At 46.5% G+C, this 71,875-nt stretch overlaps 1 protein-coding gene and 1 long non-coding RNA gene across 2 annotated transcripts; one reads left to right on the forward strand and one right to left on the reverse strand.

The window, feature by feature from the left end:
* Nucleotides 1-25,817: 25,817 nt before the first annotated feature.
* LOC124226198 (uncharacterized) lies at nucleotides 25,818-39,515 on the reverse strand. The gene is made up of 3 exons (XR_006885237.1): nucleotides 39,111-39,515; nucleotides 32,180-32,373; nucleotides 25,818-26,557 (listed from the first exon to the last, which is right to left on the reverse strand). It is a non-coding gene; the product is annotated as an uncharacterized LOC124226198 (long non-coding RNA).
* Nucleotides 39,516-52,033: 12,518 nt separating this feature from the next.
* On the forward strand, nucleotides 52,034-52,483 carry LOC124226897 (40S ribosomal protein S15a-like). The gene has a single exon (XM_046640695.1). It carries the CDS (start codon nucleotides 52,062-52,064, stop codon nucleotides 52,452-52,454), a length of 393 nt encoding a protein of 130 aa, XP_046496651.1. The 5' UTR covers nucleotides 52,034-52,061; the 3' UTR covers nucleotides 52,455-52,483.
* Nucleotides 52,484-71,875: the final 19,392 nt, after the last annotated feature.

Consider the following 71,875-nt stretch of genomic DNA (forward strand, 5'->3'; position numbering starts at 1 on the left):
CTTGAAAAAAGATGAGATCACCACAGATAGAAAGATTATCCCCAAACTGTGAGCCCTCCTGCTGCTAGAAGGCCCCAGACCTAGCCCTATCCCCCGGACCCGGTACTGTGGAAGCATGCGTGTGGGGTCAGAGCTGCAGAGCTCCTGCATCCGAGGGTGACCTTGCCGTGGGAATCTCACTCTTTCAAGGAGACTTGGCTCCTCATGCTTCAAAAGCTGCTTGGAAAAATTCAGGCAAAGATGAAAGCAAGCACCACCTTCAAACTTCAGCGTGCCCCTAGCTTTTTCACATTTGTCACGTCAGCTAAAAGGTTCCGGGTTAATTTTTTAAAAGGAGAGAATGGAGGGAAACTAATAACTTTGTTTTGGCCCTGTGATCTATAAATGCAGGTAACGAATTGAGATCAATTTCCGGTGCAGGAAGAGTTGAATGACACAAGCACTAAATGGAAAATCGGCTTTCTACTCACTTTCTGGACAAATGCATACTTTAGTCTCAGAGAGCTGGACTAGCAAACTCGCCATGGTGGGTGTCAGGCCAGAAAGCTGTTTGTGCAAGGAATCTGAATTTCAAAGGACAGCGTTGCCTGGAGAGATGCCACCTAGAACAATGTGGGTTTAATTAAGGTTTAGAACCCCGATTTGCTCACTAGGGGTTGAGGGGAAGGCTCCAGGTAAGGTTTTGTTGGTAATAGACTATTGACCAATGGCAGAGGAAGGGTGGCCTATTTCCATATATTACTATTCGTGACCTCAGGACTAAAGGCATCACGAAGACAGCGGGCGCTATCTCTGTCAGCCTGCTGTTTCTGGAGGGCAGGGCAGTTTGGTAGGTGGATAAATAGATACTTTTTGTGTTGCCTTTTTCTCCTGGGCCTGATGTTCTGTCAAACCAAGTGTGGGAAATACTTCTCCAGGAAAAGGGAACACTTTGGTGAGATTAATTAACTCAACTGCCAAAGACCCATTTGTGGCACCAAGATATGGAGCCAGCGGGCAGACCCTGCTGGAAGAGGTGCAGGGTGAAGTTGCAGAGGGGCAGGTGGCTCCCAGAAGGCTGTGCGGGCTCCTCAGCCTGAGCCAGGTGCCCCGGCTTACACTCTGTCAGGAAGGAGGCTGAGGGGTTCCCAGCATATCCCAGCCGGCCTCGGTCAGACTAGGATGATGTGACGCCAGGATTCCAGGGTTATGGGTGCTGAGCTGTCCCTTACCTGCTCCCCAGGGTGAGGCTTTCTAGAAATAATGGAGTTATGAAAGGTGGCATCAGAAGACCGGGCCGGCAGAGGCGCAGTTTCGTAGGGTGGGGTGAGAGCGTCTCTTCAGGGGCCTCAGACTCCGATTTCTCCATTTCCCTCTCTTTCCAGTGACATTCTCTTCCACCTCTGCCCATGCACAACAAAACAACTTCTGGTGCCCAGTGCTTTCTCCCCACTTCCTCTTTCTAAAATTGCTCTCGGAAAGCCTCTACTACCAGTAATTCAAAGTTTGGGAGGATTTTAATTTAGAAATTATCTTCCATTTTTTAACATATGGATGTCCAGTTTTCCCAGCATTATTTAAAAAGACTGTCCTTTCTCCATTAACTCGACTTTCTTTCTTTGTCAAAGATTAGTTGACTGTCTTTGTGACGGTCTATTTCTGGGCTCTCAACTCTGTTCCACCGCTCAGTTTCTCTGTTCTTTCACCGGTACCATGCTGTCTTGATTGCCACAGCTTTACATGAAGTTTAAAGTCAGTAGCGTGCATTCTCTGACCTTCTTCTTTTTCAATATTGTGTAGTCTTTTACCTCCCCATATAAACTCTGGAATCACTTTTTCAACATCCACAAAGTAACTTGCTGGGATTCTGGTCATGATTGTGTTGAATTTGTAGATCAAGTTGGGAAGATCTGACGTCTTCACAATATTCAGTCGTCCTATTCAAGAACATGGAATCGCTCTCCATTCATTTAGACATTCTTTGATTTCTTTCATCTGGGATTTACAGTTTTTCTCATATAGATCCTATAAATATTTTATTAGATTTATGCCTCTTTCATTTGTATTTGGTGCTCATATAAATGGCCATGTGTTCTATTTTTTAGGGCAGTTTTAGGTTTATAGCAAAAGAGAGAGAAAGGTACAGAGATTTCTCGTATGTCCCCTGCTTCCACACGTGCACAGCCTTCCCCATTATCAACATCCCCCACCAGAGTGGTGCATTTGTTACAACTGATGAACCCACAGTGACACAGCATCATCACCCAATATCCCTAGTTTACACTACACTTCATTCTTGCCATTGTCACCTACGGATTTGCACAAATGTATAATGGCATATGTCCGTCACTATGGTATCACACAGTATTTTCACTGCCCTAAAAATCCTCAGTGCTCCATCTATTCATCCCTTCTCCCCACCAACCTCCAACCTCTGGCAGTCACTGATCTTTTCACTGCCTCCACGGCTTTGCCTTTTCCAGAATGTCGTATAACTGGAATCAGTATGTAGCCTTTTCAGATTGGCTTCTTTCACTGAATAATATGCATTTAAGTGTCTTCCATGTCTTTCATGACTTGATAGCTCATTTCTTTTTAGTGCTGAATAACATACCATTGACTGGATGTACCACTATTAATTTATCCATTCACCTATTGAAGGACATTTTGGTTGTCTCCAAGTTCTGGCAATTGTGAATAAAGCTGCTATAAACATTCTTATAGGGGGTTGGGCCAGTGGCCAAGTGGTTAAGTTTGCGCACTCTGCCTTGGCGGCCCAGGGCTTCACCAGTTTGGATCCTGGGCATGGACCTAGCACCGCTCATCAGGCCACGCTGAGGTAGCATCCCACATATCAGAAGCAGAAGGACCTACAACTAGAATATACAACCATGTGCTGGGGCTTTGAGGAGAAGAAGGAAAAAAAAAAGGAAGATTGGCAACAGATGTTAGCTCAGGTGCCAATCTTTAAAAAAAAATTCTCATGCAGTTTTCTGTGTGGACATACATTTTCAGCTCCTTTTAGTAAAGATCAAGGAGTGTGATTGCTGGATCATATGGTAAGATTATGTTTAGTCTTGTAAAAAACAGCCAAACTGTCTTCTGAAGTGATTGTACCATTTTGCATTCTCACCAGCAATGAATCAATGCCTGTGGCTCCACATCCTCACCAGAATTTGGTGTCATCAGTGTTCCAGATTTTGGCCATTCGAATAGGTGTTTAGTGATATCTTGTTGCTGTTTTAATTTGCATTTCCTTGATGACCTATAACGTAGAGAATGTTTTCATATGCTTATTTGCCATCTGTATATCTTCTTTAGTGAGGTGTCTGTTAAGTTCCTTGCCTAATTTTTGTTTGTTCACTTAGTGTTGAGGTTTTTAGAGTTCTTTGTATATTTTTTTGGATAACAGTACTTTATCAAATTTGTCTTTGCAAATATTTTCTCTGTCTGTGGTTTGCCTGCTCATTCTCTTGATGTTGTCTTTCACAGAGCAGAAGTTTTGAATTTTAATGAAAACTAGGTTATCAATTCTTTCTTTCATGATTCATGCCTTTAGTGTTGTATCTAAAAAGTCATTGCCATACCCAAGGTCATTTGGGTTTTCACCTATGTTATCTTCTATAAGTTTCATGGTTTTGCATTTTACATTTAGTTGCGGAATCCATTTTGAGGTAATTTTTGTGAAGGCTGTAAGATCTGCGTCCACATTCATTTTTTGCCTGTGGATGTCCATTTGTGGAAAAGATTATTTTTGTTCTATTGTATTGCCTTTGCTCCTTTGTCAAAGATCAGTTGACTGTATTTCTGTGGGTCTATTTCTGGGCTCTCTATTCAATTCCATTGGTCTATTTGTCTATTCCTTCACCAACACCACACTGTCTTGTCTACTCTAGCTTTATAATAAGTCTTGAGTTTGGGTACTGTCACTCTTCCAACTTAGTTCTTCCCCTTCAATTTGTGTTGGCTATTCTGGGTCTTTAGCTCTCCACATAAGCTTTAGGATCAGTTTGTCAATATCCACAAAATAACTTGCTGGGATTTTGATTGGGATTGCATTGAATCTATATAGATCAATTTGGGACAAACTGATATCTCGACAATATTGAGTCTTTCTATCCATGAACATGGAATGTCTCTCCATTTATTTATTTCTACTTTGAAACTGTTCATCAGAGTTTTGTAGTTTCCCTCACATAGATCTTGTACATATTTTGTTAGATTTATACTTGTGTTTCTTTTTTCTTTTTGGTGCTAATGTAAATGGTATGGTGCTTTAAATTTCAAACTCCACTTGTTTGTTGCTGATATATAGAAAAGCAATTGACTTTTGTATACTAACCTTGTATTCTGCAACCTTGCTATAATCATTTATTCCTGCCAAGAGTTTTTTTGCTGATTCTTTTGGATCTTCCACATAGATTATCCTGCCATCTGTGAAAAACAGACTGAAGAGAAGTCTGATGTAATTCTTATCTCTACCCCTCTATAGGTAAGGCCTCCCCCTCCCCCCACCCCTCTGGCTTCTTTCAATATTTTCTCTTTATCTTTGGTTTTCTGCTGTTTGAATATGCTATGCTTAGGTGTAGATTTTTTAGTATTTGTCCTGATTGGTGTTCTCTACTCTTTGAATATATAGTTTGGTTTCTGTCATTAATTTTTGAAAAATCTCCACCATTATTATTTCAAATATTTCTTCTGTTCATTCCTCTCTTTCTTCTCCTTTTGATATTCTTGTTATGTGTATGTTAACACCCTTTGTAATTGTCCCACAGTTCTTGGATATTATATTCCTTTTTTAAATTATTTTTTTTCCTCTTTGCATTTCAGTTTGGAAGATTTCTATTGGCACAGCTTAGAGCTCATTAGTTCTTTCCTTGGCTGTGTCCAGTCTATGAACGAGCCCATCAAAGGCATTCTTCATTCCTGTTACAGTGTTTTTGATTTCTAGCATTTCCTTTCGATTCTTTCTTAGAGCTTATTTTTCTCTGTTTACGTTAACCGTCTGTTCTTGCATGTTGCCCACTTTTTTCCATTCGAGCTTTTAGCATGTTAATCATAGTTATTTTAAATTTCTGGTTTGATAACTCCAAAATCATTGTCATAGCTGCATCTGATTCTGATGCTTGCTTTGTTTCTTAGGAATTTTAAAATCTTTTAGCATGCCTTACAATTTTACTTTGAAAGCCAGACATAATCTATTGGCAATAGGAACTGAGGCACAAAGACCTTTAATGTGAAGTTTTGTGTTTATTTGGCTAGGAGTTATTTTGTATTTAATGTAGCTGTAGCTATCAGAGTCTTCAATTTTCTCCAGTGTCCTTGTGTCCTCTGTTGTCTTGGGGTTTCCCTAGAAACCCCTTCCTAAATAGAGTCTTAGCCTTCCAGTTCTCTCAGCTGTAATCCCCTGTTGATATACAGAAGTCTGTTGATTTGGCGCAAGGTGTGGTGGGTCCTGTGATTAACACTCAGTCTTTTAGCGAGTCTGTGCCCCTGGGCTGAGGCCTCACAAGTGCATCTCAGTTTTTTATTCCCTCTGAGGTGAGACAGGAAGGCTGGAGGGGGTTGGAGGTGGGTTTTTCCCCTCCCTCACATTCGTTAAGTCTCTGGTAAAGTAGTTTCCTTTGAGGGAAGGCCTTTCTTCCTGAGAACAGATCTCTCTGGGCATATTTCAAATGGTTACTTTTCCCCTTCCCCTGTTGGAAGCAAGAGCGGTTTTTGTTCTGATCTTTACCCAGAGAACCTGGTGAGGCTCCTGGAGGTAAAACTCATGAAAGGGTGGACACCCCTCCCCCAAGACTGGGCCCCCAGGAGTTTTCGGATCTCAAGCTAGTCCACACTCAGCCTCAGTCAGTCAATTACGGTTTAAGTTTTCCTGTCCATTAGTTTCTTGCTCCAGTGGCTTCTGCTTCCAGTAAGTTATGATTCTCTGTATTCAAGCTGTGATTTTCTGTATTTACCTGTTTTAGGGGCAGCATTTTGCTCTGTGACCTCAATTCTCTGATAGATCTAAGAAGAATTGTGGATTTTCAGTTTGCTCAGCTTTTTTCTTGTTGTGAGGTTGGGAGTGATGGCTTCCAAGCTTTTTACACGTTGGAGCAGAAACCAGAAGGCTAGTTAACTTTTGTGTAAGACGTGAGATTAGATGTTTATTTTTAGCTCATGGATGTCCAATTGTCCAACACTGTGTGTTGAAACCTACCCCTTCTTCATTGAATTGCTTTTGCATCTTTAAAAAAAATCAGATGGCCATCTGACAGTACCTACATGACCACCCTCCAATAAAATCCTTGGGCACTAAATCTCTAATGAACTTCCCTGGTAGATAACATTTCACACAGCAACTTGTTACTGGGGGAATTAAGTGCATCCTGTGTAACTCAACTGGGAGAGGACTCTTGGAAGTTTGCACTTGGTTTCCTTCAGAATTTACCCCATGTACCTTTTTCTTTTACTGATTTTGATTGTATCCTTTCACTGTAATCCATCATATCTGTAAGCATACCTATGTACTAGGCACAAAAGACTAGATTTTATTTGAGATATATATATCTCTCAAGGCATACAAAATGTATATATATAAAATATTTATATATATTTATATTTCTCTATATAAACATGTATGTAAATTTGTATATATAATATTTTCCCTCTCTGTGGCTGCCTTAGTGGTGTCTTTTGAGAGAGAAATTTTTAATTTTAATATAGTGCATTTTTTCCTTTATGATTGGTGCATTTCCTGTTCCAATAGGGAATCTTTGCGTGAGATCATGAAGGCCTTCTCATATATTATGCTCTAGAAGCTTTAGTATTTTAACTTTCATGTTTAAATATAAAATTCTCTTGGAACTGATTTTGTGTATGGTGCAAGATAGAAGTTGATATTTACTTTTTTCCATATACATATTTGATAGACCTAGTAACATGTCAAAGACCATCATTTCCACACAGCCATGCAGTTGCAGCTTTGTCATATACCAAGTATCCTGTAAATGAGTATTTGTTTTTTGACTCTCCATCCTATTTGATTGGTCTATTTGTCTATTCTTGCACCAGCAGTAGTACCACAATATCTTACCTACTTGTGACTTTATAAGTCTTAATAGCTGATAGTGTGGGTTTTCCAGCTTTGTTTCTTGATAAGATTGTCTTAGTTATTGTTAGTTGTTTGCACATGTATGTATAATTTTAAATCAACTTGCCAATTTCCCGAATAAATGAAAGGATAAACCATGTTCATGAATTAGAAGACAATATTGAAAAGATGCCGCTTCTCTTCAAACTGGTTCATAGATTCAATATATGCACTTAAAACTTTAAATATCCCTCTTATTGTGGCTTTAGCTGTATCTCACATGGTTTGACATGTCCTACTTTAATTGTCAATCAATTAATAATATTTTCTAAATTATTCTGTGATTTCTTCTTTGACCAATGGATATTTTTAGAAGCGTATTGTTTACTGTATATTGAGTATCAGGGATTTTCTAGTTACCTCTGTCTTTCTTGTTTAATTCTAATCTGGTCAGAGAACGTATTCTGTGTGATTTCAATCCTCTGAAATTTTCAGAGACTGTATGGCTGAGATCAACTTTGGGAAATGTTCAAAGTGCACTTGAAAATAACATATTCTATGGTTATTGAGTGAAGTATTTCACATGCATCACTTACGTCAGCTTTATTAATTACATTGTTCAAATCCTTTACATAATTATTGATATTCTTGTTTTCTTGTTCTATTAATTAAAGAGAGATGTGTTAAATTCTCTCACTGTGATTATGAATTTATGTATTTCTTCTTATAATTCTCTTGATTTTTGATTTATGCATTTTAAACCTATATTTTTAAGCACATTCAAATTTAGAATTGTTGTGTCTTCCTGAGGGATAGATCCTTTTATCATTATTACATATTACTCTTTATCTTTAGCAATGCTTTCTCAGATAAAATCTACTTGTCAGACAATAGCATAGTTGCACTTGCTTTCATTTGATTAATGTTTGAAAGATGTATCATTTTACTCTCAAACATCCTGGTTCTCACACCTAACCATGTATTAAGCTGTCTCTCATAAGCAGCATGATGTTGCTGTTGTTGAAAAATCCAGTCTGACAATCATTGTGTTGTAACTGGAGTATTTATTCTATTTATATTTAAGATGATTTCAAATATATTTGAATTTAAATATACCATATACTGTTCATTTCTATTTGCTATGCTTTTAAATTTTTCTTTTTCTTTTCTTGACTTCTTTTGGATTAATTCATTTTTATTATTATTTATATTTCTTTCTTCATCATTCTCTCTGTAATGGGCCTAGAGATTACAGCATACAGCCTCACCTTATTATAGGTCTAATATAACTTATAATTTTACTAGGTCCTGAACAACTCTAGAACTTTACAGCATTTTAACTCCATTTACTCCTTTCCCACCTTTTGTACTATTTTATTCATATATTTTAATTTTGTATGTGTTTTAACCCCCTAAAGACATTGTTGTGGGCTGAACTGTGTCTCCCCCCTCAAATTCCCATGCTGAATTTCTAGCACCCAGTGCCTCAGAATGTGACTGTGTTTGCAGGTAGAGTCTCTAAAGAGCTGATTAAGGTTAAAGGAAGTCATGAGGATGGGTCCTAATCCAGTATGACTAGTGTCCTTCTAAGAAGAGGAGATTAGAACCAGACACAGAGGGAAGACCAGGTGAGGACCGGGGGAAGGCAGCCGTCTACAAGCCCAGGAGAGAGGCCTCAGAGGAAACCACCCTGCTGACGCTTTCAGCTCAGACTTCCAGCCTCCAGAGCCGTGAGAAATAAATTTCCATTGTTTAAGCTGCCCAGTCTGTGGTATTTATTATGGCAGCCCTGGCAAAGTAATACAGACATCGGAATCATTACTGTTTTATTCTTGTATTTTCTCTATTCTTCTTTATTCCTTCCTACATCGTTCTGCTCCAATCAGGATGATTTTCCTCATTCACGGTAAACTTCTTTAGTATTTCTTTTAGAATCGGTATACTTGTGACAAATTCTCTTAGTTCTCGTTTGTCTAAAAACATCTTTACTTTGCTTTTAAGTTATCAATTGGGAAAATGTTAGTTAACATTAACAATATCATTTTTGAATAATCGCTTGTGCCAAGCACTGTGTTTAGTATCCTATATTACTTTTCACTAAATATTTACAACAGTCCAATGAAGTGGATATTACTTTACACTTTACAAATAAGAAAACTCCACTTTACAAATAAGAAAACTGAGATTGCTAGAGATTTTCAATGTTACCCAGCTAGTAAATAGCAAAAGTTTGCCTTTATTTTGAAAGATATTTCCACTGAATAATGGACTCTAGATTGGTAGTTATTTTCTTTTAGAGTTTGAAGATATCCTTCCATTATCTTCTGACTTCTCTTGATCTATTGAAAAGTCAGCTTTATACATTCACACATTTCATATACACATATATGTACATGTATATAGCAGGATATACAGGAATGTGTAATAGTTATTGCTTCAGAAGAGGCTAGGGGAGAATATGTTTCCCTGCCTTTTCCAGCTTCTAGAGGCCACCCACACTCCTTGGTTTATGGCCCCTTCCATCTTCAAAGCCAGCAATGTCTGGTTGAGTCTTTCTCATGGTGCTGTCTTTCTGTTCTGAATTTTCTGCCTCCCCCTTCCCTATTGAAGCACCCTTGTGGTTCCACTGGGCCCACCTGGATATCCAGGCTAGCCATTCTGTTTGCTGATTACCAGCCCTAATTCCACCTGCACCTTTAATCCCTCTTTCATGCAATGCACCACACACAGGTTCTAGGGGTTACCACGTGGGAGTCTTTGGGAGTGGGGGTGTGTATCAAGACATTATTTACCTTTCACAGTTGCTATAAACCATGTATATATTTTTCTTTTCATGTCCTATGCCCATTTTTCTTTTGTATTGATAGTCTTTTCTTGTTGATTTGAAAGAGCTCTTTATATATTCAGAGGAATATCTCTTTGATTGTGAAATACTTTCTTTTCTCTCTCTTTTAATCAGCTTGTTATTAGTTTTTTGCCTTAAGGTTATGGTATTTTTTCTCCCATGGAGAAGTTTCAATTTTTATGACAGCAGATTTATTTATCTTTCTTCTTCATTTTTCTGGGTTTTATGCATACCTTATAAAGAGCATCTCTCCTCCCCAAATAAGAATTCTCCCAAGTTTAATCCTAGTGCTTTCATAATTTCATTTTTGTTACATTCAAATACTTGATCCATGTGGAATTTTTTCCTGATACAAGAGAGGCATCTTTCCAGATGATTAGACAGTTGTAACCAAACCATTTCTTGACTTTCTGTCCTTTTCCAACTGATTTGGAATGTTGACTTTATTGCATCAAATTCCCATGCGTATTTACATCTATTTCTAGATCCTCTATTCAGTTCCATTAAGATGTCTATTTCAGTGGTTCTTATTCAGGGACAATTTTTCCCCATCCCCCCGGGGACATTTGGCAAAGTCTGGGAACATTTTATATTTTTGTAACTGAGGGGAGAGGAGTGCTACTGGGATCTAGTGAATAGTGGCCATGGATGCTGCTCCACATTCTACGATGTGCAGGACAGCCCCCCACAGCAAAGAATTACTGGCCTAAACTGTCAATAGTGCCAAGGATGAGAACTCTACTGTTTCAACCACTGCAGGTTCTTGAGAATGCTTATGCATATGTAAATAGGCTAGTTCCTTAACATGACACATGTTTTCCCCCCAAGAATTTTCCTCATTAGTCTTGCATGACCCTCTCCTTCTCTCTACCTGCAACCAGGAACATGAAGATCAGGTTTTCTAGCTCAGGACTTCTCTCCCTCGGCGCTATTGACGTTTTGCTGTGGGGCTGTCCCGGGATTGTAAGGTGTTTATAGCAGCATCTCTGGCCTCCACCCGCTGGATGCCAGCAGCAGTCTCCTCCCCAGTCATGAGATTGCCGGGGGTGGGGGAGGGGTGAGTACCCATGATTGAGAGCCACTGGCCTAGAGAAAAAAAGAGTCTTGTTGGTATTTTTGTAGGGTTCACATTAGTTTTATAGCTTAAGGAGAATGGAGATCTTTGCAATATCAAAGCTTTCCATCTAAGAACACTATATGTTTTTCCTGTTATTTAATGTTTCTATATACAACAGTAGAGGACTCTATAAAACCATGCACATTTAAAAAAGCTAATTCCTAGATGTATCATTTTGGTTGCAATTATAAATAGATAATTTTCTTCCATTATATTTTCTAACTGGTTGTTATTTGTATCTGAAAACTAATGATTTTGCTTCTTAAATTAGTAACTGGCCATCATACTGATATCTCTTGCTGATTTTTCCGTAATTACTTTTAAATAAACTCTTTTGGGTTTTCTAACATGCAATAAAAAAATCTGAATCTAATAGTTTTACTTCCTCTTTTCCTATTTTTGTACCATTTCTTTCTTTCTTTTGTGCAATTTTATTGTCTGGTACTCCCAAAACACTGTCAAATAAGAGTATGATGCTGACCTCCCTCTGCTGTTCCTACTTCAAAAGATAATGGATAATTATCAAATTTATTTTTCTATGTGGCAATTGTTTCATTCAATTCAGTTCTCTTCAAAGTAAACGTATGGAACAACTTCTCTTGCAAGGTTTAAGAACCTTGTGGAGTTTACAGCCTAAGGGGAAGTATTTCCTTTAAGAACACAGAAAATTTTCTGAGTCTATTTGAGCGAGGGGGCAGATAAGTGATTGAGGCTTTCTGCGTCCAATGATTTCTCCGAGATATTGGATCAAGGGCTAGTGATGCAAAGAAGCAGGAACCCTGAAGAGACAGCCGTTTCCGAGTCAGGAGGGGTGGTGGCTGGCCGTAGCCTCCGGCACCGGGTCTGGGGGTCCACTGTTGCGCTCCCTGGGGCAGCAGTGTCCTCACCAGCCTGTCTTGTGATATGACCGTGGAGCCTCTGAGCCAGCTTCTCCAGGCCTTCCAGCAAACCAGTGACTACCCAGTGGCCTTTCAGCACATTTTTTTTCCTGTTTAAATCAGCCAGAATCGGTCACTGTTACATGCTAATAAAAGCCCTGACCAATACACCTTCCATGCCCTCCATCCAAATTATGTTCCCTGTTCTAGGTTTATAACTTCTGCCCTTTTCTTTCATCTCCTCTGTAATTAAGTCAATGTGATTGTGCTATCTGTCTCCCCACTGACAAGTCTCCACGGGACAAGGATCCTGTTTGGTTTGCCATTGAACTTCCCACACGAGTTCAATCAAGTAAACACCTCATTAGAATTAAAGTCTTAATAACACAGGTGAGAAATACAAGGGAGAAACTTCACGCTAAGCACGGGTGGATTTGGCAGACCATGTTCCTTAAGATGAGCTTAAGAAAGCCTGCTTCTTCAGGGGCTGCGAACCATCTGTCTACTGGAAGAATCGCGATTTCATATATCTCTTGTCCATTGTTCCCCCAAATACACTTAGATCGTATGTCCTGGTTTTGATGCCCTAAATCCTAACTGCCTAAAAGAAGGATGGTAATTATAGGTCGGTCCCCCCAAAATACCTTGCTGGTTCCCCTTTTTGTCAAATTAAAAGTCACCTGCCCAGGTAGACAATATCTTTGTTTTGCTGGGATCCACTAGGGGCCACGATGGAGTCTGAGTGACTATAGACTGTGTCCTGGCAGCACTGTGTCACTTCTTTGCTCTCCTCAGGAGATGGACGATGGTTTTCTGCCTGCTCAGAGAAGGCCTTTGTTGTCAAGCCACGGCTCTCAGCAGTAAATGACGACAGCTACGACGGACCGTGTGTCTGGGCCGGTGACAGATGGCTTCCATGTAAGCTCCCCTCCTGACTGTAGGTCTTCAGACTCAGACCTCCGTTCTTCCTTTGCCAGCGCTGTGTCTGGGCCTCCCGCAGCGCTTGGCTCACAGGAGGTGTTCAATAAGTGTTAGTAGAAGGGATGATTCCATTGGCTCCTTCCAACATCCTTTAGACGCTTTGCTGCCCTTGTTTTGCTGCTTGGGAACAGACTCAGAGAGGCTAAATCATCTGCTTCAAATCCCACAGTGGGTAATTGGCAGAACTGGGATTCAAAGCCACATCTGACTCTGGAGACCAGGTTCTTAATGTCTACACTCTTCTGCCCCCGTTCAGTGTAGTCTGTGTGGCAGACACAAGTCCCAGAGGAGGCATAACCAGGAAAATCTGGGATTCAGATCAGAAAGCTGAAGTTAACAAGAAGCGGCACAAGACGAATGAGATTAACCACACGGGGCGGTGGCGTGTTGCTGGGAACAGTAGTGAGTTGTCCAAGTTTCCATAAGGGAGGGCAGAGTGCATCCTAAATTAGGGTGCAGGAAACAGTTTAATCAAAGGGGCTGTGACGGCTAATTTTATGTGTCAACTTGGCTAGGCTATGCACCTAGGTTCTGATCAAAGGTCAGTCTATATATCACCATGAAAGTATTATTTTTTAGATGACATTAACATTTAAATCAGTAGACTTTGAGTAAAGCGGATTACCCTCCAAATTGTGGGTGGACCCCATCTAATCAGTTGAAGGCATTAAGAGAGAAAGACCGAGATGTCCCCGGGAAGAGAGAATCCTGCTTCCAGGTGCCTTCAGACTCGAGATACCTATCAACTCTGCCCTGGGCCTCCAGTCTGCCACCTGCCCCGCAAATTTCAGACTTGCCAGCCCCCACAATTCCATAAGCCAATTCCTTAAAATAATTCTGCCTCTATATACACCCTATTGGTTATGTTTCTCTGGAGAATCCTGACTAGCACAGTGACCAGAGAGTAGCCTCAAGAAAACATGCCTGGAAGGCAGAGACTGAAAGAAGACTGTCTCTGTCCCGGCTCAAGTGTCTGGTCACGGCCTGAGATCCTGTTGTGTGATCCAAATCAAAGGGTGGGGACTTCTGGGCACATACCCTGTAGGGAGCCAAAGAACGTGTCTGTGCGTCTCTGCCGAGGGGGCGGGAGGCTGCTTCTAGCACCGTCCCTCCAGGGTAACACTCCTCTCCTAGACTGGTGAGGCCGCAGGCTACCTGGAGTCGGTGGAAACATCACGGAAAATCCCCCGCTCTGCTCTGGGTTTGGTTCATCCAGGGACGTTTGGACTTCAATTTGGTTCCCTGAGAGCGCTACACCTGGACAGATGCCGCTCGTCAGCTCAGGTAGCAAATTGGCCATCCCCTGAATTATTCAGCCTCTTCTGAGTTTGGTCAGCAGAGTCCTCCTAGGTCAGGTTCCTGGAACAAATGTTCAGAGGAGGATTTGCACTCAAGCCATTACCTAGAAAGTGCTGCCAGGGAGAGCAGTGAGGGAGTGGGGTCCGCAGGGCCAGGAAGGGGAGGAAGCCAGGCAGGATGTGCTCTCAGGCCAAGTCCACCCAGAGCAGCTTCAGCCTGCTCCTGTGGGAACCCTGGAGGGTAGGTCACAGCTCTGTGTCTCCCAGCCTGAGCAAGGGAGCTGAGCCTGCTGGTGCAATGGTTAGGGGACACCTGTCCAGGGCTTCTGGGGCACTTCCAGCTCTCTGCATGCTGCAGGGCGGAGAAGCTGAGTCATCTGAGGGCAGTCCTGCTAGCAGGAGCTGCAGGTGCTGGATGTTGAAGCAAAGGCACACTAAAGTGGGGCGGGGGTGCCCCCCACAATGGATCCAGTGGGATCGGACAGAGCACTGACATGTGCTCTACAGTCGTTTCCCAGAGTCGATTTGCCAGGTTCGACCTGTGACCTTGCGACGAGCCCTGTGAGTTCTCACCCACAGACCTGAGGAGACGGGACCCACAGGAGCAGACCCCACATTTGCCCTTCTCCCCTGGTCCAGTCTTGCCGCGTGTCCTGAGTTCTCTCTGCTCTGGGTGGTACGGACAGAACCAGATCATCAACTTCTCACATAGATGGAAATGATGCCGCCAGGCTGTTGGTCATTTGGCCACTCATTTACTTATCACATTTATTGGGCAATGACCAGCAGCCTGAGCGCCCTGGTCGCAGTGGGGAAGAAGACGGACGCAGTCCCTGACTTGTTGGAGCAGTCTAGAGCTGTGCACTAGCCACATGGGACTATTTAACCTAAAACAATTAAAAATAAATAAAATGTAAAAATCAGTGCCTCAGTCACACCAACCATGTTGCAAGTGCTCAATAGCCACATGAAGCGAATGGCTGCTGTGCCGGCCAGCGAGGACAGGCCAGCACTGACGGCCACAGGCGGCAGGGGGCCCCTTACTGTCATGTGTCTTCTGACGTCTCCCAGAAGATGTTTACAACCCTGGTTACATCCGGCCTGATGACGTTGCTGGGGGTGGCAGGAAGGGCTTACTCCTCCCAGCTCAGAGACTTACCCGATAGAGGACAGAATTGAGGTCCAGCGTGCTCCACTCACAGTGAGTCAGTGGCGGTGGCAGAGGTGGGCCCTGCCTGCAGATGCTCTGACTCCGGGCAGAGCGCTACCTGGCTGCACGTCAGGAGATGACGAGCTCTCCGCAGGCAGTGGGCTTCCTTTCAGCACGCCAACCTGGGGGCGGCAACACGTCGTCAGGTCCTCCTGTAAGGCATTACGTCTAGGGGACATTTGGCACCTAAAAATATTATATTTTCTCCAACACAATGTAGTATATCTTTTTTTTCTGTCCTCATATTTTCTGCATCTTCCTTTTACTGTTAAGACCAGAAGGCAACATGTTAATATAAAATAACCGCAATAGTAATAACAGCAGACACGTGCAGTGTTTACTAGGCCCAGACACTCTTCCAAGCGTTTACACACGTGAGTGCAGTTCATCTTTGCAACAGCCATGGGAGGCAGGTACGATAATGATCACCAAGAAGGAGAAAATACAGCCCAGGGAGGGCAAGTCTCCTAGTCGGCGAGCGGCAGGCCCGCTATCTGAACCCAGCCCGGCTCCGTCACACCGAAGCCCCCAGCACGCTGCCTCTGCCGTGGGGGCACACTTACATCTGTAGTGACTCCATATTGTTAAATACAAATACATTGTGGATTTTGAGCCCTGACATGCACTTGTTTTCAGAGGTGAAGGGTCGTAATGAGTACTAGACATACGTATCATCTAAAGCCTTTTGAAAAATGCCCTTTACATAATAGGTTTATACAATTGATAGATTCTTTTTATTTCTCATTATAAGCATCCATAAATAGTCTATAGTGCCTAAATGGAAATCAGTTCTTATGTTTCTGGAGCTTCCATTGTTAACATTGACCCCTCCCAGAGCATCAGCCGGGGCTCGTGTCAGAGAACAGAAACCTCTCTAGCTTAAGCAGGAAGGGATTGGTACGAGGTCTGAGATGTTTACACAGTTGTTAGGGCTTTCTGTGGAAGTCTCAGAGACTCTCGGCCCCCAGACTCATGTTTATAGCTCTGCTGTGAGTGGGAGCTTTTCCACCAGGGCCACAGAAGGCAAAGGAACAGAGTGCTGGCCTCTGCAGCAACCGGGAAAGCTGAAGGGAGCTGCTAAAACAGGTTGCTGCTAGCAGCCTCTGCCAAGATCCCGTCCCAGATGGATGCTTCACACCTGCCTCTCTTTCTACTTCTCCTGGCTTCCAATTCAAATTTGGCCTGAGTGCATCAAATTGGCAGGTCTTAGTGGCAATACAATCATGGAAATGCAACTTTTAAATCTCTGGCCTTTGTAGGATTGGTTGGCACACCCCAGGGAGCCGGGATGGATGCAGAGAGAGCTGGTCCATGGTACCCACAGCAGTCCATCCCTTGGGCTTCTCAACATGCATGTGCACCCTCCCTTCCGTGGTTGAACTTCTCATCAGTAATGATAGCACATTTTCCTGACATAATGTGACCCTTCAGGTACAAACATTTCATCTTTTCCTCAAAAGAGGAGACCCCGGCTCCTTTCCTGACAGTCTTCGGCTTCTGGCAATGTTCTCTCCTCTTCCAGTTCAGTCCCAATCTCATTTTGATTTCCTGAAACTTGAACATCAAAATATACAGTTAACAATCGACAATATACTCTATGTAAAATAACAGAGAAAAGAGTGAGGGGAAAAAGGAATGTTGGTTAGTATGCATATGTCTGTACCTAACAGAAGTGAATAAAATGCATGAGTAGTTATTACAATATTAGCCTTCACAATGGGCCAGAAGGCCACAGTTGGTATGAGTAAATCCCTCTCCTCTACTATCCATTCTATGTTTCTTTTGCCCTCAATCAGAGTCTCCCTTTGTTGGGATTCTTTACCTGTAGAGGTGACGAGAACCTTCATGCACGAAGGGTCTGAGGTCTGGTGGATCTAGATGACTCCGTTGCAGATGGCCCTTAAGAGTAATAGTGAGATTGGCTATCCTACTTCCTGTATTCTGGCTTTCTTTAGTCACTGGTTCAAGGGACGTCCTGCCTCCCCGGGGAGCAGTGCAGCCTCACAGAGTATTGTCTCTCACCGGGTGCTGTGAGCCTTCCATAGGCCATTCTTCTAGACTGTTCTTCAAGACTGGTTGCTTCTGGGTGAAGAGAAACACAGAAAGACCAGTGAGCCCCATGGACAAAGCCGTTGACTGTCTCCTTTTGGTGTGAAATGAAATTCCTTGGTCAGAAGTAATGTTGAGTGGAACATGCAATGAAACGTAATTCAAAAAGCCTGTTGATAGTGTCTTTGGAAGAAGTAGAGAAAGGCTGAAAAAGCAAATCCATGTTTTAAAAGTATCTACTCTTGTGAGGAAGGAACACTGCCTCCTTCATGATGAGAGGGGTCCAATGTTAGCCATCTGCTGCCAGGTGACTCTTTGCTCCCCGCAGGAATGGGTACCTGGAGAGATAGCTGAATGGCATCCACAGACTGGGCCATGCTAGCTACCTCTGCTGAGGGGCCTTTTGGTGAATATCACATGAGACAAAAGTCTCCATGCTCTGGAACCCTCTGAGAGGTCCATGCACAAGTATTTTTCATAAACATCCTTGTCGGTAATTCTCTTGTTTGGAGCTTTCCATGCCCTTGAGCACCTGGCTCAGCAGTCAGGCACTGCTTACAAATCAGCATAGAGCCACACATCTAGCCACTTCTCCTTCCAGATAAAGTGGACAATCAGATGTATCCCAAAATTCTGCCCTCAAGACAGCTTCTCCTCCCCACTGGGCTTCAGGGCCATCTCTAACTGAGGGTGTAATGCTGTGGTGGTTCTCCTCTGACTAAAGTCCACATATGTAGAACTACCTGCAGACTGAGGTTGAATTACTTTCTTGCTCAGTCATCTGGTCCTATGGAGTGTCACATGAGGCCATAGCTGTAGGTTGAAAGAAAGGTGGTGACACTGCAGGACTAGATGGCATGGGAGCAGAAGCCACTCATGAATGCAAATTACTTATACTTTCAGGACTTTCTCAGGTCCAATTTGGATAGTTCACTGCTACCGATGATGGAGCACTTCTGGACGTGAATGACAGGTGGATTGGTAGGCCAAAATAACAAGTTCATGACACTTTAAGTTTTACATGCATTCAGACTCTAAAAGGTACTGGAGCAATCCAAAAGCTCTTCCTCAACGGGACAGACATAGATGTATTCCAAAACGCGGGACCTGTGTTGTTTTCCTCTATCAGGTCTTGCTACAGGCTCTATACTGCACTGTGTTCTATCATAGGCATTCTGAGGTACTAGGTCTTAAGTCCCAAGTGACAAAGCTGGGAGAGATTGCTCTTGCTTTGGGCCCTCAGAACTGGCTACTGTGTGGTTACCGAATAAATGACTTGCATCAGTACAACCAAATTTGGAATAAGCTATCTCTCTCATACAAAGATACTCACCAAGCTTTGCACCTCTTTTTAATGATGGGGGTGCAAGGTACAGAACTTGTATTTAGTAGCAAAGGGGATAGCCTATTGTGCCCCAGATTGCTATCCCATACACTGGAACTTGACTCAGCCACCAGACTCTAACGTTTTTATGGAGCTCGTCTCCCACTTTCCAATATGCATATATCATATCAAGGTATCTAGGTACCTGCTACTTCCTTCTCATTTGTCCTATCAGAATGACATAATCGATGCAGTGGATCAGTGGCAAAATGTTCTGCAGACTAAACATGATGCAAAGGCATTGAACTGATGGAGCCTTGAGTAAGGCAGTGAAAGTGCATTGCCATCCCTGCCAGGTGAAAGAAAAATGTTTCTGATATTCTCTGCTTACGGTAAGAGAGGAAGAAGTATTTTCTGGATCAATAGCTGTACACCAGGTTCGAGCAGTTATATTAATTTGCTCCTGTACATAGTCCGTATCTGGAAAGGCATCTGCAGTTAGAGTCCCCTTTAGATTGACTTTACAATGGTCCACTGCTGTTCTCCAAGACATTCATCTGTCTTCCACACAGACCAAGGGGCATCGGAAGATGATAGGAATCCTCTCCTGCATCTTCCAAGTGGTAATCTCTGAGATCTCCCCTCAGGTGATGCATTGCCTTGGATTGGTTATTTTAGTTGGGAAGGGTAGCTCCATAGGTTTCCACTTGGCTGTTCCTCCCTGTCTTCAGGGAGACATTGTGGGGATTCTCAAGCACGTCTGTTCCAAATATGAACTCAGGAACGATGGCAATAACCACAGGTGACTTCAAGAATGCACTGAGTCCACAGTGGGACAAACTTGATCTGAAACTTCTTTATCAGGTAAACTTTTTAAGGCCCCACCTCTATCTGGTAAACCATAGTGGCATTTCCAGGCCCCAGATGTTCACACTAGCTTACAGCCAGGATCCAGTGACAGGATAGTTAACTTCATAATGGCCAGGGGCCCCTTTTCAAGATGGCCAAAGGGAAGACTAATATTGTGCACTTGTGTGTTGTTGCAAAGTCTTTCTTCAAAGGTACCGCATGCCCTCATTTTGTGTCTCTGAAGTGACCCTGGGTTGGGTGAGAGGCCACGACTCTGCAACAGTAACTCAAACCCTCAGTGTCAGTCTCACGGCCCCCACTTATCAGGCCAAGAGGTTTCGTTGGCTCTTTGTTGTTGGGGTTTTTCTGGTTTGTTTTTGGTTCTATGAATCCGGCAGAACCTTGGCGGGTTGCCTAGAACTATCTCATTTCTAGGGACCTCCGGACCACAGTCCCTTTGCCATGATTTTGGGGTAAAATTTATCAATATGGGTACACTTATTTGAGATTTTTGATTTTTGAATAGCTGGGGATGATTCTATTTTCTTGTTTGGTTGACTGAAATGTAGGTAGCTTGCATGAAATTAAGTGAAGATGCCAGAAATGCTTAGATATGTTTAAAAGAAGCACACAGACAGGGAGATACGGATTTATTAAGCTGCTCACCTACCTTCTGACCATGCCCCCAAGGTGGCCCAGAGGAATATGTTGGTGACAGAGATGCCAACATCTTTATAGGCACTGTATTGGTTGCCCACTGTAGGCAGGGGGAAAGTGGTAGATTGCTACTTCTGAAATGGGCTCAGTGATTTCAGTGGGGTGGATGGGACCCCCAAGACAGAAGCAGCAGAGCTTAAGTGCCAGAGGCGAAGTGCTGTGGCTCCTGGAAAGGTGAGCAGGCCTGAGCAGTATTCTGAGTGACTTGACCTGCCCTCATCTTTGGCAGAGGATGATCGATCGTGGGGTCTCTCCCTGTTCATAAACTGCCAGAGAAAATAATGTTGCCTGTAATTTATTTCCACCTCAAAATGAAAATAACCTCAACCTCTGGTTCATCTTTTTCAATGATAAACCCTGCACAACACAAGGCTGCAGGTTCCTTAGAGCAGAGCTTCCCAAACTTTTCTGTGCATTTGAATCACCTGGGCAGGCTCTGACTCAGCAGCTCTGGGGCGAGGTCTGAGATGCTGAAGTTCGCACGAGCTCCTAGGCGATGCTGATGCTGCTGGTCCAAGGCCCACATGTTGGAGGAGGATTGAGTGGTGAGTCCTGCTTCTCCTCCCACCCAGCCCTGCCACTCTGCCTTAACAGAGCAGCTCCCCCATTTTATGGGAGTCTGATCTTAGATTCTATTTAAAACAAAAACAAAAAGATCTGTTTTCTAATTTAAAACAGATCTAATTTTTTAAACAGTTGGTATAAATATTCATAATAAAATTTTGATAAAAAAGAGACAGATGAGCAAGTAAGTCCAGGTCTCGTTGTTAAGGGGTGGGTAAGGAGTTTTAACTTTTGCAATTCTTCACAAGTGTGATTTTAATTTATTCAAGAAATAATTTTCACAAGCTATTCTGTGCAAAGCACCGTAAAGGCTGAATTTGTCTAGTATCAACTTCTGCAAAGTGAAATCCTCCAGCTTCGGCCCTCCTGACCTGGGCACCGTGTCCTCTAAAGCTGTGGTCACTTCTCTCCCCGGCGGGGCAGCATTTGACACGTGCACAGGTGCACTTACGTCGACCCGGCACTTCATTTCAACCTCCTCCTCTAGGGAGAGGCCATCGGTACCCACGGCCTGGGGAGCCACGAAAACATTTCAGGTGGAGTTTGCAAGGACCCCTTTGGTGGAGGGAACACATTTCTTTAGATGAAATTATGAGGAAAGGCAGGAGAAAATGGCTTTCAAGTAGACCTATCACCTGGGCATTGGATGTGCATCTAAATTTTGATAAGTGCCAATGCCTTTCAATCCCAGAGAGGCAGAATGTTTCCTGCTGGTTCACCTGCCAATGGTTGTGGCTCCTAACACATTAATGTTATGTCTTTCCGCCTCCTGAAATTCTTTTCAAATCACACTCAGGATTCCATTCTAATGTCCTCTGTGATGTCGTTTTCGACAACCCTGTGCTTGTCAGAAATAATTGATCTTCACTCTGCCCTCTTGAGTAGCTATGCAGAGGTTCCCAACCGACTTCAGATATTAATAACAGATATGTATATATATATATATATATATAGAGAGAGAGAGAGAGAGAGAGAGAGAGAGAGAAGTAGTTTTTACAAGGATATTAGAGTGTAGTCTTTAAGCCAAACAGATTTGGTTAATACCTGTTCACGCTACCTGATAAAATACATGTAATTAACTTATGTATACATTTTATTGGTGCACTGTATGCTTTTTATTACAACCTTTAACACAGTCAGTCTTCTATAGGATACTATTCTTTCTTATAGGTTGTAAGCTAATAGAAGAAAGGGATTACTTTTGTTTGTTCTTCACATTAGGCCTAATATATTGAATTGTATCTACAAGCTGCTGAGCAGTCCTGTGAAACCTCCAACATTGTCAGTGAAATTTTATTTATATATGTGTGAACACCATTTTCTGGGAAGAGGGTCCACAGCTTTCTTTAATTTCTCAAAAGAGTCTGAGAGCCTGTAGAAATTAATAACCATTGGCCTAAAGAATCTCATAATGAGCCTGTATATGAAGCAGAATCTGTTTGTAATACATGTGGGTTTGCAGTGCTCATTGTGCACTGATTTGTAGGTTTTTGGATTTGGTTTTTCTGGTATTTGTTGTACTTGAAGTGGGGCACATGAAGACAGCAACTCAGCTATTCTGCGCTGGGGGACATTGCCACTCCTTCCTTGGCTGGCCGTCTGCCAGGGGACTTTTCAGTCCTCAGCGCGGCCGCTGGGAGGTGGACTGAAGCAGGAGCCCACGAGCCGACGGACCCACAGTATTAGCAGCTCCAAGACAGCTTGTTTGGAGGGGACTTGAAATTACTGATCCAAATGAGGTTTGGGGGTTATCGGCGGGTATCAATTATCCGTGACCTTACAGTCCCCCACGGCTACCAATAACTTCACATTGCCTGTAAGCATAAACGATTTCTCTCTCTCTCTCTTTTTTTAAGATTTTATTTTTCCTTTTTCTCCCTAAAGCTCCCCCGGCACATAGCTGTGTATTTTTAGCTGTGGGTCCCTCTAGTTGTGGCACGTGAGATGCCACCCCAGCTTGGCCCGACGATTGGTGCCATGTCCGCGCCCAGGACCTGAACCGGCGAAACCCTGGGCCTCCGAAGCAGAGCATGTGAACCCAACCACGCGGCCACGGGCTGGCCCTGATGATTTCTTTTAATTAAATGCAAAGGGTCAAATTCATAAAGACCGACCAGCCCCAGAAGTCAGTGCTGACCCCATCACCTGGGCTGGGGTTCTGCCCTGGGGAGGAGTTTTAGTTGGTGGGAAGCAGCAGAATTTCATTTTGCTATCCCCTGATCCACTAATGGCGTGGAAGTACCTCGGGCTGTCTTTGGGAGAATGTCCCCGAAAAGCACAATGTTGCTCAACAGGAGGGCACCGACATCTCTGTGAAGGACAGGGAGGAGAAGAGCGAGGTGTGTGAGGTTTGAAAAACTCCTAGGGGGCGGTCATGTGTTCCCCTGCTCGTCCCCACCCTACACCAAGAAGAACTGATCCGGGAAGAGTGAAATACTATCTGTGAGGCACATTGTGCTTCTTGGCCGGATGCGTCCTTCTTGTGCCGCGGTCGCCCGGCTGGCACCCAGCAGTAAACTCTACTTGGTGCAGGGTCCGCGACTTGCACAGTCTAACGTTCCCGCTTCCTGGGTTGGTCTTCCCCTTACGTACACCTGCCTGACTCTTCCACTTGCGTGGGGTATGAATTCAGACAGTCAAATGGCAAACAGTGTAACATCTCAAATGATGTTTCTCCCTGGAAAGTAGGAGTATTTTTTTGGAAGGCTCTCTCATTTGCCTCATTTTTGTTGATTGCTGAGTAACAAAACCCAGCTACCTCATCTCCCCTCATGCTGGAGTCTGCTCTCTCTGCTGGAGTTTTCTGTCTCTGCTGAGAGCAAAACAGCTCCGGGAGCTTTTCCAAAGGTTCTGGTATCTCAACAGGCAAAGCCAGGGACTTGACGCCGTTCGGCTGGGCGTGCACCGGGAGAATTCGCCCCACTAGAAAAGGAGAAGGTTTGCTTAACAATAGAACTCTGTGTTTCCCGTTAACTTTCCGGAAAAACAGAAAATAACAGCAAGCTTGGCTCCTTGAATGCAATACCACACTACCACCCACAGCATGGTATACAACATTATTTAGTGCCTTTAGGGCTTTTTATACTGTTTTTGTAAGAAGGCTCAGAAAACCATATAAATGAAGGCACACACGCATCCACAAAGAGCTATTCCTTACAGCAGCAATGTTGGATCTTATAAGCAGCACAAGGCCCAGAGAAGTTAAATAACTTGCTCAAAATCACACAGCCATCAGAGAGACAGCGAACATATTTCTAACTGTGTTTGTTTTCCTCAGGCCTACAGTTTAGCCCTGGGTGTTGCTACTTTTGGCTCTTTTTCCTTTTAATTTTGTTTTGCTCCCAAAAAAAAACCCAAGAAAAAGAATGTTTACACTGAGAGAAAATAATGATGTTTTGTCACTTTGCTCACAGATCTCCAAATCCGAGGGGAATTCTGAGTGAGTGAGTGGCAGGGCCGGGAGCCATGCCCGAGGGCCACGAGCCTGCAACTCCTTCTTCATGCCAGAAGTCGCAGCGACCTGTCATGCCTCCGGCCCTCGTGAGGCCACAGGGCCAGGCACACATTCTCAGCCCCACCAGGGTAGTGCCAGCAGAGGACAAAGGCTCCCATTCAGAGTGAACTGCTCCAGCCGCAGGCCCCGAGTGGCCCCTCTGAAGCTAAGCCACCTTCCTCCGTGCACCCCGCTGCCTCCCGCCCAATTCCACCAGCTTCTCTGAAATCAATCAGGTCAAGGTCAAACGGCCAAGGTGAAGCCAAACCCAGGGAAGCAGATTTAGAGAACTGAACAGACACCTCACTGCCAGCTCACAGTTGTGACTCAGCAGAAATTCTGGAATGAAGAGCCAGATGTAAATGTTTGTGGAAGAGAAGAGAATAGATGCTTGTGGAATTGGCAGTGCATGAACAAACGCCACACTGATGAAGGAGTGAGCGAGTGGGTGAAAGGCTGGGCCCTTCGCTCTGCTGAGCGGCTCTGAGGAAACTTCCTTTAGGTAAGGACTCGGGGGGGATTGGTTGGAGGATGCTTAAAAGTAGGCGCTGACATCCTCGGGGGCCTGGCGGTGGCATTGCCTCCCTCTGCACCACACCCCATGGGGTTGAGCAAACCCTGTGCAGCTGGTTTCTGACTTTGGCGGAGGAGGCAATCCTAAGTAGACTGCCTTGGAGAGGGCTCGTGGCTTCCAGCCATCAGATGACAGATAGAAGCAGAGTGGAGAAGGCGGGAAGAGACGGCTGGCAGGCGTCCAGCCCTGAAGTCGCAGCAGCTAATGATGGGCGGGGACCTTGGGTAACCACCTTGCTCCCCGGAAGGAGATGCACTCCTGAAGAGGTTGCGGGGCGTGTCGGTGCTGAGGCCAGGACTGAAGGAGCCCAGGCAGCAACCTGGCTCCTGTGGCCCCACGGGGAGGAAGAGATGTGGGCGGCAGAGATGCTCATCTTGCATTCTGCCCAAATGAGAGCATCAAACATACTCTGCTGAGAACACAGAAGAAGCGAGGGGTCGTAGGGAACCCCATACGGGGTCCCACATGGGTGAGGCAGAGCATTTGGCTTCTGCAGGGCAAAGGAAAACTACTCATTCCGTCCCATTCTGACCAGCCGGCTCAGGGAAGGAGGTGGGGAGAAGCATCACAGAACATTGCTACCTTCTACCACGTAGAGATTCCTTCGGTTGTTTCTTTTAACCCTCCCCCTTTGAAAGTGCAAATAGCCTCTTTAGAAAGTTACGTCAAAGCCTAACTCAGTCCAGATGCCCACTTTGCTTTCCTTCAGCACTCCGGGATCACACGCTCCACTCACCAACATTTACTGGGAATTGTTTGTGGGCAAGGCCTGTGCCAGGTGACAAGGCCAAACAAAGATTAATAGACAATTACTAACACGGTTGTTGCAAGAGTCAGACTTGAGTTTAAACTGTAATTCTGGCTCTCTGCCTTTATTTGGCAAATCTCATCTGTAAAATGGGTATGACAATGACTGCCTTGCAGTGGACACGGGGATTAAATGGTATTCTCATATAGCAACCAGCACGGTGCCCGGCAAGTGACAGGCAGTCTGTAGATGAAGTTCCCCTACCCGTCTCTGCCCTTGAGGGAAGTGGCAGAGTAGCTTGGTGGGAAGGGTGGCGGTGGAGACCACTACTGAATCCCAGATCAGGATGGGCATCTGTTCAGCAACATGCAAGCAATGTGCTCTAGGATCGCAACAGGAGGAGACGGGGGCTGCAGAAAAGGAGCGTTTGAACGGCACCTTGAGGGGAGAGATGGGTTGTGATCATTGAGGGGTGGAGAAGGCAGCATCCCAGGCTAACGGGATAGCACAGACCCAGCTCCAGGAGCCTCACAGCCTGCAGCCTGCTCTGAGGATGGGACTGCCCTGGTACCTGATGTGGCTGGGGAAGGGTGAACGGAGGAGGCAACGGGGCCCACCTAGGGTGGAGCCTTGGGAGACCCCAGTATCATCCCAAGGGCACATCGCACAGGCCTTCAGGGCTTTTCCAGGAGCAGAGGCTGTGCGGGGCCTCACTGTCTGCCTGAAGGCTGTTCCCAAAGCCCGCACTGAGGAGACGTTCTTCAGTGCTCCAGGCCTGTGCTGAGGCCCTTCCTGAGCGCGTTTGCTGCAGCTTGGTGGTTTAATTGGGCTCTTTTGTCCACTGACCAGCTGAATCCTGAAAAGTATTAAAAGAAATATATTAAGCAACGGCTTGAAGCAATTCCGTTCCTTTGGGCATTAGTCAGACTCTCGATGTACAATGTCAAGTTGTGAACACGACCCAAACTGCAAAGATATCAAAGAGGACAAGTGGGACACAAAAGAGATCAAGGACAGGGGATGGTCCTGGTCAGGAAAGGCCAAGAATGGAGGTGACCTGGGAGGAGAAGGCTGAAGATCAGCATCATCATTCTTTTCTACATAGACAATTCTCACTGGATTAGAAGGGATTTTCTTCCCTCTCTTGAAGACTAGAGAAAAGTGAAAGTCAAGCAGCATTGATTGGGGCTGCCCACGGGGTCCTCCTTTGCCCCATCTGCCCTGACCACCACGACAGATGAGTAGACAGCGGTGTGTGCAAACTCTCGGCACTGTCTCTAAGTCCTCTCGTGAGACCAGGATGGAGCACAGACAATTGACAGGGGTGTGAAGTTAGGGATGACCTTGAATTGGCTCTAACGAATCCTTTAAAGACTAAGGCATTTGCGAGCTTCACATGAGTTCCGTCTTCACTGCTCTTCGCAGCACATCACTTGAGGCACACCAGGGGGCTGTGGCAGAGAAGTGTTGGTTTATACCACTAACTCTGAGCATTCCTGAGCAGCCAGGTCCCCCAGGGAAGAGCACAAGGCAAGACCCCAAACCAGGAGACATCATGAGGGCACTGCCTGGTGCCTGAAGGCTGGAGAAGAGAGACTCTCAGAAAGGGAGGTAAAAAGCGGAAATCGAGGCCAACTGAAACTTCCAAGTGTTACCTCGTTCTCCTCCAGACTCTGGTTCTCAGTGCATTTTTACAAGCAGAAGGGTGGAAGAGGGTGACCGGGGCCAGAGGCAAATGTGGACTCATTGCCCAGTGTCTGATGCATAGTAAGTGTTCAGTAAGTGTGTGCTGGAGGCATAATTGCCTGGGAGTCAGCTGGAGGCTGATTTTTGCCAATTCCCTTCCTCTCCTCCTTCATTCCCCTCCCCATCTTTCCTATGAAGGAGGGAAGAGGCTGGTGCACTAGTCCCTAAGTAGGAGAGTCCCTTTTCCTCACTTTAATTGTTGTGAACTGCTTCTGGGGAGCAATATTCAGAAACCTAGGGCGGCTTTAGCAAGAGGCTGGCCCCAGGGGAACAGGTGTGCCCTAAACAGAAGGTGTGCAGGAAGCTGCTTCTGCTCTGGCACGTGATGGAAAGCTCAACTGGCTGGATTTATGACAGCCTGGGCCCACCGGGGAGACCAGACGCTGGCACATCCTGTGGGCATCGGACCGGCCCTGTTCCTGAAGAGCCTGTGGAAGCAATACATCGATTAGCGAACCGAGCAGGAATGTGCAGTTTTCATTCAGTATTTCATCCTCACCCCCGGGGAGCTGGTACTGTTAGTCCTGTTTTACATACGAAGAAACTGCGATGCCGTGAGGCTGGGTCAGGCGGCTAAGAATGACAGAGCCTTGGTTTCAATGCCCCAGCTTTCCCTCACCCCAGGCTACTTCTGGAGAAACAGCCAGCCTCGGTCTGGGGTGTGTTAGATCAACGTTCCCCAAGAAAGCCCCTGGAGCATCTACTTCAGGACCACCTGCGGAGCTCATTAAAAACGCAGATTTCAGGACCCTGTCCCAGCCATGCTGGTTGAGACTGATAGAGGAGAGGGCTGAGGGGAACCTCTGGCTGCAGTTGGGAACGTGGCTAACAGCTTCCCCAGGATGCCCCAGCCGTGAGATTCATTTCACTGTGCTTTCAAAGAGGCCTTAAAGGAGGGATAGCAAATTGACAAAGTTGCTTCTCCAGCAGAAGAAGATTCACGAACAGGAAGTAATTCAGTCAAATCCAGGTCCATTAGCACATGTGTTGTGTGGCCCCTTCTAAACAGATGTGTTGATTCCAATGTGCCTGCCATTCTCCTCTTGACCCTGAATGCAAACAGAAAACCAGAGGGTCAGGGGCCTGAAGCAGGTTTTGCGGAACCTCAATTGCCCTTGTGTCTCGGCTCCACTTCACTCAGCTACTACAAGGGGATTTCTAACCTTGCTCATGGAGTTTCCGCATCAGTCAGGATTCTGTAACTACTGGAAAAACCCTGCCTCAAATAGGCTTAAGTAATAAGGAGAAGTATTCTCTCCAGCACAAGGAGCTCAGACTGGGTCTCCAGAGTTGGTTCATTCAGTCGTTTCACAATTTCAGAACAGGCCAGCTTCTTTCTGCTCGGCCGTCCCCAGGGTTGGCTTTATCCCCAGACTGGTGGAAAGACGGGCTGCAGCAGCCCAGGCATCGTAGATCCACAATCTCCATATAAGACAGCAAACTCTCCCAGAAGCCCCCGGCAGAGGTCCCCTTGGGTCTCAGACTAACAAGCCTAACAAACCCATCTTAAACCAGCTGCTGGCAAAGGAAGAGGGGAACACCGCCACTGGCTTTGACCTCTCAGGATCTGCCTGTGGGCCAGGGCCCGAGTCGAGGCTGGGGCCTCCCCTGAAACATGCATAGATGAGGAAAGAGATCTTAGCAAAAGCAGGATTCTGCTCCAAAGGAGGACAGGTGTGTACAGGAAACAGATGTTGGACAAGCAACCAAACTGTGAAGCCATAGCTTCTTTTCTAGAAGGGACCTGGTCTGGAGAAGTGACTACATGTAGGAAATCCCCAGGGCGTCTACTACCCTAAAGAAGAGGACAGGATTTCTGTGCCCACCGCTGATACAAGTGAAATTAAGCCTCCTCTGCTCTCTGCTCCTCTTGCCTACTTCCCATCCCAGGATGGGCGTTCTGGAAGCAGACACAGGCAGCGATTAGGGAGGGCAGAGAACGTCAGAGGGAAAGCAGCAGAAATTTACCTTTTGTTTGTGTCCCACCAATTCCTTCCAGGGGATAGCCATATCCTATGTTGTCCATACGAGGTAAACTTTTGACATCTCTAAAAAATAAGGTGATCTCCATGGAGCCTGGAGCTTCTTTCTATTGTAGAAAACCAAGCAGAGTGCCTTGAACATGCAGATACTCGACAAAGATTTGTTGGATGAATGAACAAGTGGCTGGATGAATGGATGGGATGTTCGACCAGCACAGCCCCACGTGCTTTCCCCTCAGACTCCTTGCAAATGATGATGAGTGCTCTAAAGAATGCTGCTGGTGAGGTCAGTGGCAGAGCTGGGACTGCGGCCTTGCGGAGCTGTGATCTGGTCCAAACCCTCAGTGCATTCTGGACACGGTCTGCGGGGACTGCAGCTGAGGTCAGCTCCTGGCATCAGTTCAACCGTACGCCATGGCGATGAGGAAAACAATGACCGGTCAGAGCTCTGTCTCGACAGGCGCCCTCTGTGCACGGGCCCTCTGCACTTGTCCAGGCTAAGCTGCCCCTCCAGGGGCCTCCAGGCACCCACGTTGGGAGTTGGTTTTCAAGTCTATCTGCTTGACCCAGTCTCAGGGCTTGGTGAGTCCCAGTGGAGGGCTGTATTTTTTTCTACGAGCTCTAATATACGGAGTGAAACTCCCTTATTTAAATTTAGATAAATTTTTATTAGAAAATATTTTTGTTGAAAATATTTCAGAAGTCCAAAAACAAGGCGTCAGCAGGGTTGGTTCCTTCGTTTTTTTAAAAAAAAATTTAATTATAGTGAAATACACCTAACAGAAAATTAACAATTTTGACCATTTTTAAGTGTACGGTTCAGTAGTGTGCATATATATACAGTAATGTATATTATATACATATAGCATATATATAATATATATACATGTTGTTGTTGTGCAACCAATTTTAGATAAATTTTTGATTGAGGTATAATTACTACAGAAAAGTGCACAAATCCTAAATGAACAGCTCGATGAATTTTCACAAAGTGAACGTTCCTGTGTAAGCCAATCCAGATCAGAAAACAGGATATTATCAACACTCAAGAAGCCCTCCACATGCCCCTCCCAGTCACTACCTACCCACCTCCAAAAAGTAACCATGATCTTACTTCTACGGCCATAGAAGTGAGTTTGCCTGTTATTGGACTCTATATTAAATGAATTACACAGCATGTGCTCTTTTATGTCTGGTTTCTTTTGTTCAAAGTTGTGTTTGAGAGAGTCCTCCATGTTGTGGTAACAGTTGTTTGTTCCTTTTCATTGCTGTATAGTATTCCATTGAATGAATATAGAACACTTTATGCATTCTGTTGTTGATGAACACTTGGTTTGTCTTCAGTTAGGAGCTATAATGAATAAGATTCATTATGAACATTTCTGTGCATGTCTTTTGGTGCACATTTGTAACACAAACCTAAGAGTAGAATTGCTGGATCACAGGCTTTGCATGTGTTCAAATTTAGTAGATACCATCAGAGAAATTTCCAACGTGGTTGTACGAGTTTACATTCTCACCAGCAGTGTATTGGAGTTCTCATTACTTTGCATCTTTACCAACTGTTGATATAGTTTGTCTTTTTAATATTATCCATTTTGGCAGGTATGTGGTGAAATCTCACTGGAGCTTTAATTTACTTTTCCCTGATGAACAGTAATGTTGAATACTTTTTCACATGCCTCTTGGCAATTTGGATACCTTCTTGGATGAGGCAACTGTTCCAGACTTACCTTTTTTAAAAGTTGACTTATCTGTCATTTTCTTATTGATTTGTAGGATTTCTTTATATATTCTGGGCACAAGTCTTTTGTTGAATATACATATCGCAAATCTCTCCTCCCACTCTGTGGTTTGTCTTTTCAATCTCTCCCCTAATAGTGTGTCTTTTGTTGATCAGAAGTTCTTAATTGTAATGCAGTCCAGATTATCAGTCTTTCCTTTAAGATCAGTGCTTTTGGGGCTGGCCCAGTGGCATAGTGGTTAAGTTTGTGTGCTCCACTTTGGCAGCCCAGGGTCTGTAGGTTTGGATCCCAGGTGTGGACTTAGCACCACTCCTCAAGCCATGCTGTGGCAGCATCCCACATAAAATAGAGGAAGAGTGGCAATAGATGTTAGCTCAGTCCAATCTTCCTCACAAAAAGAAAAAAAAAAATCAGTGCTTTTTGTTTGTCCTGTCTGAGAAATATTTGTCTATGGCAAGAGTCATGAAGATATTTTCCTATATCATTTTATAGTGCTTTATTGTTTTACCCTTCACATTTAAATCTACAATCCACCCTGGAATTGATTTTCATATGGCATGAGGTAGAATCATTCTTCTTTTTTTAAACTCGGCATTGCTTCTTTCAAAAACCATTCATTATAATGTTTCAAGCTAAATAATTTGGACATGCCAGAGAAGCCTGTCTTTCAGGGAACAACCTTCATATTTATTTTCTCCCTCGTTTGAGCAAAGACTTTTTACCCAACTTGTAAAAAGAAGAAATCGAGATAAGCTAAGCTCATTTGATCAACAATTATGCAAGTGTTAGGAAGCAGTTGGTGTGCCCCAGAACTTCATCCTCATGAACAGGGTGCACTACTCTAGTTCACGCTCTTCCTGGTGTTTATTTTTCTAAAAGTGAAAATAACTATTTCCCTTTCACTTGAAGTAAAATGCCTGGATCTGTGAGTTCCCGACTTGCTCTACAAAATTTAAAGAGCTGTGGGTCACCTGCCTGTCATTCATCTTTGTAACTCACTCTTACCTGGCTCAGGATGATGCGTGGTCTCTGGTCAGATGACTGTCTGCTGCGTTGCCTTTGATCAGGGGTTCTTCTCCTCAGGTTAGTTCACTCACTCGCTAGGTCATCAAGCTGTCTTCTGCATAGCGGAGGAAGCCCCTCGTCACACCGTGCTTTAGCCAGGATCTATCTCAGCGGTTGAAGTGGCTGGTGACATCCTGTGAGACAGAGAGCTGCTCTGAGTGTGTGTCATTCTCTCCTCTCTCCTTCAGTACGGCTTGAACACCTTTGTCCCCCCGCCCCGTTAGCCTGATGGACTTGGCGTCGTATTGTTTGTGGGGCGTCACTTCTCCCTTGGTGCACAGTGCCACACTTTCTCTTTCTCCCTCTGTTCACTTTTTATGCCCACTATACATAATCTTCAATAGCTTTATTGGGCTGCCATTTTGTTTTGAAAGTGATCTTGCTCTTTTTAAAGAGTCGTTTTATCTTTTAGCAAAAACTCATCTTTTTAGAGTTTTAGGGCTTTTGTTATTAGTTTGTTTGGTTCCATGACACTCTCCCTCCCAAAACAAGGGCAAAAATTTTACAAGGCGTGCTTCTGAAAAAGTAACATTAAATTAACTTGGTTTTGAGAAAAGGTCAAGAAATTTGCAATATCACAGCATAATGTAATGAAAATATCACTCGGTAGGAGTCAGCAGAGTTGATGCTAGTCCCAGTTCTGCCATCAACTAATTGCATGCCCTGACCTTACTGTTTTGGGTCCCAGTTTCCTTGTCAGTTAAATGAAGGAATTGGCTCTCTGAGGGCACTTTCAGCTCTCATATTGTGGATTTCTCTGCAAATGGATACAGTCGAGGTTAAAAAGTCAGGAGTATGAATCAGCCATACAGGTTTAGTTTAACTTTCTTAAGGCTTTATATTTTTTAAATTTATATATGGAGACATTCTTTTTTTTTTTTTTTAACAGGAGAAAATCAAACACATTTAATAACAGGCAATATCTATGGCAATAGCTTTCCTGGAACAGGAAAATGGCTGAAGCCACCACCTTACATATCGTCTTCAGCTAAAGACAAAGGAAGATGTTGTGGGTAGTGGTTTGGGACTTCAAAGGGGAGGAAAGCAATTCACATCGAGATGGAAAAGCAAATGTCTGGTAAACAAATGTTTGCTAGGCCATCTGTGGACAATGAGAGAGAACTTTGATAAAAAAAAAAAAAATGGGCCTTGCTAGGTGTCTTCCTGTCTACCACACCTAGAGTTATCTATGGCAATAGCTTTCCTGGAACAGGCCTTCTATTTAAATTTCTTTTGGCAGTTGAGGGGAAGGTCAAAGTTCCTTTTTGAGCCTTTTGTTCTTAAAGATAATCAAGCCAAAGAGACACATTTTGGAGTGGCAAATTCTGATGCCCCACTTCAGCAATATCCATGTACAATTCCTGTGGTCACAATGACTATTTTCCAAAGTTGTTGTATTCATTTCCTAGGGCTACCATGACAATATACCACAGATTCTGTGTTCTGGGGACCAGATGTCTGAGATCAAGTTGTTGGCAGGGTCATGCTCCCTGTGAAGGCCATAAGAAAGGATGTATTGCATTCCTCTCCTAGCTTCTGGTAGTTTCTTGGCTTGTGGCAGCATAACTCCAATCTTTACATGGTGTTCTGCTGTATGTGTGTATGTCTCTCTGTCCAAATATCCCATTTTTTTTTAATTAATGTTATGATAGATTACAACCTTGTGAGATTTCAGTTGTACATTTTTGTTAGTCATGTTGTGGGTACACCACTTCCCCCTTTGTGCCCTCCCCCCACCCCCCCTTTTCCCTGGCAACCACCGATCAGATCTCCTTATCAATATACTAACTTCCACCTATGAGTGGAGTCATATAGAGTTCGTCTTTCTCTGACTGGCTTATTTCACTTAACATAATACCCTCGAGGTCCATCCACGTTGTTGTGAATGGGCCAATTTTGTCTTTTTTTATGGCTGAGTAGTATTCCATTGTGTATATATACCACATCTTCTTTATCCAATCATCAGTTTCTGGGCATGTAGGCTGGTTCCACGTCTTGGCTATTGTAAATAATGCTGCGATGAACATAGGGGTGCAACGGACTCTTGAGATTTCTGATATCAGGTTCTTAGGATAGATACCCAGTAATGGGATGGCTGGGTCATAGGGTATTTCTATTTTTAACTTTTTGAGAAATCTCCATACTGTTTTCCATAGTGGCTGTACCAGTTTGCATTCCCACCAACAGTGTATGAGGGTTCCTTTTTCTCCACAACCTCTCCAACATTTGTCACTCTTGGTTTTGGATGTTTTTGCCAATCTAACGGGTGTAAGGTGATATCTTAGTGTAGTTTTGATTTGCATTTCCCTGATGATTAGCGATGATGAACATCTTTTCATGGGTCTATTGGCCATATTCATATCTTCTTTTGAGAAATGTCTGTTCATGTCCTCTGCCCATTTTTTGATCGGGTTGTTTGTTTTTTTGTTGTTAAGCAGTGTGAGTTTTTTGTATATTATGGAGATTAACCCTTTGTCAGATAAGTGGCTTGTAAATATTTTTTCCCAATTTGTGAGCTGTTTTTTTGTTTCAATCCTCTTTTCCCTTGCCTTGAAGAAGCTCTTTAGTCTGATGAAGTCCCATTTGTTTATTCTTTCTATTGTTTCCCTCAACTGAGGAGTTATAGTGTCCGAAAAGATTCTTTTGAGACTGATGTCAAAGAGTGTTCTGCCTATATTCTCTTCCAAAAGACTTATTGTCTCAGGCCTAATCTTTAGGTCTTTGATCCATTTTGAGTTTATTTTGGTGTGTGGTGAAAAAGAATGGTCAATTTTCAATCTTTTGCATGTGGCTGTCCAGTTTTCCCAGCACTATTATATGGAGACATTCTTATAAGAGAAGTCACTCTTACTAAATTTCATCACAGACACACACACACACACAAAATGCAAAGTAATGCAAAGTCCAAGTAATGGCTTACTCAGACTTAGTAGTATTCAACATAATGATAAAAAGCCAAGTACAAAAGGTCTTTAGATAAATTTTTGGCATTAATTTCAAATTTGATCTATTAATTTATAGTGCATAGAATCCTTTAAATGTTGAGGAACATTTCAATTTTTAAAAATATTTCACTTGGGTTTGTTGAAAATACATTTTGAAATTAGATGTATAGATTCCACTATTATTTCCCTCTTTTGGTAGGTAGTTTAAAAATATATACATTTTCAAGCTCTGGTGATATACGTTTCCGGGGAGTGTTTCCTATGTCAACACACAAATACGGGTCATTTTCTATGCGCCAGGCATTGCAGAGAGTCAAAGACACAATATAAGACATGACTGTTGTCCTTAGGAAGTGCACAAGCCCCCTGGACAAATAAGACTTAAAGAAGTGAAAAGGTAAACCACAAGAAAAATGTAAATAATGATTAAAGACCAGGATTCCCAGGCATTTATTTTTTTTTTTTTTAGAATCTGATAAAGTGATTCTCAAGTTTATCGGGAAGAAAAAATGGCCAAGAACTGCCGAGAAAAACTTGAAAAGAATAATAAGCAGCGATTGGGACAAGGGAGTGCTTATGCCACCAGGTATCCAAAAGAAATATAAAACTATTGCAATTACAAAAAGTGCAATGGGGGCTGGCCCAGTGAGGCAGTGGTTGTGTTCATGCACTCCACTTCAGTGACCTGGGCTTTGCAGGTTCAGATCCCAGGTGCAGACCTAGCACGACTTGTCAGGCCACGCTGTGGTGGCATCCTACTTAAAACAGAGGAAGACTGGCACAGATGGTAGCTCAGCGACAATCTTCCTCACAAAAAAAAGAGAAAAAAGAAACATTCAGTGGTAAACTGGACCAACAATATGAACAGGGAAAAAAATATAAACAGTAACCCTGGGAAAAAAAATTCAACTCCACCAGTAATCAAAGTGTGCAAAATCAAAATAGGCAGATATCATGTGCACTCATCATACTCGCAAAGAGGAAAAAGAATGTGATGTGTTGTTGGTGAATTTGTGCTAAAATATGCACTCACTGGTATGTGACATTTTGGTGCACCATAATAAACCAATGAAAGTCCAGATTTTGAAAATTACCAAGTAAATGCACACAGATATCCTTATTCTTCAGCCTCCCATCTCCATCATAAATGCTCATCCCATTTTTGCCTCTATCCCTCCCCAGCCCACCTTCTCCTTACCTCATCTCTAAACCTAATCCCATTCCTAAGCCTCACTCCATCTCGCACTCTTCACTGTAACTTCTACTCTTAAACTTGTATATGCAAGAGCCTTCCTTGCAACATATATTAGTTAGCCTTTGCTGTGTAACAAACTACCCCAAATCTTACAGCAGACATTTAATTAGCTGAAGATTCTGTGGGTTAGCTGGGTGGTTCTTCTCATCTGGCTTGGCTTGTCCAATTCCTGCTGGGCTCTGTCACGTGTCTGTGGTCAGCTGGTGAGTTGGCTGGCCACTGGATGATCCAGGGTAATCTCACTCACAGGTCTGGCAGTTGGCAAGCTGTCAGCAGGGGTGATATCTCATCATCCACCAGGCTAGCCTGGGCTTCTTTACATGGTGGCAATTGTAGGGTTCCTAAGAACAACTAGAGAGCCATCCCCAGTGTGCAAGCACACTCAAGTCTCTGCTTGTGTACACTCGCTAACATTGCATTGGCCACAGCAAGTCACACGGCCCTGAGGGTTGGAGAAATAGACTCCCTATCTTCTTTTTTTTTAAAGATTGGCACCTGAGCTAACAACTGTTGTCAATCTTTTTTTTTTCTTTTCTTTCTGCTTTTTCTCCCCAAATCCCCGTAGTACATAGTTGTATATTTTAGTTGTGGGTCGTTCTAGTTGTGGCATGTGGGACAGCGCCTCAGAGTGGTCTGCTGAGTGGTGCCATGTCCACACCCAGGATCTGAACCAGCAAAGCCCTGGGCTGCCACAGCGGAGTGCACGAACTTAACCACTCAGCCACGGGGCCGGCCCCCTAGACTCCATATCTGGACAAGAGGCAAATACTATGTGGGCAGATTTTGCAATCTGCCACACAACATTATTTAATAATGAACTTTAGAAAATATCTAAATGTCCAAAAATAGAGAAATGGTCAACTAAAACATAGTTCAATCTTACAATGGACAATGCATGATATTATAGGAAAAAATTTGATATATGAAGATGACTTATGAAAATACAAAACAAAAGGTGTTACATAAAACCACTTCAGTGAAAAAAAAATGGGAAAAATGACCAGAAGGACAAAAGCTAAAATGTTATCACCCCTATGGCTGGATAGAAGGGTTCTGAGAGCTCTGTTTCCTTGTACTTCCCAGTTTTCTGACTTCTCCAACAGAGCTAGTGAGGTAGTGCTGGGCGGTGGTTACAGTAAAGGTTGGTGTGGCCTCAAGCTCCAGCTCTGCCCCTCATTACCTGGGGGACCACAGGGAAGTTACTGAAGCTCGTCAAGCCTCAGTTTATTTATCCATAAAATGGGGTGACAATAATACCCACCTTGCAATGCTGTCATGAGTATTAAATGAGATAGTTGTGAAAATAGTTGTGAGATAGATGTGAAGAGCTTTGCACATAACAATTGGTCAAGAAACAGTACATCAAAATCCATTATTTTTCTAATTTAAAGTAACAATAAATATTGTTTTTAAACCATAGTTTGAAAAACATAAATTTATAATAGTATTTGTATTTACTTAGCACCCATTGATTGGGGAAATACATGATAAAAAGGGTCAACAACTTTTAGGAATGCTTTCTATTAGATTTGTATTTTGTTAATCCCATTAATACCAATATGAAAAATCGTGGTACATATGACACATGAGAAATTTTTACTAAGCCCACATATGATGTGCACCGTGCAGAGGGCTCAGAAGCCTGCCAGTGATTTTTGTCTCACAGGCTGGGAGCCAATTATTTGAGACAACAAAAAAAAATGACGAAACAGAGCAGAGCCTGATCAATTGCCAATTAAATCATCTAGGCAGTAAATGGATAATGCTGGTAGTCTAATACTTTTTCAACTACACTGAAGGCTTTTTCTCCATTACTAATGGCACCAGGAATTTTTACGAGCCCCTAAATGTAACCAGCCTGGTTGATCTTCCTGGCTTTCCTTTCTTGTTTGAGACTCTGTCCCCAGGGGGCTCCTAGGAAGCACTGACCTCCTGCGGTCGATGTTTTTAGATTTTCCGAGTTTGATTAGTATGGAGTCCACAGCAAACAGCCCAGCTTATTTTGTCCCCAGCATTCCTCCCAATGTCCTTTGCTCCCTGAATCATGCTAAAACAAAACAAAGTGCTACGTGGGTGAGATGCTTGCTTCTTTCAGCAAACCATCCAAAGAATGCCTGTTGACAACAGTGTCACCGTGGAAGTTCCTGAGAAGGCATGCCTGTCCTTAGTGACGGGAACGTTGGCCTGTGGGACAGAAGCCCAGCCCTTCTTGCCTTTCAGGGCACCTCCTCTTATGACCATTCCACAGGTTTTCTACTTGCTGCACTAAAACAGTACTGCCCTCTCTTTTCTTTGGATGAATCTGATAAAACTTTATGATTTTCCCTCTCAGCCTTATCATTCTGGACAGGAGAGGCCACATTTGTGTTTCCTTTTATAGAAGGCTGTCCCTCATTTGGATTCTCGTAGATCCCTCTACTCCGACCTTCTGGAGAGCCCTGGAAAGTGTCACCCCACCTAGTGTGATAACTATCGCGCCGGCAAAGCTGGCTTTTCTGCACGCACCATATCCTGACAGAGGGTTTTGTTCTCTTCCTGATTTGGGTCACAACTAGACATTGAGGAAGCAGCTTCAGGAAAGACTCTGCAAGGCGCCAAGGTCCTCTTCTTAGACAGCTGTGAACCCAACCCCGCGTCATGACACCCTGGGTGGTAAGACCTGGAGTAGTACCTCCCACTTGTCCCGGACGCTCGCCGCTCGTTGCTTCTCTCCTGCTGGCTGGTGACCCCACTTGCTTGTCCTCGTGGGCCTTCCTTAACCCCGGAAAGCCCGCCGCTCTCTCTGTCGGAGCCTTTCCTCTGCGCCCTCCCTCCGCAGGGCGGGGGATGCAGGGGGAAGCGCTTCTGGTCCTAGACCTGCTTCCGGGGAAGGAACAGCTCTGCGTAGCCGGCCTGCCCTGGCCTCGGCAGCCCCGGGTGTGAGCGAGCGTGTCCTGGCTCCCTGTGACGAGCCTGCAGAGCCCTATCTGCCTCCAGAGACCCTCCCCCGCGTGCGAGCCTCCCGGAGCCGCCTGCGCAGACTCTGGGTCGGTTCCCCGGGGCTCACAGACGGCCGGGGACTCACGGGGCGCTGCTCTGCCCCAGCACAGCCAGGGCTCCAGCTCTGCCCCGCCTCGCAGCTGGCGCAGCCCACAGAACTGGGGCCACGGCCGCGGCCACCACCGCCCCCGCCAGGGAGACGCCAATCACACTGGTGCTGCGCTCAGCTGTACCAGGGCTTGAGGGCCAAGTTCCCACAGGGCAGTGCTCCCTGTTTAGCCATCTGCTCCTGCTGGCCTCAGGAGCAAACTTTGTTAATTCACCCCAGCTCTGGAGAATTGAGGGAGAGAATGGTGCGTTCCTTCCACAAATTGCCTGTATCCTAGATTGTTCTAGTGCTTGGTGCTGCAGCTCTGTAAATTCAAATAAACCCGAAGCCACGTTCCTCCAGATATACGAAGACATCAGGGTGGCTGGTCAGGGTAAATTCCAGTATTAGCAATATGCTATGCCTAGAATTAATTTTCTTCTCTGATCTTTGTGATCTGGAGTTGTATAAGATTCTAGACTCCCAGGGCCATCACACACAATTTGCGCGTTATACACTGCACAAATCCCAAAAGAGACTAAGTGGTGCCTGCTGGAGGTGTTCAGTGCAAAACTTGCACAACTGTTCACAGTGGTCCTGAGTGCTTTCCTAATGATGACTGCCCTCTCTTGGACTCTGCTGTCCTCACTACAATATGGTCCAGTGCATCAGACCTGCTTACCAATCCTTGACCCTCAGGAGGGTCAGAGATCCACCTCCACCGGTGTACTAATTTGCCTTTATAAAAATTTGCAACAGCAAAGAAATACAACTCTACTCACAGCAGCATTTGAGCCCCAACCATTGTCCTTGCAAAGTATCCTCTTCTACTTGCAAGAACCTCCCATCTCTTCAGATGCTCAAACAGTTGGGAAGAGTGGAGACCAGTAAATCTCAACAATGAATAAGTGCTCCTCCCACCAGAATCCTGCCACACAGCTCAGAACAGGAAATAGAGTCATCGCTAGGGTCACAGCCCCCGGTTTTTCTTGACGTCAGCATCTCTTCCTCTGCTCCCTGGATAGAGACCATCTGTCGAAACTCCCTCCTCCGTCTGTGTCTCCTTTTGTCACTGCTCTAGGGACAGCCAGTGGGGCTCTAGGAATAGCCTCTGCGTCTCCATCATTCCTGCAGCTCTCGTGGGCTTTGCGTCTCAGCGGCGTAGGCCATCTCTGGTCACTGCTTGGGCTGTATGCCCACACTTTAGGTGGCTGCCACTAGGGGTCTGCACTTTTTTATTTGTTTGAATAGAGTCACAGTCGGGCTATCTTCAGACAATGAGTTACTCAATAGGGTTAATGATCTAGCATCCACAGATATTCCTGGCACAGTGCGTGGTGCCCACAGAGAAACAGGACTTCAAAGAGTTTATGAGGCTGCTCAGACACACTGGTTGAAAGTGCTGGTGCACAATTAAATCTATATATAGAACTGACCCGGATCCACCCCTGACTGCAGGCTTTGATATCACTCTTTTGGGCATTTTGAAGTCCCAGGCCTCATTCATCACTTAGTTCTGCTAAATGTTAGAGCTGCTTATAAAGAACTAACGCGGTACTTCATTACAGTCTCGTCTGATTTCAAGGCAGCAACAATTACATAATGACCCGGCCCCAGAGCCTTACGGTGCAGCGGGTCAGATTCCAGCCTCAGCTCCTCCTCTAACTGGCTGTGGGGTGCTTCACCCCTGAGTCTTTGTTTCCTCATCTCTAATACAAAAGGACTAGGTTAGCAGAGAGGAGAGAAAACTGGCTCTCGAGGAGGGCAGAACTAGGTTTGAATCCCAGCTCCTACCGCTTTATAGCTGGTCAAATTGTTTAACACTGAGCTCGCTTCCTCTTCACTACAATGGGCAAGTCCAGCCCCGGCAGGACGGAGAGGACTTCACGGAAAGAGCGATGCGCGAGACACCAGGCAGGGGCCCAGTCAATGCCACTTTGCCTCTGCTCTCTGAAGATCGCGTCCAACTTTGTGAACAACTGGATTTAAATCTCAACAGTCTCAGTGAGTGCAAGTCACGTGGTGTCTCTGAGCCTCAGTTTCCACATCTACGTAATGGTATTATTGCTACTAGGACCAAGTGGAACAACTCACAAAAGACTGTAGAAATCAGAACGTGGGGGTAAATTCTCCAGGTTACACCTGGCTGTAACTACCTTTTGCCACCGCACCCCCTCACTGGACCCTCCACCACACCCCCTCCCTGGACCCTCCACCATACCCCTTCCCTGGACCCTCCACCGCACCCCCTCACTGGACCCTCCACTACACCCCCTCACTGGACCCTCCACCACACCCTCTCATTGGACCCTCCAGTGGATGCGGATGGACTGCACCTTCTCAAACGGCTCACATTTATGTTTCCACTTCTCAGCCTGCCTTCTCAGCAAGGCATTCTAGAAACAGTGGGCCAGTCACCACCCATCCCAGGAGACTCCCAGAAACCAGCTGTCAGGTGAGTAAGGTTTTACAGATAACCCCTCACCTCAGGTGCCTCAGCAATGAGGGCGGTGGAAGCCATCACAAGTCCAAATGAACAGATGATCCTCCTGTTGGAGTCCCAGTGGCTGGATACTCCCGCTTCTGTGCAAGGCAACTCCCATGAATTCAGAGTCACCTGCTCACTGGCTTTCAGAGGGCTGGGGAAGGGCATCATTTCCCAGATTTCCTTCCTGGGTCTCTCAGAGACTCTGTTCCCTGCCACATGTGGCCATCTTCCGTGATGGGACACGCACACCTTGCATTCATACTCACTTCTCCCTGCTTCTCTCTTCCCGGCCATGTAAATCTCTCCATTTCCTCGAGTCTTTCCCATCCCATCAACTACCCCTTTAGGTCTTTCGGCTCAGCAGCCAGGAGCTTGACACTAGCACTTTGGGTACCTGTATACACATTCTCATAAATGGCTAATTTTAGGATAACAGAATCAAGTGTATCCTTCCCCTTGCTACACACCAGACAGATGACCAGGAAGGCATTTAATTAGATTGAGTAGACTTTAAAAATGGTTTTTCACTGCTGGGATCTATATGGAGTATTAGATGTTCCCTAAAGAATAACATTTTATAATTGTAAAAACTCTTGGTGAAAGTACCCTATGAATTTTCTTAGAAGCCCCCCCCAAAAAAGGATGTGCAAGATGAAAATGTTTTCTAGATATTTATGAAAGCCTGTATTAATTATTCCATCTAGTCTTCATGGAAATTGGTTCTTGTCTCTAATAAAGAATTGCTCACACTCTTGGCCCAGGGCTGACGACTTTGGCTCTACTGATGGATGATCAGAGAGAAGGTCTGTGTACGGATGCAGTGATACTGTGACAGGGTGGACGCCCCCCACTGGAGGCTTCGCTTCTCGGCGGGAGGAGGGGCGAAGGAGCTGCCTGGCACAGGCTGGGCTGAGCAGGCTCAGGGCGCCCCCGGGAGAGGCAGCCCTGGAGTAGACAGCAGCTTCAGGAGCCCGTGGGCACTACAGTTCAGAGGCTTTCACAAACTGGAGCAGGTCCTGGGATGGGGAAAAGGATGGTAAAGGCTCTGGATCCTGCTCCAGAGGTGGGAAGTGGACCTGTCTATGCAAAGAAAAGGAGTGTTGGGCACACAGCAGTCACCCAGAAATGGGGCCTTGTTTGGGGTTACTCTTTAAGCTTGAATGGTGACCAGTGGGTGGTCATCCATACTGAAGCAAGTTTGGGGTAAAGAGTCTCCTAAAGAAGAAGCAAGTTTGGTAGACTGGCTCGTGTTTCAGGATTGGTCCTGCCTCAGGGGGCGCGCTCCGGGGTCGATTCAGCTCTCCGCATGCCTGCGCCGGGGTGAGGACCTTTACACCTCCGCCTGCCAGGCCGCCTTCTCGTGGGCTTGTGGGATTCCCGAGACAGTGTAAGGGGCTGTCAACATGCGGTAAGTGGGACAGGCTTCGTGTCAGGCCCCGGGAGGCACCCTCTCATTGGGCACTCCGCGGGCGCAACTGGTCTGGCTGCCCTCGCAGGACATCCTGCGCGACCCTTGCAGGCAGGTCGGCTGGCTTGGCCCCTGGGAGTGGCAGGCAGTGAAGGCTGTGATTGGGTGAAAGGCGGGCAATGACTCAGCCCCTGGCCCGGCCCCTTGACCCTTTGCTCACCTCAGGGGCTTCCTGGCTGCTGGGGATGAGCGGGACTCAGGCAGTGGAGGGAGCGGCTCTGCCCCCCCTTGGGGCGTCTCCGTGGAAACACCTCGCCCCTCACGGACTTTAGTCCACTCTCTCCCCTAGACTTCGCCAGCCTCTGTGTTCCTCACTGTTCCCTCTGTGTCCCCGGTTTCTGGGAGAAACTCCACTCTCCCAAACCCCACCCCTCACCTTTGTGTCCTTGCCCAGGGCAAGGATTGGAAACCAAAGCCAGAAAAAGATTCACAGGCTGGTTTTCTCTTATGCTGCATCTCATTCCACCCCTGGGGCAATGAGCCCAGGAAGCTAGCTGACGGAGACGCTGGGGAAGATAGTTGGTTGCTATTTCAAAAATATTATCCCTGCACACTTAAATTAAGTACTGCTGTGTGGAAGCGCCAGGCACTTCACAAACACTGCCTCCTTCTATTCATTCATTCAGTCAATTACTCTTTAAGGAGTATTTATTTTTTCTGTCAGACATTGTTCTAAATGCAACAAATGAAACAGAAAAACAATGCAGCGTTTATTGTGAATGCTAAACTGTAGGAGTGAATGTTAGTGTCTATATTTTTACAGATGAGTAATTTGGGACCCAGAGAGATGAGGCCACGCAGGATTCACCCCAGGGTCCATTCCAGAGACTGAGCTCTTTGCCCCACAGCGTGCTGCTTCCCAGGCATTCGGGGAAGACCACAGCGGAGCCAGTGGCTGGGGAACTGGCGACAGGGCAGCGTCCGAGTGGGTGCAGAGGAATGTCAGGGTCGCCTCTGATGAGCTCCCAGACTTGCAGTGGGTGGGAAGTGAATTAGACAACATCTCAGGCCGTCTGCACTCTGAGAGCCTATGGCTTCTACTGACTGACCTCAGGGAGCAGGAGTGGGAGAGTCAGCTTGATTGGAAGGAGGAGGGGAGAAAAACTGGGACTGTCTACAGGGCACCCTCCAAGAGAGGGTGGAGGAGCATGGCGCCGGCGTTACCCGCTCCCGAGGCTCCCAGGTCACTCACTCCATCATGACATGCCTGTATGGGTGAGGCCCCACCCAGGAGGTGGAGCTGGAGGGAAAACAGTGCCTGCATTGGAGTTTCTCCCCCTCCTGCTCAGAGGTCGCACCTTGGCTGCGCACTGGGGCATCTGGGAGCCTTGGAGAATAGGATGCCTGGACCTAATCGCTCCTATCATCAGAATGATTCCCATATGATTGCCCTGGGGACCAGGGACAGAGGTCAGTATGTAAGGAAATGCTGGGTGCCACTGCAAAGGAGGCGCGTGGTGAGAAGCACAGAGGGGCACAATGAACTCAGCCTGGCAGAGTCGGGAAACGCCTGGCTGAGGAGGTGGCACCGGAGCTGTTGCCTGAGGCGTGGGTAGGCACCAGCCAGGCGGGGCAGCAAGGAGGGCCTGCAGACAGGAGGGACGTGTGCAATTCTTTGAGAAGGAGAGCCCAGTCTGCGGATCGGCCTGCCTGACTGCAGCAGGCACCCCTCACTTTGCATCCTGAGCTCTCTGCCCCTCCCACGCCACCCTGGGACCCCACCGCTCCTGCACCTTTCTCCTCTGGCTCTCATCTTCCTCACCCGTCCATCTCCTCAGTGGCCCCCTGGCACCCTTTTCACCCTTCACCCTGGCTCTGAGGACATTTGCTCGCCTCCACAGCTCCCTGATCCTTAGCGGCCACCATCCCGGGCGCTCGGGCCTGGGATCTGCTCTTGAACTACCACATCAGCTGAGCCAGTCAGCCCACAGGCCGCTGTTTTCCAGTCGGCCCCACCCGGTCCTGGGGTCCCAAGAAGGAGCCTCGGGGCCCATGAAAGCGGGAGACACTAAGAGGGCTGTCTTTGGGTCCCATGTCCCCTCCCCGTTTAATCACTTATCAGTTTCATATGTGGTTGTAGGATCCCACGTGAGGCTTGATTTGAGAATAAAAAGGACCCCTCTGCTAAAGGAAATAATAACAGCTTGAGAGGTGATGCAGCACAGAGATTGAGAACATGGACAGCGATTTGAATTCTGGGTCCACCACTTGTTGTCTGAACGACCTCTCTGTGCCTCAGTTTATTCGTCTCTAAAATGAGGATAATGGCAGTACTCTCCTCCCAGGTTGTTGGGAGGGCTGGGTGAGTTACTGCATGCCAACTGCTTCGAAGGGGGCCTGGCACCCAGCAAGCTGCTTATGACTCTCACCCTTGCCACAGGCAAGAGGCCCCTGTGGGGTTCTGAGCAGGGTGATACCATGATTACATCGTGTTTAAAAAGTCTCTCTCTGGCAGTGTAAAATGGATTGGGGTAAGGGTCTTTAGAAAACTCAGAGAGATTATATATAGAATTATATATATTATGGCAATGTAAATGGGAAAGCAGAAAGGCCTTCGGGCCATGGTGCTGAGACGAAGCAGGACCAAGAGACCAGCTGGCTGTCGGGGAGGCTCAGAGAAGAGTTGGGGGGATACTCGTCCCCTCTCGGGTGAGCAAGCTGTGGATGTTTGGGAAGAGAAGAGGGCTTGTGGGAGGGTAGTGACCATGAGGCGCTGCAACTGCTTGGTGCAGGTGGCCACTTGGGGCGCTGGGCGCCCAGATCAGCGGCAGGAGAGGGGTCTGCACACATAGCTTTAGGAATTGTCAGGGTGTAGTAATTGAAGATTTGAGAGTGAATGCGGTCAGCAGGGGCAGGCTGGGGAATGAGAAGAGATGAGCAAGGACTGCACCCAGCGGGTTGTCGGGAAGGGGTGGGGAAGAGCTGCCGGTGAGTCCGCGCCGCGAGAGCACTGCTGGAGCCCTGGCTTGTCCCTGCACCTGTCTGAGCGCCTGAGGCTGCCGGGCAGGGCCAGCCTAACTGAGCCACGCAGGTATGGGGACAAACACCGGTGCCGCTGGTAGGCTCTCCCTAGGGCATCTCCTCAGGTGGTCTGAGAAGCCACGAGCCTGGCCAGAGCTCACAGAAGTGGGGCCTGGCCTCCCGGAGCGCAGCAGCTGGTGTGAAGAGAGTCCCTCACCGTGAGACATCTGCAGCATGCTCCCCGAACACAGCCAGAAGGAAATCTGCAGGGAACTTGGGAGGATGTTAAATTAAGTAGGTGGCAGACACTATTTGATGACACTCCATCTCAGTGACAGCTTAGCACACAGCAGAGGTGGGATGAGCAGATGGCCAGGAGAAGTCAGGGCAGGGGGCAGGGTCTGTATGTCAGAGTGAGCAGGGGGCTGAGGAGTGCACCCGGATCAACCCCTGTGGCTCTAGACTGCCTCTCCTGTGGCCCCCACGGCTCCGGGCCTGGCGCTGGGGACTCAGTGGGTGTGCAGCAAATGCTCACGGAACTGGACTGAATGGACGCTGCAGGCAAAATTCAAATGCCTCTGGCTTCAGTTACGCGAGACCTGTCACGTGGAAGGGGCTTGTTTGCTTGAGGTTTTTGAACGAACATTGGTGAATGTTCTGAATTATTCCCCTAGTTAGTGCCACACTTTGGACTTGCTTTTTGGCTTAACAAGAGTTCACTGAAGGAAATTCTCTGGAAGTGCAGCGACAGGGCCCCTTAACAGCACTGTCAAGGCCCATTTTCCTGAGGAGAGTGAGGAAGAAATGCCAGCCCAGTGTCACATTTCTCAAGCTCTAGTGTTTGGGGAGGAGTGACTGGTGGCAGCTTCTGGGTTCCCGGCAGCAGGATTTGGGCCCAACTGCACGCAAGAGCCCTATTCTGTCAATAGTGTCCCTCAGCAGCGCCTGCCCAGACTTTACAGAGAAACAGCCCACAGTTGACTGTCCACGCAGGTGCTCGGCGTAAAACAAAACGCTGCTCCATCCTCCTCCTGCTTCCAGAAGGGAAAGCAACTGGGAGTGGGTTTCTCAATGCTTCAACACCACGGTTAATGGTTCATCCATAGAGGAAAATTTCGTTTCAGAAAATTTAACATTGCATGTTGCAGGCAGGGAATAATGTGAATACACAGGTTCATTCACTTATTCCTCTATTGATTTGTTTATTCATCAGTCCATTCAATGAACACCTGTATGCTAAGAGAGATGAACAAGGTGAAATGTCTAGAAGAACTGGGAAGCGGCAGGGTGAAATATATGTGTACACACCTCTGTAGTGTAACATGGGAGGTGCAGGGTGGAGGTACATACCCATGTAGACAGAACGCAAGTCGTGAGGACAGGATCTTCATGTCTGTCTTGTTCACTAAAGCCCAGAGCTACTGGGGCTCGATGCATTTTGCAGAATTTCTTCTGTTAGATCTTTCTATTGCGAAGATGCTCATCTGTTTGATTTGAAGCTTCTATTATTCTGGAATAATATAAATATATACTTACCCAGTAACCCAGATGAAATAACTTTTGGGCTTTTGATGGCTAAGGGAGTGAGAGGTCAGGAGGAGCAGTAAGGGAAAGATATTGCTGTACTGAAAATTTCAGAATGGGTAGAAACTTTTTACTACTGAGACCTAGAAAGAAAAACAAGAGTTATATTTAAGAATATTCAGTAGTAGTTAAAACATAATCAAGAAAGTACCAGACTCCAGGTATTTGTATTCTTTTTAATGACTCCCTGGTGTAGCTATACCTACATAATATAATTAAGTAATGTTTAGCTAATAACTTGATGATGTTACTTTTTAAAAGAAATGCCCTTCACTGTGTTAGCAAAAGCCCCATTCTGCCAAACTAGAATCATCTTGACAATACCTATGATTTTTGAGTACCAGTTGGGCATCAAAAACTACTCTAACACATTCATTTCATTTTTCCAACAACTCTACGAAGTCTATGCCTTTATTATCCCCATTTTATAGTTGAGGAAACTGACCTCAGAAGCTAAAGGACGTGCCCTGAGTCACACAGATCATAAACGGGGGATCCAAGCATTTGAACTCGATTTAATGCCTCAGCCAAACTCATCGCTAACTCTCTCTACTGTTGTCTGCAGAGGACGTGTGGAATCCTTAGCCTGTGGAGGAATACCTGACATGGGTCAGGGTGGCATCTTCAAGATTGGAAGGGTGGGCCTTGGAAGACATTGCCCACCTTACTTTTTGGTTAGACTTTTTTGTTTGTTTGTTTGGGTTTGATTTTTGAGAGCTACTTTGTACTCACTGAGTACAATCCTGGTGGGACTATTAATCAAGGTGCCCTCTGCTCCCCCAACCAAAGGATGACATTTGAGCTGAGCTGGTCATTTACTTCCTTTCTGTGCAACTCCCAATGGTGAGCAGAATGAGTAACACAAAGATGGAATATGGTTGTACCTGGCCCGCAGGGCCTGAGGAACTGTCCAGTGGTTTCAAGCATTCAAGCATTCAAGGTCCTCAGAGCGCCAGCGTTCCTGTGGGTCAGCTCTCAGTCACTCAACTCTGTGAGCTAACACAGCTTACATTTAGAGTTGGTTAACAGAGTTGGTCACTGTTGCTGGTGATCCAAGAATGCCAACTTATTTCTTCTTAGGCAGAAGAGGGATCAAACTCTTCCATATGGTTCTAGCGGGACCAGCTAGGACCAATGGACTGTGCATTGCTGGGAGGCTGATCTTTATTCAGAATTTGGCGCAGGGCTAACAATGGAAGAAGTAGCCTTGGGAAGAAAACTCCTGCTCCTGGAGATGTTCCAGCAGAAACTGGTGTAGCAGAGGGATTTCTCTTTTGGGTGGGAGCTTGGACTAAATATCCTCAACACTTTTTCCAGAAATGACAGTCTACCATTCCATATGGATTTTCTTGATCCTCAGGACAGCTAAGGATGATCTATGTCCAAGCTTACCCTTACCTCCTCACGTGTTAACAGGAGCACCTTTCATCCACCAACATGTAGTAGTGATGATATATGACATTGATTGGGGGCTTGCTTGTGCCATGCACTATGTTAAATCTTGAACAGCTTCTAAATAATTTAAGCTTCATAACCACCTATGAGATCCATAGTATTATTATTCCCGTTAGTTAGATGGGGAAACTAAGGCACAGAGAAGTTAAATAAATGCCTGAGGTTTCAGAACTAGTAAGTAACAAAGCAAGGATTAGAATCCAGGCAGTGTCATGCCCTTAACCTCAAAGCTGGGGAGCAGATGTGGTGGTAAACCTGTGCTTATTTCCAGGCATAACCTAGCAAAGGTAATATCCAAGCCCACTTTGTCCACCAGGGCCTCAGAATCCTTACTTTTTTGGGATGGGTGTCACACGTGATAAGCTCTGGATGGAAACTTCAGCAGCAGTATAAGCTGATAGTCCTTACTTGGCGCTGGGGGTGGGGTGAGGTTGGGGCAACCGTGGGCTGCAGCTGACTGTGCACGTCTCTTCGCAAGTCTGTGTCCACTGACCTCATGTTGGTAGCTTGAAATGGACCATGGGGAGAAAATTTGCACCAAGAAAATTGGCAAATGCTATAAATAGTTATGCAATTGAGAAAGGTTTTTCTCAACTTGTGGTAGACCCAGCCACAATATAGACAAAACAGATACAATAACAGTGTCATGTCTTGATCTGACCTTGGGCTGTCCGGGGTAAAAGGCTACCTCCTGCAAACTGCCCCTTGAGGCGTTCCCCGCCTCCTCTCCTCTGGAGAGTCACTCCTCCTGGCAGGCGGCTGGTGGCTCACCGCCCAGTTAAGGCACACACGCAGAGCCCTGCATCCAGCTTATCTCAGCAAACCCTGGAGGAGGCTCTCTCTAGAGAGGGATCTTATTATAGCCACAAAGAGCCACATGGTGCAATGGGGCTTGTCACCCGGCCATGACTCAGGAGCTTTGGGTTCAATTCTGGAACTCCTGATAATATGTTTGGTGACCTTAGGCAAGCCAACAAACTAGTGTGGGTCAATTTCCTCCTCAGCAGAGCAGAAACATCAACACTCACTAAATATTCCGGATAGCTTATCAGACATGTTCCATAAAGCAGTCTGCTTGTGTAAAAGTCAACCATCAGAGTCCAATTGGGAGGGCCCACCAGATGGGGTCTGGAGGTTGCTTGGTCGTCTATATCCTGAATGGGGAGGGGTGGGGTGGAATGTACAGGAAGGGATAGGGACAAGGAGGGACCTATAAGGAAGAGGGTGCTTTAAGAGACTGATGACATGGACGCCTAGAATGTGAGCTACGGAGCCGACTCTGACTCCTCAGTCCCATTATGATGAGTTGGCTTCCCTGGACTCGCTGACCAAAGCACGTTACCTGCTTGCTCCAGATAACAAACCACAGATGCACCCAAGGATTACACTGGGCCTTGAACGGCCTGTTTGCACTTACAGCCATCTCCCCTTTCCCCTTCTCTGCTCTGTGCAGAGAACTGTGTTCCCCACCATCTGGGCAGGTGCAGCCAATGAGAACAACAAACAAGTGATTAGAGGGTGGGGGGAGGGGAGCCACAGTACTTTTCCCTCTCTCTCTGCTTCCTGTGGCTGCATCCTTTTCAGGCTCCAGTCCCCACTGAACCCAGACTCTGAGAACTCCACCCCCTCCCATTGGCCCCCCAGCTCTAGGGGTGGTAGGAGCTTCCTCTGTGGCTAACTTGTCCCCAGATTGCTTCCCGGAATTTCTGTCGCCACGTAACCCATTCCCAAATCAAAGGCCAACCTTGTGAAAGATCTAGAGCAGTTCCTGTTTCCTGGCAGACCTGAGAGAAGAAGGACTAGTGGTAAAAGGAGTGTGGCTGATGAGTCTGTGCAAACTCATTGCTACTGTGGGAAGCGATTCCTTTCAGCTCTAGCCCAGTGCCCTGCACATGGTAGGAGCCCAGTAAATGCTTGTCGTATGAACCAGGAGCAAATGGCCTATGTTAAGATTTCTAACTCTCAGCAGGCTCAATAAATTCATGGCTCTGGGCTCTCCACAACTGGACTGTCTCGGCTTAATTTCTTCTTCACATGATGGAACAAAGAAAAAAAGCAGGAGATTCAAGTCTTCAGGTGAGAACTTCTCTTACATTTCAGATTTGAGCACATGCCAGATTTATCTTGCTTTTGCAGTAGAACTTGGGTCATAGAGGCAACACATAGGCACCCCAGGGTGCAGCCAGGAAAAGGTTCAGACAAGTGAGGGGTCCTGAGTGCTGAGGAGCCTGAAGGAAAAGGCCAAACTACTTCCCCTGGGGCACCTCTGTAAAGCTCTTCTTCTCTTCTTGATGCTGCCCCATCCTGGCAGACTGAGAAGCTGTGCATATGGCCTACCTCCGTTGGTTCCCTTCCCCTCTGGCTTGGTATGTGGTCAATGAGGAGATCTGGCAGGAGATTGGGGTAAGGGGGGCAGAGTGAGGTTGGTGCAGTGGTGGGCTGGAGCCTACTAGTACCAGCTCACTAGAGCCAATTGTGCACACCTCTTGCCAATTCTGCATGCAGTGACCTCAGGTTGGTAGCCTGAAATAGGTCATGGGTAGAGTACTGACATCAAGAAAATAGGCGCCTCTTTCCGCCATCTTTCCGTGCTGCCACAATGGTGCGCATGAATGTCCTGGCTGATGCTCTCAAGAGCGTCAACAATGCCGAGAAGAGGGGCAAACGCCAGGTGCTCATTAGGCCGTGCTCCAAAGTCATTGTCCGGTTTCTGACTGTGATGATGAAGCATGGTTACATTGGCGAATTTGAAATCATCGATGACCACAGAGCTGGGAAGATTGTTGTGAACCTCACAGGCAGGTTAAACAAGTGTGGAGTGATCAGCCCCAGATTTGACGTGCAACTGAAAGATCTAGAAAAATGGGAAAATAACTTGTTCCCGTCCCGTCAGTTTGGTTTTATTGTACTGACAACCTCAGCTGCCATCATGGACCATGAAGAAGCAAGACGAAAACACACAGGAGGGAAAATCCTGGGATTCTTTTTCTAGGGATGTAATGCGCATGTGCAAATAAAATGCCTCAGCGGACTATGAAAAAAAAAAGAAAATAGGCAAATGCTACACATTGAAAGAATTTACAGAAAGTCAGCTTTTAAACAGTGACCAGCATGGCACAGGGTTGGGATATTTATTCTGCTGGCTTCTGTCTTGTGGAGTAGCTTCAGGCTGACCTTGACTGGGAGTCATTATTCTTCTCCGGGTAGCCGTCTCTGCACACTTCTCTCCTTCTGGGGACTGCACTATCTCGTGGTTACCCCACTTGCCCCAGCTTTGTAACTAGCACCTTACTGAGCAGTCCTCAGATTGTCTTCATTTGAGTGGGCCATTTGTTTCCTGTGGAGACCATGGTCGATACAGTGGGGTAATAGATGAGTCATAACCACCGGCCAGGTCATACTGGGTGTGAGGTATGATGGCTAATCATGCCTCCAAGTGTGATAGTTCTAGAACTTGAGCCTACTGCCTCAAGAGAGCTAGAAGACAGCAGTAACCTGGAATGACATCCAAATTCTCTGTTTCAAAAACAACCCTTCCTCAATATCTTTGCTCACTAATGCCTCCCTTCCCTGACATCTCCCCTAATCCCAGAATGTAAAAAAAAGTCCTTTTCAAAAAATGACTTTGGAAACCCTCGCCTTCCACTGCAGATCCTGAGGAAGAACCTCCACAATGTGGAGTCAGTGGGCTCTTGTTTGGGCAGCTGGTTCGGAGTGAAAGCCCACACCAGTGGCTCTCAGCTCTCACTGCATGTGACAGTCACCTGGGAGCGACGGACAATCTGATACTTGGCCCCCAGATCAATTAAATCAGATTTTGATAGACAGGAGCTGTGTGAACTTGAGAAATAACCTCTCAAGCCACTTTCCTCATCAGGAAGATGGGAAAGCCATACCTGTCTCCTGGGATTGCTGGCAGGATTACATGAGAAGTAAACAGTACCTGGCATCAGCCTCCTAGGTCACCACTCTCTGCCTCCTTCCCTTAGCACTCCCTGTGCTGTCCTAGGACAGAGAGTACAGAGCAGGTCACTGGGAAGTCTAGACAAGGGGCTCCTAAAGAACGGTCTCAGGATTCTAGCATCACCTGGGGACTTGCTAGAAACCCGAATCCTCCAGCCTCTTCCCAGATCCATTGATTCAGAAACTCTAGGGGTGGAGTCCAGCAGTTGGCGTTTTAACAAATCTTCCAGATGATTCTGATTCATGCTAAATCTGAGGTCCAGGAGTCTAGATGCCCCTCTCTTTATCTGCTGGTGACCTCTGGAATGGTCAGCTGTACTCTTCTCCCCTCTTTGGCCCAGCTTTGTCCCTTTGGCTGTCTGGACTCTCCCACTCCACAGACACCCCAGGCCTTATATTCTTACCATGAAGTTTAAGACCACCCCTGCTACCAGCACCTCTCACCAGATCCACAAGGGTTGTTTGGCTTGTCTTTGAGCATGGATTGGATCCCAGTGTTCACTGCCCATGAAACCAGGGATGGAGGCAAGCACAGAGATGGAGTCTCCTCTTCCAACAGATCCAGTGCCATCACTTTTGGGAAGAAATACTTCCCTGTTTTGCTTTTGAAGTGGCTACTGTGTACAAATAATGGCTCTGTTGATTCTCTTTCCTCATCAGATGAGGACTCCTAGGTTAAAGATATCTGCCCTGGGAGATAGAGGCATGAACAGAGCCTTTCCTCCTTTTAGCCCGTTGGTATATGTGTGTGTGGTTGCCTTTGGGGTCAGTGTGGGTGGGTGGTAGGATCTGAGGAGGGAGAAGGGCAAGACTATCTCTTTGTAATAAGCATATCCTCCCACCTCCCAGTTCTGCTAAAAGGTCTGGTTTAGAATCTTTGGACCAAGAAGGGTTACAGCAGGAATGTGTTGCTATGGAGATTTCCCAGCCCGGGATGCTGGACTCCATCCGTGTGCTCATTTCTCAAGCCCCGGAGGGAAGGGCCTCTCCCCCGTTACCCAGTGCCCTCACAGACAGTTCCCAACTGGAGGGAGGCTCCCCTTCCCTCGGCTGCCAGACTGGGTGTGTGGTGGAGATGCCATGAACCCTGACAGGAGAATTACCCTCTTGTTTGCTTAGATGCAGGCATCGGGCAAGTGTAAATTTTGGCTTTGGAGAGAAACTGATTAGAATTCTGACAGGAATCCAGTGTCTTTGCCTGGCAGGCTCTTGACCTTACAAAATGCCTCTTGCTTTTCCCTAAACTATATTCACTGTCTATCTCTGTGAATTTTATTGATGATCCCACACATACATGAAAAGGACTCCAGGATTTGGAGGACAATCCCTCATGCAGTGGATGCAAATTATCTCAGACTCTTGCTTACTAAACATGAAATCAACCCCTCGGCCACTCTTCATTTCAAGGCATCTTCCACGGGCAAACTTGGCAGCTGTGACTACAGGTTGTCCAAATGAATGAAGTGCTCCACAAAATGAGTGGCTGAGAGTATTGAAGTTTCCCTCTGCTGGGCAGCCTGGTCCATCTCAGCTGTCACCAACAGTTCAGCCACGAGCTATCTCTGATTGGTACATTTTAAACTACAATGTGATAGATGGTGATGGTGTCCGAGTGGAATTTGCAGATGGCCCTAAAGCAGGAGAATAGACGATGGAGGCTTATGACCTGACAAAAAGTGCTCTATCATTTTGGGGGTAGATAAAAATATTGCAGCAGCATTTGCACACTGTAGCACAAGCGGGAAATAGACAGGCCCGTTACAAACTGATCATCGGAGTCTCGCCATGCCAATTCACCCTTCAAATCTTTACCCATGAAGATTCTTCACATGGAGTCATTTTCTCTAAATGTTTTCACATCTTAAATATATAATATAAATCTTCACATGGATCTCTATGTCATTCATCATGCCGTTAGGAGGATGATGATGATTATGGGGTAAATTAAAGGCCATAATCATAAACCACGTCTAGATATGTACGAATCACTGTGGTGAAACTGCTTTATGGCTCTGTATAAAATCCTTATCAAAGTCTATTTAAATGTGTTTTAAAAAGTAATGTTCTGGTGCAAACCGAGATTTTTGTAACAGTAGTTAACGGAAAGCACTAGTGTCAGGAAAGAAACTGTTGCTATGGGGACCGTCAAAGGAAAATTTGGGTTCTGACCAGGCCTTCCTAGTTTGGTCAAAGGCAAGAGGCCAAGAAGGGTGATCTTCTCCACTGAATTAGAATAGAAAAGGTAGCGAAGAGAAGATGGTTGGGTGTGGGGGACAGCCAGTGCGACTCAGCTCTTTCTTTTACTGCATTTGCCAGAAACACTGGGGCAGGGAGCTAAGGAGGAGGTGCCGTCCCTTACCCTGGCAGTGTCTTCTTTGTGCTGAGAAAACAAGAGCGCAGGTTGAGTGGCAAGAGTCCTGATCGCCACTGGTCGAGGGCCAGACCAGGCCAGTCTAGTTTCTCTGGCTGAGAAGTTCAAATCGGTGGTTATCAAAGTGGTAGTGAGGCCTCCAGACACTTGAAGCCCCTGGTCTTGCACATGAACTTGGGTTTCACATTGAGATAAGCTATAAAAATATATTCTCATTAAGCTTTATGATTAGGAATAAGAGAAAAACAAGAATTAGAACAGTGAAAGTTTCATGAGGAAGGTTCTAATTATATTTGCCTGTGTGCTTTATTTAGTTCTTACTTTATATATGAATATTTTATAATACAGTGTTCTTTAGAAAAACTTGACCTTAGACAGAGAGAAAAGAATGTTATAGATGTTCTTGGCGCCCTCGTGTTGATCCCCTTTCTTGGCTCCGTGCCCTCACTGCCCACCACTCCCATCTTCCTATCCCTCCTCTGGGTGCTGGGAGTTTGGCTTCTGATTGCTCTTGGCTCCTAGGTGGCCCCTCACTGGGCAAGTTACACCCCAACCTGCAGCCTACACCAGTGACTGACTGTCAGGGGAGGGTATAAAAAGCCAATCCCCTTGGCTAAGTGGGGGACAAGGCTGGGGTGAGGTTTATGCTCCAGAGCTCCCCACTGCAGTGGGAGTCATGGCCCTCCCTGCTCATCTCCCCCCTCCCGATGCTGCTTCCCTCACTCACTTATAGTTCTTCCTAGAGAGCACACCACAAAAAAAAGCGTGCACTGAATCCCTGTCTCAGGCTCTGCTTCCGGGGCCCCTGACCCAAGACAATAACTGCAGAGTAAATGCAGTCCCTGTGCTGGCCGGGCTCAAGGGAAGGCACGCTGCCCGGCTGCGCACCCTGTCACAGAAAACGCGTGACCTTGGAGCCCTAACTTTGCCAGTGGAGTCTGATATAAAAGGACAGCACTGTGTTGCTTACATTTTGAAAACCTGAAATATTAGATTACCAATGGAAAATGAGGAAAGGAGTAAAATTTGTCAAAGCGTGATCAAATTTTAAAGTTTACAAATGTTAAGTAAACCGTTTTTACGTGGCACAGCAACAGACAATTGGAATGATTTGCAGTTAAGACTGGATCATGTTTGGGGGGATATATTCACCTACTTCTGTTTTGTGAACACTGATATAAACACAATTTAGAATTCGTTTTGGTTTTATGAAATGATTGAGACCCAATACAGGTCCTAATATTAGTGTGTTAAGGACAAACCATTGTATTTATCACGTGGAAGCTGAAATCTAAGTGTTGTGACCACCGGAGAAGTTGAGAGACAATACCAACGATTTGCATAGCTGCCCAGCTGCCAATGGAGAGCTCGTTACCCAGTGAGTCAGGCTGGGCACTCCATACGACTTGTTGATCAAACCGGCCCCAGGGTCAGATCACCAAACCCCACAGGTGGCACGTCATATTCCACGGACCCCGGAACAGGCACAGCACAGCTGGTGAACGTCCCAGCCCAGCATTTGCTGCTTTGTGACCTGGGTCAATTACAGAATCACTAAACGTCAGGTTTCTCACCTGAGAAACAGGCACAGCACTGCCTGTGTCACTGGGTTATCCAGGGTTTAATACAGTCACATCTACAAAGCGCCCAGCACTGTGCTCGGAGGAGTGTAAGAGGGCAATGCATGCTGACGTTCATCTGAAAGAAGGCTGCACTCCTGATTTTTGAAATTCTAAGAGGATATTTTTATAGTAGATTTTAAAAGTAAAAGCTTAACACAGATCACAGCTGAATATGACCTCTGCATTATTTCAAACTTTCCTGATCTTGATCTGTGTACATTAGTATATGTTTGAACACAGATGGACTAGCACACACACGGTACCTTACCTCCTGCTTTTTTCCCCATTTGGCACTATTTTGCATATCCATGTCTATGTCTTGGCATAGTCTATAAATGTCATTTTTATATTTCATCCCTGAAGGCAACACATATAAAACATCACCAGCTGGGGGAGGTACTGACCCATTATGTTAATATTTGCCTCCAGAAAGCCCCAGGACTCCCCAAACCATTGGGCTCAACCTTCAGCAAGTCCCTCAATACCTACTAGCAGCCTTTGTCTACCTATCGTCGGCCTGGGTTGGTCCTTCACATGTCTGCCCTCCGGGTCTCCTTGAGGGGCCCTGTGTTCTCCTCTGTCTACATCCCTCTTGCCAAGACTACTTCGTTCTTGACGTCTCCTTTTAGGATAGGGTTTCCCAACCTCTGCGTTATTGACATTTGGATCAGATAGTTCTTTCCTGGGAGTGGGGACTGTTTTCTGCATCGTAGGATGTTTAGCAGCATCCATGGTCTCTACCCCCTCGATGCCAGTAGCACCTCCCTTGAAGTTAGGACAATCAAAAAGGTCTCTAGACACCGACAAATGTCTCCTGGGGGCACAACTGGCCTGGGTGAGAACCCCGTTTTAGGATCTTGCATCATAAAGGATTCTGGCTTTGCCTGTTTGCTCATCTGTAGGCCCAGAGGTCCCTGGCTTTGCCCCTGCATCATTCTAAGACCCGCAACATCCTTTCCCCTGGAAGTTTACTCATCATCACAGAAATGAAATTCTCTAACTGATGTCTGAAATTAGGCATGACGTCTGGACGAAGCAGGATGATTTCTACTCAGTATAATTACAAGTAGGATAAGAAAGGCAATCGAGTATAACAGAAAGTCCTTTACTGTTCCAGTCTGGGTTATCCATCTGTCAAATGAAAGCAGTAACAGAGGAGCCAGCCTAAATTTGAGGGCTGTGTGATGATTGGTATGTTAATTGCTTGACTCATTCATTCGTTCAACATTTATTGAGACAGCAATTGTGTTTGGCACATGGATGGAGAGAAGTTTCAGACAAGGTGTCCAGCTTCAGGGGAGAGACAAACACCCTAAGACACAATGGTTTCATTGACAGATGAATGGATAAAACATGGTCTGTGCATAAAATGGAATAGTATTCAGCCGTAAAAAGGAAAGAAATTCTGATGTGTGCGACAACATGGATGAACCTTGAGGACATTATGCTCACTGAAATAAGCTAGTCCAAAGAGGACCAATACTGGATGCTTCCACTTATATGAGGTTCCTAGAGTAGTCAAACTGATAGAGACAGAAAGGAGAATGGGGGTTGCTGGAAGCTGGGGGGAAGAAAGGGGGAGGTATTCCTTAATGGTATTACAGACTGAATTGTGTCCTCAAATTTGTGTCCCCAAATTCCTATGTTGAAGCCTTAAGCCCTGATGTGACTGTATTTGGAGAGATGACCTTTAGGGAGGAAATTGAGATTGAATGAGGTCATAAGGGTAGGGCCCTAATCTTATAGGATTGGTGTCCTTTTAAGAAGAGGAAGAGACACCAGAGCATGGGTGCTGTCTCTGCCCGCCTCTCTCTCCCTCTTGCTCTCTTCCCCTCTCTCTCCCCACACATGAGCAGATTTTGAAAAGGCCGTGTGAGGGCACGGTGAGGAGGCAGCTGTCTACAAGCCAGGAAGAGAGCCCGCACCAGACAGCAGCCCTGCCAGCACCTTGATGCTGGACTTCCAGCCTCCAGAACTGTGGGAAAATAAACATCTGTGACTTAAGCCCCCAGGCTGTGGTACCTGTCACGGTGGCCCTAGAAGGCTCATACAGGTGGATACAGTTTCAGTTTGGCATGATGAAAAACTTCTGAAAATGGACAGTGACGCTGCTTGTACAACAGTGTAAATTGCTCAACACCAGTGAATTGTACAGTTAAAAATGGTTAAGATGGCAAATTTTATGTGTCTTTTACCACAATAAAGAAACCGCACACACACAGTGGTACTTGCCATCAGAGGGGTATGCACAGGACATCCTGAGCTCTGAGAAGGGGGCTGGCACAGCTTGGGAGGGGCATGGAGGTGGCTGAGGTGGGAAGGAAAGAGCGAGGCAAAGTGGGGAAGGACTTGTGGACCAAAGGGCCAGCAAAAGCCAAGGTACGAAGGATGAGAGAAAGGGTGACGTGTGTGCTGTGCCCTACAAGCAATTTGATGTCACTGGAGCGTGAAAGGGTAGGGGAGATGGGGAGGCAGTAAAGGAGACTAGTGAGAGAGCTAGGAGTCATGAGCACGAAAGCCTTGAATGCCATGGTAAGAAGCCTGGACTTCATCCTGCAAGCTATGGGAGCCTTTGAAAGATTATAGATGGGGGAAAGAACGTGGTCAGATGTGTGGTTAAGAGAGATGATGTATGTGAAAGCCCTCTGTAGGGTGTAAATTCCTGCAGAAACGTAAAGTTTATTACTGTTGTTATTGTACAGCAAAGCTGTAGGCGACGTGTGGCATCTGGTGAAGCAACAGAACGTGGGGTTGCAGGAAGTATCATCTAGGTTTCCGTGGATCATAGAGGCGAGGGTGGTAAGCTCACGGTGCTCACTGAGAGACGGCTCAGGCGCAGGTGGAGGCAATGAAGAGAGGGCCATAAATCTGGGCTGCAGACAAGGAGAGCAAGGAGCTGTTCGGGGACAGCTGGAGCGAGCCATGATCCAGGCCCACGCACACTGGGTGTTCCGCAAGGCAGGTGGGGCTCACTGCCGGGGCTGTGGCCCTGCGGGAGGCTCCTGAGAATCCGCACAGGAGGGACTGAGACACGGGGCTGCACCGGGGCAGCAGAAACACTTCAGGGCGGGGCGGAGGAGCGATGCAGGATGGGCTCCCGGGGCTCCCGAGGCCCTCTCATGAGAGGAGTCGGAACTTTCAGAGAAGTAAAGTGTCTCATTCTCCAGCATTTATTCAGAAGACGTGGGTCAGAAGTTCTTATACTCCTTCAGGCGGTGTAAACCTCCCCTGGGACGACAGGGCTGGGGAGTTAGGAGAAGCCTGACTCTGGGTGAGGGATTTGTGCCTTAAATCTTGTAGGTGATCCAGATTTTTGTGAACTGAGCCTTCTCTTCCCCCCCCCCCCCCCCCCCGCTTGCATTAGACTCTCCAGGCTAAAGGCACTTCGTTCCTGATGGATTCTTCACTCTGGAGAGTGGTGTTCGGGCATTCTCTGCATCCCAAGCTTCTCTGTAGCCCTCAGGACACAGACACACGGACACACACACACACATGCCATTTGAGGCTGACGGCTCTTAAAGGAAGCCTGGGGCAAATCCTTCCAGGCCATGAGCAATCATTTCCCAGCATTTCTGTTTTGAAGGTTCAGACTTTCCTATTTGGTCACACCTGGAGTGCGTTAAGCTCAGAAACAAAATAATAAGAATATCATGAAGGCGTTTCACATCTTTCATCTAAAACTCCAATACTAAGGACTCAACAAATATTTATTTGGCACCTATCAGCATATCACCATGTGGAGAAACATTTTGTTTATTTTTACTCTGCCTGTCTCTAAAAAATATTTATGGTAACTTTACAAAGACACAGAAGTAGAAGACAAGGTTTCCTGTTAGGAACAGTCTCTTTGTCCTTTGACTCCCTAGTGCCTGGCACAGCATGTAGAACATACTAGACTCTCCATGAGAAACTCTTTCAAAGAACAAATGAGAAATATAGAATCAATTCAGCTAGGCAGTCAGAACATGAGCACAGTAAAATAATTATATAGATATAATGGATAGAGTAGGGGAGGGTGTGAGCAGAAGGAGGTGGGGCCAACATTGATGCGCCCCTGCTGTGCGCCCAGCACTCAGACATCATCTTTCTCCAGTGAACCTAAGACCATTGTTACAGAAGAAGAAACAGAAGGTCAAAGAGGTTTGTGTCTGGTACAAGATCACACAGCTAGTCACAGAAGGACAGCTAAGTCAGAAGGATGACTAGTCACAGGAGGATGACTCGGCAATTTAAGTTCAGATTTGTAGGTCGCAGAGTCCTTATTCTTTCTTCACTGCTTTGCTAAGTGCCATCAAAGGTTTGCAGATTGCAAAGAGACTCCCAGGGGGCTGGCTGTCTGGGAAGGCTCAGGGGTAACCGCAGGCCCTCCAGGACCCGTTCAACTGACCTCATCATATCAACAGAGTAATTAAGAGTGGCTTTTCAGGAACTGAGACTCCTTGCCCAGTTCAGGCCAGGTGAGACAGCAACCCATCAACTGGGCCTGTGCAAATGCTGGACAAGTGACCTTTTTGATGTCAAGGAGCTAAAAACTCCACCCTCAGATCATGGTAACACCGCCATTTTGTGAGCATGTGTCCTATGAAGAGGAACGAAGCTTGACTACGCCTGCGCAGATCGTCAATTGCCTCACTTCTCCTTACCTCCAACCATCTATCTCCACACTTCAGACCACCCTGCCCTTCATCCCATAAACTGTGCCCCAGCCCTGTGTCGAGAAGACAGATCTGAGGGCCTCTGCCCCAGCCTCCTTGCACATGGATCTAGCAATAAAGCTGATTTCTTTTCCCAAAAGCCGATGCTGTAATAACTGGCTTTTTTGATGCGCATCGGGCAAGAGGACCCCAATTTTGTGCAGTGACACAGGGACTGAGGAAGTGGCGTGAAGGAGAGGAGGGGCAACAGTGCGAGCCGGCTGGAGGAGATGGCTCCCCAGGGGAGCAGTAGAGGATTGTCCTGAGAATAAACCAAATTGTTACAGCCTCAGGAGAGAGGCCTCATGTCCCAGACCAGGGCCGATCCCAATCCATGATGCTTAGGTGGTTGGGCTCCATAGGGTAGGCCCTTAAACGCCAGGCTAAGGGCTAAACTTTATTCTGTAGCAACAAGAGCCCATAAGATTCAGGCCTGGTCAACTGCAAAATCATTGTAAGGGGAGACCAGGAGGTTAAAGAATAAATAGAAAAGGCATGGAAAAGCTCAGGTTTCCTTTGCTGAGGATGAGATCAAAACACAGTATGCTCCTTCCCTGCCCACTTCCTGGCCTGTCCTGGGCAACGTGGGATGCATGAAGAAAGAGCACGCCCAGCTCTGGCCTCCGGAGGCTGCCTGGCGTGATTCCGTGACCCTTGTGTCAGCCCATTCTACCCTTTCCAGGCACAGCCTGCTTCTAGTGCCTCTTCTCACGCATCCAGGGTGACTCAGCGTTTGCAGAGTGACATGAAATACGATGGAAAATAACCCAGCTTCCTTCTCCCACAGGCCTATCCTGGGCTTTGGGCTCTGCCCCAGGATAACCAGTGCAGGTCGCTGGGGGCTGGCCTTGCCCGGGGCGCACCAATCCCTGCACCAATCTAAAGAGGCTGAGGAGGCCAGAATGGCAGCAAGCTCACCTGCCGCCCCGCTGGCCAGTCTGCAAAGTCCCTGGGGCTCCTCCTGGTGGCCTGCACCAGAGCTGGGGCCCCATCCCAATGAAGCCCTGGTGTGGACATCAATAAAAGGATTTGCTTTTCAGTGACAGCATTGCAGATAAGGTGTTGGTTTGGCCATCTGGTTTCAAAACTGACTTAGAGACGGTCTCAGGTGAGCCAGCGCTCAGCCGAAGCCCAGAGAGGCTGGGTGCCATTTTTGGGAGCGTACCTCAAAGAGCAAACGTTTCTCAGGGACTAAAAAGTATATAGTGACGTGCTGACTTTTCATCTGAAAAGCTCGTTCCCCTTCCCTCATCTGTGAAATCCTCCTCTCTGCTCTGGGGCATCTAAACCAGGACAAACAAAACCTCTGACCGCCAGCGCCTCTCCTCCATTTCTCCCACTCCCCGTTCTCACTCAACCAGTTCCTCCATTCCAGGCTCTCACCCGCTCAGGTGTTTTCACTCTAACACAACCCTCCTGGCTTCCTTTTCCTTCTCTCGCACCTGGGTCCTTTGATGAGACCCTTGACCACAGCGCTGCGCAGCCCGCCCTCCCCGGTCCTGCGTGCACCCCGCTGTCCACGCGGCGTCTCCCGGCGCACGTGCTCCGTATTTGCTTACGCGCAGTCAAGTGCGGGGAAAACCAGGGTGGCGTGGAAGGGCTATCGTTTCTGGTCACAAGTTGCCCCCACCTGCCAGCAGTCCTCTTCCTCTCCCTTCCTTTCCAATAGTCGTGGCACGGATGACAACCCGACGCCATCAGGAGCACCCTGCGGTCGGGTGGTCGCGCGCAGACTTCGGCAGGCGCCGCGTCTCCGCGGGCAGCTCGCTGGGGAGGGGCGTCTAACACAGACTGGGCAGAGACCGGGAGAGCAGATGGGGACCGGACGGCCGAGCACCGGGAGATCCCCTGTGGGGACACCCAAGCTATGTGGGAGGACTGTGAGTGTCCTGGGCTCCCGCCCCCAGCCCCTGCAGGTGGAAGCCGAGCAAAGGAAATACCATTTTGTTTCTATTCTTGTGAAACTATTCTTATCCCCTAGACGTGAGGCCTGGGGAACTCAGAAAACACACACCGTTTAAATAAGAGGCTCTTCACAAACTTGAAAAAAGAAAATGACCTTCATTCTCAGAAAAAAAAAAACCCCTCATATTCCATATGTTTTTAAGAGGAACAAACTGGTGATTTCGTCTCTACATTGGAAGTCAGAGAGTGACTGGGAATCTTTGTAAACTGGAACCTGTGAGTGAACATGGGGGTGAGGTATGGAAAAAGCCAATAATTGACATTTCTCTATTTAATAAAGCAGTAATGTTTTTATAATTGAAATACGAAATATGACTAACCTAGGCAGATCCCCATTACCTCCAGGACAGGCTAGATTCCTCAGGACAGTCTTCAAGGGCCTTAAATATCTAGGCTAAGCTGCTTTGTCACCCATCACTGGCCACGTGCCCCAGGGCTCTGTGCTCCAGCACACTGGGGAAAGGCCATGACGTTTTCTGCCTCCCCGCCTGTAGAATCCTTCTCTCCTTTCCTGGGTTATCCTCCTCCAGCACCCTGTTGTCAGCTGGTGTTATGAGCTGAGTGTTTATGTTCCCCCAAATTCACATGTTGGAGCCCTAACCCGCAATGTGATGGGATTTGAAGGTGGGGCCTTTGGGAGGTGACTAGGTTAGAGGAGGTCAGGAGGATGGGGCCCTCATGATGGCATTAGTGGCCTTATAAGAAGAATTCTGGGAGATCTGGCTCCCCATCCACACATGCATGGAGGAATGGCCGCATGAGCACACAGCGAGAAGGCACTGTCTGCAAGCCAGGAAGAGAGGCCTCACCAAGAGCTGGATCAGCTGGCACCTTGATCCAGGACCTCCCAGCCTCCAGAAATAAATATCTGTTTAAGCCACCCAGTTTGTGGGGTTTTATTATAGCAGCCCAAATGGACTAAGACAGCTGGCAAACACCTACTCAGCTTCTAGGATCCAGTTCCATTACTGCTTTTCCCCACAGCCTCCTCAGCACTTCCAGAAAAAGTTAGTCCTTCCCTTTCCGTGACGGCAGAGCACTCCGGCCCCAGCACTTCTGCAGCTCTCACCTGAGTGTATCAGCCCTATGGATTTGGGTCTGTCTGTCCCCTCAGGCTATGAGCCCACGGCAGGGATCAGGTCTTACTCATCTGTGTCCTCATTCCCCCACCCAGCCTACCACTATCCCCATCTCTGTGTCTGGTATGTAATAGTGACTTGATAAATTAGTCTTTCGAAGAAACGGTTTCTTTTTATGTCGCTGAATTTCTTGGTCATCATTAATATCATCACAGAGATAGCGTTCATTATCAAAAAGAATAGAAATTGGAAATATAACCATCATTAAATAGTATTTATATAGTGCCTATGGGCATAGGACCATAAGAGTTAAATGGAATGTAATTCACACATAATCCCTGGTATCATGGACTTTGTAGTCTGGTCAGGGTGGCAAGACCCAGACCAAGTAGAACCATGGGATTTTGAGGTTGCAGGGGCACAGTCAGAGAAAATAAAACAACAACAAACCAGTGTCCAATTGATTTTGAGTAGCAGGTACCTGCTCCAGGGCTGTCCCACACAAGGACCTCCTGCAGGATAGCTGTCTTCCCAGCATGGCTGCTGCAGGCCTGGGGGAGGGAGCCTCCCCTGGGAACATCTGCAGACCTCGGGGAGTCCAAGACCGTCTCAACGTCAAAGCGAGGGGGAATGGCTCCCCCCTCATTGGGTTACACTCTGGCAGAGGGCCCGCCGAAGTGTCACAAAGTTTAATGAAAGTTTTTGAGTCTTGTTCTCTGACCTCGGAGCCCAGACAGGAGTCCAGGGAGCTTGGCCGGGGATGGATTCAAATAAGGGCTGACGCGTAACCCTCAGAATCCCTGCTCCTCTCTAGCAAAGTTTCGTTCCTGGATCAAGATAGTCACGCCACTTCTCGTTTCCTGACAGAATTCTTTCCAGAGAATTTCTTCATTCTCCTTTGTCAGTTCAGGTCTTCCAAGAAGCAGATGCTAAGAACAGAGTAGACGTGCAAGAGATTTATTGGAGGAAACATTTGCGGTACAGAGGAGGAAGCAGGAGGGGCAAGGAGGGCCTTCACCCTGCCATCCCAGTGTGATGCCTGAGAGAGGAAAGAGGGAGGGAGGATTGGGCGGGAAGAGCCTCAGAACTCAGAGCAATCCTGAGGGTCCCAGTGGGGCCAAGAGAGAGTTGCTGAGCCTGAGCTGCCCAGATGAGGACTCCGCTGGAGGGCAGGAACGGCCTGGCCCTGGTCCCCCTCCGGGCAGCCCAAAGAAGTGTGGCCTGGAGTGACTGCCATGATGGACCCAAAGGGGCAGCACCTGGAGGCTGTCAGCCAGCTGTACCCCCTACAGAAGGTTCTCCTGGAGGAAGTTTTGAGCGGGGCACCTCCATGGCTGCCACACCCTTGCAAAGAGAATTTTGTGGGATTACTTCCTGAGCTGTGTCCGATTCCCAGCAGTGAACACAACTTGACTTCCTTCCCAGGAGGAAGCAGGCCCGCGTGCAAGCAGGCCTCTGCCAGCTTTGGCGCCTAGCTTAGCAAGCATGCCCTGGCGTGCCTCAACTCTAGCACTGGAAAGCAGTAAGGGATCATTCAACTGCAAACAACGGGTAGCAGGTATGAAGTTCACAATCACAGATGTGCAAAGATAAATTTAGTTATTTCTTAGGCATTAAATATTTTCTCTGTCAGTTCACGATCTCTATGCCAGTTTGGGGTCATCTTACTTAATTCAGGATATTCCCTGGGGCTCACACATGTTCCACATCTTCTCATTGTGGCACTGGAGGAGGATGGCATGTCTGGTCCATCGCCTTGCTCTGGTTTCACTGGAGATGTTCTCAGACCAGCGGACCTGGGGTCATCAACCTCTATCTTAGCTGCCTCTCCTGCTGCTGCCCAAGGTCTGTGGCTCCTATCATCCACCTCACAGCCACTACTACAGTTACCAGTCATGAACCCAAGGCCGTTTCTGATCTGTCTTCCTTCTCTCTACCTCTTGCAAGTTACCTTCTGCATCATGTTGGGTATGCAGCCAGTCTCAGGAAGGGACCATGACCTTAGGCAAAGCAGCTCTCTCCAGCTGTATCATTTCCGGAAGACAGCTGACAGCTGAAGACTGTCTGCTGGTTACACTTCTAGCAGCTGGACGAATAAATCCTTCATTCCTGAAAGGGACTCGGAAGGGATATCCCCAGTGTGAGTATACTTGTGTGCAAATATTGTGAGAGCATTGACCACTCTTATCTTCCTCACATCCTAGGAGGATGTGAAAGTAATGCAATATGAAATTAATATTAATGTTAATTTTGTGTGTGTGTGAGGAAGATGAGCCCTGAGCTAACATCTGTTGCCAATCTTCCTCTTTCGGCTCGAGCAAGATTGTCGCTGAGCTAACATCTGTGCCAGCCTTCCTCTATTTTATGTGGAATGCCACCACAGCATGGCTTGACGAGAGGTGCTAGGTCCACACCTGGGATCTGAACCTGTGAACCCTGGACCACCGAAGCAGAGCATATGAACTTAACCACTACGCCACTTGGCTGGCCCTCACTGTTAATTCTGACTTTCAGTTCAATTCCTCTCCCTTAAGGCAGTATGTTCATGTTAAAGTGACCGTTCACTCATCCAAGACTATTTACTGTCATGGGAGATTTCCCAAGCCTTTCCTGCCTGCTTTCACTTTCTTTTCTGCTGCCGCCTTCTTGTTGACACTTCTGCCACAGGCTGTCAGGGGAAATCAAGAGCACTGAAATGCAAACCAGTCCATGGCCAGCTCTGGTCAAAGGCTCAACCTATGGGAATTGGCAGCTGCGGTATTGGCTAAATTGGTTTGGAAGGATTTCCAATAGCCTCTTTTTCCTGTTTCCTTGGATGAAACCTAGCATTGTCTACATGCATAGTTACAGCATCTGCTCAGGGTGTTTTCCCAGCATTGCTGCTACGGAAGCATGAAGAGTCTCCCGTGATAGCTCCTTTGTCACATACCTCCCACTCTGACCATAAACACCCCCAAAAGAGAATTTATATATTTGGACAATGTAAAATCCAACATAGGATGCACACTGAGGTTCTTCGCTAATTCTCCAAGGAGTCCACGTAACAGGGCTAACCAATTCTCTGTTATGGTAACATACGGATGAGTCATAGCCGGGAGAATCTTCTAGGATCCCCTCAGAGCTGCAGAAGCGGGAAACAAGCCCGGCGAGGGCTCAGGGTCTCTTAACATAATGCTCCTCTTGTGTCAGACCCACGAGGGGCCATGCCTCTGTGACATTTCGGCTCTAGAAATGTTCTTCTCCGTTTCCAATCTCCGTCACAAACATGTGAACTCCTGAAACTCCCATAACTAGTGACTCGTTCCCCTTGGCTAGTAACAAGAGTCCTTCTCTCATTTTATCTTTTTTTAACATGGAGATTCCCTAGGTGTTGCTTGAAGTCATAGATTGTTAGAGCTAGAAGGAATCTTGAAGATAACCCAGTTCTGTGTGCCCATCAAACTGAGCACAGCAGTCATGGTGGAGCCTGGGGAGGCCACTGGATAAATGGCCATGGTTTGGAACAGTGGCTTTCCTGGACTCTGCAAAGGAAAATTTTCCTTCAACTGGAGTGTAATTTAAAACATCATTTTTATATTAAAACAAACAAGGGTACAATGTGGTGCAGAATGCCAAATTTGAGTGAATTTTTAAAAGAGATTGTGATATCTTGGCCGATTCTGGACAGCTACCAGTGTATGAATTCACTCACACTGGCTGTAGTGGGTACTCCGTTGGAAAGTTTGGGAAGGCACTGCTTTAAAAAGAGCAAGCTTCTACATGCTCCAGCAATTCCGCTCTGGGTGTTAGGATTTTGACACCATTTATGATGTATGTGTTTTTTCCACACCACCAAGCAATTAACTCAATTCTGACACTATCTACCTGAAGATAGCATCAGCTCCCACAGGTTAAGGGCTCGGTCCTACACCACTGCCCTCCACCCCCTGCTTCAGACATCAGTCGCAAGTCCAGGTTGTTACCTGTCCTTCTGACCTGTTGGCTATAGATTGGAGGTTCCCATGACCCCCTCGTGGGTTACATTAATTTGCTAGAGTGGAGCACAGAACTCAGAGAAGCATTTTACTGACTCGATTGCTAGTGTTTTACAAAAGATAAAACTCAGGAACAGCCAGATGGAAGAGAGGCACAGGGCAAAGTATTACGGGAAAGGGCTCAGAGCTTCCATGCCCTCTCCAGGTGCGCCATCGCCCCAGATCTCCAAGTGTTCACCAACCCAGAAGCTCTCTGAGCTCTGTCCTTTGGGGTTTTTATGGAGGCTTCATTACATAGGCATGGGTGATTAAATCATTGACCATTGGCGACTGAGTCAATCTCCAGCCTTTCTCCCTACCCCAGAGGTGAGAAGTGGGGAGCTGAAAGTTCCAATCTTCTAATCACATGGTTGGTTCCCCTGGCAACCAGTCCTCATCCTTTGATTACCTAGGGGCTTTCCAAAAGTCACCCCATTAACGTAACAAAAGACACCTTTATAGCTTTCTTCACTTAGGAAATTTTAAGGGTTTTAGGAGCTCTGTGCCTAGAACAGGAAGGAAGACTAAATACATATTTCTTATTATATGTCACAATATCACAGTATTTACCTGGAAGAATTGAAAACAGGGACTCAGATATTTATACACCCATGTTCATAGCAGCATTATTCACAACAGCCAAAAGGTGGAAGCAACCCAAGCGTCTATTGATGGATGAATACATAAACAAAATGTAGTATATATATATATATATATATACAATGGAATACTATTCGGCTGTAAAAGGAAGGAAATTCTGAGACCTGTTATAACATGGATGAACCTTGGGGACATTATGCTCCGTGAAATAAGCCAGTCACCAAAGGATCAACACTGGATGATCCCACTTATATGAGGTTCCTAGAGTAGTCAAATTCATAGAGACAGAAAGTAGAATGGTGATTGCCAGGGGCTGGAAGAGGGGAATGGGGAATTGGTGTTTAACAGGTACAGAGTCTCAGTTTTGCAAGAAGAAAAGAGTTCTGGAGATGGATAGGGGAGATGGTGGCACAGCAGTGTGAATATACTTAGCAGCACTGAACTTTACATTTAGAAATGATTAAGATGGTAAATTTTATGTTATGTACATTTTTACCGAAAGTTTAACAAGATGTGGGAACAGTCCAGACAGAAGTGGAATTTCAAGATCAGGTCATCCCACCCACTGTGTCCATTCACAGGTGATGGAAGCTGAGGTCACACAATAGCAGTATTTCCTGAGTGCCTGGTTAGTTAGTTCTGGAGCCCAGCCCAGGCTTTCTAAGCTCTGTGTCAGTGCTCTTTCCTCTAAACCCCACTATTTACCCTTGTTCTTCACCCTGGTAGGAGGGATGCAGGTGACAAGGGTAGTCAGTCCAGGTAAATGTTGCAGTGCCACTTGTACCCCCTTTTGATTCCCACTGCCACTGTCCTAGTCCAGGTCTTTACCACCTGAATCACTGCCTCATCCCTCTAATTGGTCTCCTTCACTCTCACAGAATGCATCCTGCATGCATCGCTACTAGGTAGCGCTAACCACGTCGTTCCCCTGCCTCCAAATCGTCAATGGATTCCCATTTTCAAGAGCAGAAATGGCAAAAAGGTTTTGACTTAAATGCAACTCAATCAATTGGGAATGGGCCTGTCTCAGTTTGGGTCCTCCCAGAAGCAAATACCAAGACAGGATTAAAGGTGTAGGAGATTTGGAGGTGAAATACCCATGAAGGATAAAGGAGTGGGAGCAGGAGTCAGTGGGGAAGGCATTCAGACCACAGTGCAGGTCTGATACCTGTGAAAGGGGAGAGGGAACGAGGGTCGGACAGGAAGAGCCTCTGATCTCAAGCAGTCTTTAGCAAGTCCCAGACAACTGGCAGGAACTCCTTGGGCCAAAGCTGCCCATGGGGAATCCCCCCAGGACAGGAATGGCCCAATTCTAGCAGCCCTGCCATGCTTAGTCATTGGCCAGGAGCAGCCAGAGCAATTGTGGCCGGGTGTGAACCCCATGAAGGGTCCATGAAGGATCCAAATGTGCAGCTGCTAGAGAGCGTCAATCAGCTGTGCTCTGCATGGAAGTTTCTCCTGAAGGCAAATCTGAACAGGTACCTCCTTGGCTGCCACGAGACACTCTGTATTTTCGTGTTTGTATGCTGAGAAGCATCTGAATTCTGAGGCCATACTCAGGCCAGGAGAAAGTGGCACGATCAGTTACTGGTATTTCCCTGGGTGTGTGTGGTGGAGGTAGGTGTAGGAGGGGGTTGAGTCCATGAGCAGTGTATCTGGCAACCCGTCTCTTAACCCATTAGATAGAGCCAAATTCTTTAGTCTGCCAAAGATCATCCATAACCTGGGTCCTGTGTCCAGAGAAATGCTATGTAGCCTTCAAAGCAAAAGCCACTTCCTTAAAACCTTCCTTTTGTTGTCTATCTTTCCTCGAAGTCCCACACCCTCTGAGCTTTTCTTATTGTGCTGTATTACGTACTGTAATTACATGCTGAGCATGCTGTACTATGCCTTGTATCTTCGACGTGCATGAGCTCTAGCTCCTCCTCCAGACAGCTCCTGTGGGCCAGCACGGCGCCATATTCCTCCTGGCAGTGCTGTTTTCATAATGGCCTATTCTGTTACCACATCGATGGCATTGATGTAGGGTCTAGTCAAATTAAATTAACTTTCTCATAGCAATGGACTCATCAGATGGGAACATCGAGTTCAATGCCTGGGCTGATG

This window comes from Equus quagga, chromosome 15, assembly GCF_021613505.1.
Source record: "Equus quagga isolate Etosha38 chromosome 15, UCLA_HA_Equagga_1.0, whole genome shotgun sequence".
Classification (NCBI taxonomy): domain Eukaryota; kingdom Metazoa; phylum Chordata; class Mammalia; order Perissodactyla; family Equidae; genus Equus; species Equus quagga.

What these genes read in the sequence shown, in the direction of transcription:
- LOC124226897 (XM_046640695.1), top strand. Translation starts at nt 52,062, where the DNA reads ATGGTGCGCATGAATGTCCTGGCTGATGCTCTCAAGAGCGTCAACAAT.